The following is a 72089-nucleotide window of genomic DNA, read 5'->3' on the forward strand; positions in this document are numbered from 1 at the left end:
CAGCCAGGTCAAGACAAACCTAAGTGAGATGTGTGAAGGTAAGCAAGGACAGCTTTTGTGAATATCTTTAGCTATCTGCATACATTGCTGACTTGCCTTACTATGTGTCGGGGAGGCATTGGTGCTAGACCTAGAAATATGTCAAAATGCACAAAGTCCACAGGTGAGTCTAAACCAGGAGAAAGGTTATAATTTCACATTATCTGTACTTCATTCTCGGGGGGCGTGGCCGGCAGCCGATGAGGCTGCAAGCTTAGCGCGGAGCTCCGGGGCTGCTATCGGGTCCCGGCCTTCACTAACACCGTGCAAAGTTCACCGGACCATCAGCTACCCGCTGAAATCAACTCCGGTGGGCGGCTGGCATCTGGGGAAACCGCTTCCAAGGAGATTCCGCCCCCGTAAACGCGGCAGCAAGCGAACTCCCCGGAAGGCCAGGAAAAGACAAAATGGCAACCGCACCCATCAAAACAGCCTACTGAGGAGAAGGGAGAGAAGCGGAGGTCTGGAGCTCCCGCGATGACCAGAGGCTAACCACCGCGGCCTGGGGAGCCCGTTGGGAACATTTGGACCCCCGGGATGAACAAGGAAATCCAGTGAGTGTAGAAGCGCACGGGCAGGGGGAGCTGAAAATCCACATCTGGGCCCAGAGAAAGGGTTGGAGCTTGGCTGCCCGGAGGACGGGGTGAGCAAAATGACTGGCCCGGAATACCTCCGGCCAAACGAGCTCCCAGATAAAAGAAAAAGCACAGCAGGGGGGTACCACGGTGGGGAATGAGGAGCAGGACCTCCTTGCATCAAGAGCACTAAACAGTGCAGGGCCTCGGTGACACCCCCGGTCCGGGCCCCCCCCTCTGACTCGGACCAGGTGACTCCCCCGGCAACCCCAGAACTGTAAACAAGGGGGAAAGAACAAGAAGAGGGATCCCTTGCTTGCTTATTCTTGGGCACAAAGCATTACCAACGTAAGAAGAGGAACAAACAACATCCCCTACACCTGCAATTGGTCGTCCTTAATTAGTGCCGGAACCCACCCGTTGCGGGGGGACCACCTGCCGGGGCAAAGGCGAGCCAGCAAACGGGGAATACCTGCCGAAAAACCTTGGATGCCCCCGGGAAGGCCTAGTACCCAACTACATCGCCTAAAGGACCGAGGTTAGTCCACCTACGTGCCTTAAAACACACACGATCTTGGGCTTAAAAGCGCACAAACTGAGTGGAGTCGCATCCAGAAAACGACATTGCAACCCCCATACAGTACTGGCCCAGAAGGGAATGGGTCATTGAACACACTTCGCATTTCGTCCACCCCTCTCTCCCCTGGGTTTGAGAGGATCCTACCAACGTTGCCCGCAAACGGGGGAATCAAAGCGGAAAGGTAGGGGAGTTCCACCTCCCCCTTGATCGGAATCTGGGAGAAGAGGAGGAAGCCTAGGGAGTACAAAAAGGATCAGCCGGGCGGAATCCATTGACTCAGACCCCCTCCAGCATTTTGGGCGTACAACTCATCCCTCCCATTCACAGTACTGTATTAAACATGGGGAAACCTAAAAAACTTGAAGACCAAAACCAAACGGAGTCCACAAATGTGAAACACCCTAATCAACCCACCAACCCAGCCAGCACAGACAATTTGACATCTCAAGAAACAACGCTGGACACAGTCCTCCTAGCCATTAAAGAATCCCGTGAAGCACTTGAGCAAAAAATTGACAATCTGTCGTCGGACCTCTCACTGTTACGAGATGACCACTATAATCTGAAAGAGAGAGTTGGGACGAACGAAAAATCTCTATCTGCAGAATCCCTAGCACAACAAGCAGCATCTAAGGAAATAGCACATTTCACCGCCCGAATGAAAACATTAGAAACCAGAGCAGAAGATGCAGAAAACCAAGCACGCAGGAACAACCTCAGACTTATTGGGGTGTCGGAAGGCTCGGAATCCTCAGCAGACAGCACAGAATCCTTTTTGGAAAATGGGATTAGGAACACAGTGGCCTCTTTGGGCCTTTCGGCCTACTTTGCAATAGAAAGAGCCCATAGGATACCCAGCAGGGCACCACCACCAGGAGCTAGACCACGCCCAATCATAGCAAAACTGCTGCATTACAAAGATAGAGACTATATACTCTCACAATCATGGCTACTTGGCAAATCTTTATGTAACAATCAGCGGGTTATGATCTTCCCGGACTTCACGAAAGAAACCCAGGCGCAAAGGGCCTCTTTCCACGAACATAAACGTACTCTGCGAGAAAATGGGATAAAGTATGCGATGCTCTTCCCCTCCAAGCTCAGAATAGAACATGAAGGAAAAGCGCATTTCTTCTTATCGCCTCATCTGGTGGGGGAGTGGCTGGAATCCCTGAACATGACCGCCTCGGACCCACCCCCAGATCCCCCCGCAAGCCAGGGAAGAAATGCAGCAGATCCTCTAGGCGGGTTACGGAGGCAGCCACCCCAAAACATCAATCCCTCCGGGAGATGTGAGATGCCGTGGACGCAGCCGCTGCCCTGAGCGGGGGGACCTGCCATAGACCTTGGACCTCTGGCAGCCTCTCGGACCTTGATTCTAGCTGCAGGGGCTCTTTGATATCCTCGCGGTACACTACTACCAGCTTCCCCAAAATAACACCAGGAACCTCAGAAGAAATAATATGATCCTACTGTGTGCAGACCGTTCTGTCCATGAGTACCTAAGCAAACTTAATTAACTTTGACTGTGGTCCCAGTACAACTCTCGCCCCAGCAAATTGTAAAAAATTGTGACAAAAGCGGATACTATAAAGAATTGACCATGATGCGGCCGGGCACCGAGAACGGCTTGGGACACATGCTCTCGGCCCCTGTCACGCCACCCACCTATAGGATATTATAATAGGAATGTTAACGGTTTGAACAGGAAGAGTTTTCGTTGCCAGTCCTGGGGAGTGGGAGTTGGGGTATACGTTCGTTCAATTAGTTTTAGGGGGACATCGTGAAATGAGTCCAATAGCGATAAATAATTCTCAAACTAGACACCAGACAGGTAATTGTAACAGCGAAATGCCCTTGAGGTCTTCCCTTAATAGCAGCCAACAACCATTAAATCAAGGCTATGACCTCAAAATACAAATGAATAACCTGGAACGTCAGGGGGTTAAATAATATGTTGAAGCAGTATAAAGTATATAACTACCTCAAACGCAGAGGGGCACACATAGCTATATTGCAAGAAACTCATTTACTTGAGCAGGAGGTTATGGCACTTAGGAAAAGATGGACAGGCCAAATATTCGCAACTAACTATTCGGCGTTTGCAAGGGGAGTTCTGGTTTGGGTGTGCCCCGGCGTTCCATTACAGGCTCTACACACAATCTTAGATAAAGATGGGAGGTATGTTGTGATCACAGGAAGACTAGTACATGACCTACACGTAAGGCTAGACACAGTACTAATATACCCGATACTACAAACCACTGTGGTATCAGCCGAGTATTTGGGTCGCACAATATCAGATCATAATCCCCTACTGGTTTCACTGGCGTGGAATAGAGAATGTCCGGTGATCCCTTCTTGGCGACTTGGGACGTAGGCACTAGAAGACAAGGCTTTCAAACACTTCCTTCACAATAGTATCAGGGACTATTTCAAACTAAACACAGGAACAGCATCCTCTAGATCAATAGAGTGGGAATTAACATAGTAACCAGAGGCAACTGTATTGGGGAGAGCGTAGGAGTTTGTAGATCTATTGAATCTGAGCTTAAAAAACTCAAAGACTCCCTAAGAGACACCAAGCATAAGCACCCCAGACACCCTGAGCTGACCCCCCTTTTGAATGAAACTAAAACGAAAATAGCTGAAGAAAACATTAGGCTCTCTCGCTTTGATTATAACCAGTACTTAAGTAGACAACACGCCGAAGGAGACAAGGCAAGCGCCTTTCTGACATGGCTAGCCAAACCCTCTAAACAACAAACTACCATACTCAAAATTGAGAAATGCCCAGGTGACAGAGTACTTGGCCAAAAGGAAATAAACACCTGCTTCTTCGAATACTACGCCTCCCTATATGCATCCCCTACCAACTCAATCAGTATCACCAAGATTATGGAGTTGGAAGCACTTGCTCTCCCCAAACTAGGAGTCGAAGAAAGCGCGACCTTAGCTGCCCCTATAACAATAGCAGAAATCAAAACAGCAATACAGGGCATGGCAAAGGGTAAAGTACCGGGAGCAGATGGACTCCCTGCAGAGTTTTACCAACTATATCAGGTCACACTAGCTCCTAGACTCTGCACACTATACACAGAAGCGTGGCATAATAACAGATTACCCCAATCTACTAACGAGGCCATAATGATCCCCTTACTAAAACCAGAAAAACCACCTACTGATGTTCGTTCCTACCGAGCACTATCTATGCTGAACCTAGATTACAAAATATTAAGTCGGATATTAGCCAATAGACTCTTACCCTTCATGACCTTATTGATTCACCAGGACCAGTCGGGATTCATCCCACTACGCAGCACAGCACAAAACATTGGACGCTTAGGGCCAGATGTAGCAAGACATGCTTTTGCGAGTCTGAAATTGCGAGTCGGTGCGACTCCCAATTTCAGACTCGCAAAAGCATATGCAGAATGGTGTCTCAGACACTTTCTGTGACTCGCTATGGGGTCGCAAAGACCCACCTCATTAATATAAATGAGGTTGGTCGCTTTTTGCAACCCCATAGCGAGTCCCTGCACTCACAGGGATGGTGGCCTGCTGAAGTCAGCAGACTTCTATGTATGTGACTGCTTTTTAAATAAAGCAGTTTTTTTTTCTTCATTTTGCAGCCCGTTTTCCTTAAAGGAAAACGAGTTGCAAAATGAAAAAAATACCGAAACCATTTGGTTTCGTTTTTTCAGAGTAGGCAGTGGTCCATAGGACCACTGCCTGCTCGGAAAAAATATTTTTGTCGACATTCACAAAGGGGAACGTGTCCCATGGGGACCCCTTCCCTTTTGCAAATGAGTTACCACCAGTGTGACACTGGTGGTAACTGCGAGTTGCTTTGCGACCACATTCGCGGTCACAAAGCAATTCTGAATTGCGATGCGAGTCGCAAATAGGAAGGGAACACCCCTTCCTATTTGCGAGTCGCATTCCCAAATTGCGAGTCGGTACCGACTCGCAATTTGGGAATGAGCATCGCGTGAGGCCGTTTGAATGGCGCAAACTGCAATTTTCGCAGTTTGCGACATGCAAACGGCTTGCTACATCTGGCCCTTAATCTCAGTACTTCACTCTGTGCCTTCTACCATACCTCATGCAGCAGTAATCTCAATAGACATAGAAAAAGCCTTTGATAGCTTAAGGTGGGACTACCTTCAGCAAGTTATGTTCAAACTGGGACTAGGAGAAGGTTTCACTCGCTAAATGAAAATATTATACACAAACCCCACAGCAAGAGTACGCACAGGCAGCACTTTCTCCGAGCCTTTCAAAGTGGGAAGAGGGACCAGGCAAGGCTGCCCACTCTCCCCTCTTTTATTTGCTATAGCTGTTGAACCTCTTGCTCAAACAGCAAGATCCAAAAAGTATTTCGAGGGCATCCCAATTAATAACTGGACACATCACATCGCCCTCTACGCAGATGACATGCTACTTTTTCTCAAGAACCTAGTTATGGACCTACCAGGGGCGATAGATATCCTAGAAAACTTCGGAATAGCCTCTGGACTCCGGATTAATTTGAGAAAATCCTCCATTTTCCCATTGTTCAAAGGCACCCGGAGAACCTCTGACACTAGGGGTTTACCCTGGTCACCGAATACATTCAAATATCTAGGAGTCAACATTTATCACTCAGTAGAAGACTTGCTGGAGGGGAATATACAGGGAGCAATTAGGTGAATTAAAGATAGCATGCACTTCTGGAGCACCCTGCCACTAACGATCTCTGGGAGAGTAGATCTGCTTAAAATGATTGTATTACCCAGACTTCTATATTATTTCTCCACGCTTCCACTCATAATCCCGAAGTCTGTATTCAAGAACATAGATTCTATAATTGCAAGCTTTGTTTGGGGACCTTGCAGACACAGAATAGCACTCCACACTCTTCAAAGACCTACCATGGAGGGAGGCTTAGGCGCCCCAGACATAGAAATCTACTATTGGGTGGGACAAGTACAATGGTTGGCAAAATTGATTAATAAACCCCCACTCGCAAAAGATTTACAGATACCATTAAATTGTCCACTAGAAAAAATCTTACATATTGTATTGAACCCCTGAAAACAAAAAGAGCCACTCCCGCTGGAGTGGGAAGCGACGAGACACTGCTGGGATCTCTACTTAAAACACTCTCATACAAAGACCCCCTATGCAACTGAAATCCCTCTGAGGTCATTGAATTGACTCCCAGGAAATCAAATCACCAAACATGTCAACAAATTAGTCCCATATAATATAACGAAACTGGGTGACTTATTTCACAACGGAAAACTTTGCTCTTATGTTGAGCTACAAGATCGATTTGCCCTCCCACCCAGATTGTTCCTCACTCACAACGCTCTCATTAGAACCATTCAACTGTGGAGCGCAGAGTAGATTTGTGGAGGCAGAAGCATGGAGATGCGAGAGAGGGTACGTGTGTGAATTACGTTCACGATAGCTGGTCCCGTATTGATCGCTGGTTGGGCACAAGAGACGTGGAGGCCTGGACGAGATCGGTAGATCATCTTCCTCGCACTCTATCTGACCACTCGCCGGTTAGATTGGTGTTGGAGATACCCAGCGAGTTGAGCCAGTCGTTCATGTGGCGTTTGCCCTGCGGGGCACTCCGTGATGCGGCCTTTCAGGCGGAGGTGCGCGAGGCTATTGTGTTGTTTTTCGCTGAGAATCGGGGTTCAGTGAGGTCGGCCGGTACATTATGGGAGGCATTTAAGGTAGTCATTAGGGGAATATGCCTTTCGAAACAACATGGAACATTGAAGGCCCTGAGGCGGGAGATGGCTGCCATAGAGGGGAGACTTGTGGAGTTGGAGCGGCGTCTGACTGAGAGTTGGTCGGGCGAGGTGCTAGCAGAGATCCGACGAGAGGTGTCCTTCTATGAGGAGGCCTCCCTCAGAGAAGTTTGTTTTACGGGGAGGCATGCGCGGGTTCGCCGCTATGGAGAGGGAGAGAGAGCTGGGCGCACGCTCGCTGATATGCTGCGCAGGCCTTGGGCCAGTAGCTATGTCACTGAGGTTATTGGCACTGAGGATGAGAAGGTGACTGGGACGAATGGTGTAATGCAAGTTTTTACAGAGTATTTTGCGCAGCTGTATGCTGCCCCGGAGGGCCTGGACGTGGCAGCTGCGCAGACGTATTTTGCGGATATTGCGCTTGTGTGGTTTGATGAGGCACACAGGTCGTACCTGGATGTTCCGTTTTCTGTGGAGGAGGTGGCGGTCCGCGGCCTGCCTGGCGATAAGTCTCCTGGTACTGATGGCCTGACCCCAGCGTTTTATAAGGAATATGCGGATATTCTCGCCCCGTGCCTTCTGGAGGTATACGCGGAGTCCGTGCAGACTGGGTCCCTTCCTGCTTCGCTCCGGGAGGCTTTTTATAGTAACGATTCTTAAACCTGGGAAGGATCCGGCTCGATGCGACTCGTATCGCCCACTCTCTATGATCAATATTGACAACAAAATCCTGGCAAAAATGATTGCGGCACGTTTGCAGCCGCTCCTTCCCAAACTGGTGCTCCCGGATCAGTCGGGTTTTGTCCCCGGGAGGTCCACATGTCACAACTTGCGTACTTGTGTACATTTTTTGCGGTGGCGGGCTCGCTGGGGGCGAAGGACAAGGCAGCGGGGTTGTTTCTTGATGCCACCAAAGCTTTTGACTCTCTGGCATGGGAGTATATGTTTACGCTTCTGGCCCGGGTAGGTCTCAGCGCGCCGTTTGTGCAGTTGATTAGATTATTGTACACCCTGCCCACCGCTCGGTTGCGTCTCAACGGGTGTGTGTTGGCCCCATTTCCTGTTGCTCGCGGTACGCGTCAGGGCTGTCCGCTGTCCCCGATACTTTTTGCGGCGGCGATGGAACCTCTGGCTGCTGGGCTGCGACAGAAGTATAATGATAGGGGTTTGCAGTTCCGACAGAGGCCTATCTTGGTATCTATGTATGCTGATGACATTGTGTTGTATGTGCGGAATCCCGATCGAAACTTGGACATTTTATTGGACGAGATCGTGCGCTTCGGCGCCTTTTCTGGCATCACGATCAACTGGTCGAAGTCGGTGGTCTTGCCTTTGACTCCGAGTGTGGTGAAGTTCGATTCGCGGTATCCCATGGCTTGGGCGGAGGGCCCGGTGCGCTATCTGGGAGTTCAGCTCTAAGCTGTGATGTTGATACACTTTGGCTGGCTAATTACGGTGCTGCAATGTCGTGGCTAGAGGAGAAGATTGAGACTTGGCGTGCCCTCCCATTATCGTTAATTGGACGTATCGCCATTACGAAGATGGTGGTTCTTCATAAATTCCCGTATCTATTCATTAACCTCCCACTTCCGCTCACGCTGGGTTTCCTGTGATGCCTGCGCTCTGCGCTGATTCGCTTGGTATGGGCAGGACGCCGGCCCCGCATCTCTTCGGAGAGGCTGACGCTGCCGTTCGAGTTGGGTGGGCTTGCTGCTCCGGATCTGGAGTTACACTATAACTGTGTGCAAGCGCACTTTGCATACTACTGATTGCGTCCGATTCGATACTTGCCGCATCTGGCGCCCGAGAGCGATGCGGTGTGGCCGGATGGGTTGCTGCGTGCTTGGGGGCCGGGCTCGGTCTCGACCTAAGGGTGTTGATACGGTGGCATGTACAGCGAGAGCGTGGGGGATGCTGATGCAGCGTTCTGGGGTTAATGCACCGTTTGCTCCTTCGTTGCCTGTTATGGCGGTCGCCGATGCTCAGATGTTCCGGGACGGTGGTGTGCGTGGTTTTCTTCGGGATGCGGGCTTGACGGGGCTGGGGGACTGGTTTGTGGATAGTCGCCTGATTAACCTTTCGTAGGTACTAGATGACAGTGGCGGGACGGCGTTGCAGCGAATGTATGCTCTCAGGGTTAGTGCTTTGCTGCGGGCTTGATTTCCAGGCTTGCCGGAGGCACCCACGGAGTTCCGTGCTCTGGAGGTGCTGTGCTGCGCACGGTCGCTGAGTAAGCTAGTTACCAAACTGTATAGCTGCATACAGGAGCAGAGAGGCGGCTCTGGGGAGTCTTCTAGGGTCAGGTGGGAGAGAGACGTGGGGGAACCTATCACAGAGGCAATGTGGCGAGGCTGCTGTACCCACATGAGAGTGCTGTCCCCGAATTATAGGCTACGGCTGCAGCATTTTAAGTTTTTGCATAGTTTATATTATACTCCCAGCGGGCTCCACTCCATGGGCCTGAGCATGGATGCATGCTGTGAGCACTGTCATGCACCGGACGTGGGTTTTCTGCACCTGGCGTGGGAATGTGCGGAGGTTCACGCTTTCTGGGTCGAGGTTTTGCATTCAATTGCTGTGGTAACTGGCTCTGAGATACCCATTTCCCCTAGGGTTGCGCTGCTTGGGTGTGTGAATGAGATTAAGGGGCCGCATAGGCGGCTGGTGGGCTTACTTTTGCTATTGGCCAAGCGCAGAGTTGCCATGTGCTGAGGCAGGGGGCGGGCGCCGCGTAGGTTCGAATGGCTGCGGGATGCTGCCTTTTGTCAAGATCAGCTGATGGTCTTTTGGGAGCTTATGCCTGAAGGTTCCCGGCCGAGGGATATTTGGGCTCCGCTGCGTGAGTACCTGACGTCCAGGAATGAGCAGGCAGAATGATGTGTGTTTGCCCGCGTTTGATGCTTTCCCTTACCCTCCCTTTCTGGGTTAAAGATTGTGTTTAGTTGAGGTCGGCTGGTGTAGCCTGGTTTGTGCGCCCTACCTGCCTTTCTTGTTGTTCTTTTTGTTGCTTCACCCCTCTTTTGTTGGTATATCAACTTCGATGTTTGATACGACAATCACTCCTGGACTAAATATGCGGACTGTGTCGACTGGAAGCCCGGCGGGTTGGACCGGAGATGTGGCTCCCGATCTTGATGCACAATGCGAGAAACCCTTGGAGTTTTGCTGACCGGGATAATCCTGAAGTTGAGGAGGGTTGTAGTATGTATAGTCTGTTGCTATAATGGGGGGGAACCGTTTCCGTTGTTGCCTGTTCTGTATCATGCAAAACTCAATAAAAATATAATAAAAATAAAAAAACTGTGGAGTGCAGGACCCTGCGAACCCCCCATCCATGGGGGTTGCAGCCTCCTCTGCTCTTTAGGAGACCAGAGGGGGATCATTTCAGGGGTATGTAAATCTATCCAGAACAGCACTTGCACTCCGCTAAATAAACTCAAGGCTAAATGGCAGATAGATCTTGACACCACATTAGAAGATACCCGATGGGCTAGAATCACATCCTAAGTCTATGCAGTATCCAGGAAAGCAAGATTCAAACTGATAAACTTGTATATTTATCATAGAGCATATTTAACCCCCAAATGATAACCAAAATATATAACACAAATAACTCCTGTTGCCCTCGATGCGCTGAACTAGCAGCAGACCTAATGCACATGCTATGGAACTGCCCTCAAATTAACTCGCACTGGATAGAAGTATTCAGGAAAATAGCCATCTGCACTGAAAGACCGCGCCAACCCCAATAGTAGCAATTTTGGGGTATTTCCCTCGCCCGTCGACGCATAAAATCTCAAACAAATTCACAGGCTTGGCACTGATTTTAGCGAAGAGATAGATAACCTCACATTGGAAAGACCCAGGTGGTCCGCTGGTAAATAGATGGCAGGGTGCATTGGAAAAATGGGCTGAAACAGAGGGCTTAGTGTTACTGAAAGAAGCATTACGGGGCCAAAGACCGAGAGAAAATGCCACACAATGGGACTCATTGCTGGAAAACTTAAAGACTATAGATGCCCTATCCACGGAGGAAGACAATTCAACATCGGACTCGGACCCTGAAAAGATAGCTACAACTACTTCATAAAATTTCTTGGAACAACGCTCTACCTCATGACTTAAGAGATCTGTCGTAATAAGATCCTTATTTGATGTACTAAGTGCACGATGGGGGGAGGGAGGGGTTGTGTAGCTGGGGAATATCTTAGAAATGTTTATGATTCATGTTATCACCTTTATAAAAGCAAAAATAAGAAATATTAAAAAAGAATCTGTACTTCATTCTCCCTGTGCTGCATTCTTTCAGCCCACAAAGAAAGAGGAAAAAAGCCTCTCTGCAATGTGTTTGTGCAGGTAAGCATGCATACCTGCCCAAAAACTATTTTGCCTACACTGCAGCCCCCCTTGCACCATGATGAAAGGATCCCTGCATTGGTGCTAGGCAAGCAAAAGGACACCACTACTAGGAAAGGGCAGGAATGCACAGTATCATGGAATCAATTTGCATTCCTGCCCCTTCAGGCTGTGATGCAAAGTCTGGCACCGCTTTTGAAGCTGCTGTCCATGGGGAATGCGTGGCTCTGCACCGAGAATGCTTCACATATTGGCGATTCCAATGGGGCTGTAGAGGAGATGCGAGTCTTTGTGACATATCCAATCCTTTCATGAAACAGCCTTCTCGGGATTGCACCGTGCAGTAGAGGATATGCATCAGTTCTGCTGGATCCACCGATGCTGGCAGAGCACCTTAAGTGTCCAGGACGGGGGTCACTCCACTTGGCAGAGTCAACTCACAGATATCAGAGTCCCAGATGCAGGTGTCAGGATGTTGGAGCCTGTTGCATCCCTGATACTTCAGATCAGGAAGCTAGGCAACTACACTTGGAGTCAATCTGGGTTCTGGGTATAAGAGAAGCAGATCCAGTCCTTCTCACCGAGGCAAGAGAGCAGAAACCAACAGGTCAGCACTGCAAGGCATCAGTCCTTCAGAGCATCAGACCAACAGAAAGGCAGTCCTTTCAGCATCACAGCATCCCTTCATCCTCACAGAGTATTCAAAGATTCAAAAGTGAGCTGAAAAGTTGGTGTTTGAGGTCCAGTATTTAAACCTAACTGTACCTTTGGAATGGGGGAAGCTTCTAGAGGCATGCCTTTGGAGAGCACAGGTGCCCTGCCTTCCTGTCCCTGGCTCCAGAAAAACTACAAGGAGTATGCAGCCTTTTGTGTGGAGGCAGTGCAAAGCCTATTCAAGTGTAAGTGGGGCTGTGCCTAGCTCCTCCCTTCCATCCTGCCAATGATGGCCCATCCAATCACCCCTAAGCTACTCATTGCATGTGGCTTGGCTGTCTAGGAGGACAAATCCCTAATGTGAACTGCATCCAGTTATGTGACCCAGATACAGGCTGCAGACAATTAGGGCCTGATTTAGATTTCAGTGGACAGGTTACTTCGTCACAGCAGTCACAGGTATCCCATCTGCCTAAATATAAATACCATTATATTTTATGGGTTTTATATTTTGGCGGACTCCATCACCATTGTGATGGAATACACCAACTGCTGAAATCTAACTCAAGCCCTTAATGTCTAAAGCAGATTTTAAGATGGCTCTTCTACATATATGTGCCGACTTGGTATATTTATCTTCAATGTACATAGATGTAGATTTAAAAATAGAAAATCTAATCTTATCTAATTCACTTGCACATACCTTTGAATATTTGGCTCTTAATATTCTTTCTTCAATATTTTTGAGTCGATATTCGGCAGTACAAAGTTGGTTGTGCGTAAAAGACCATGGTGGGCAGAGGTTAAGTGTACAAAAAATATTGTTATTCTGGAATGTCAACCCTTGCAGGCACTATACCCAATCTGATTGATGAATGTGCACATTTGTCATTTTAATAGCACGGTGATACCAATGTGGAATGGGAAACTGTTGATTTGAAAGAGCCTGAGAATGCTGCCAAGATAATTTCAGGTGCATTTCAGTGCCTGTTTGACCTCCTGATCTTTGCCTAGCTGTTGTTGGTGTGTGATTTTTGCATTTATTGGTATATGTATTGTGCTCTTCAAATATTGATTATCAATGGCCAAGGAGATGATTGATGATAATTTTACTGTTTTATCCATCATGCTGAGGCCATAACTGACACAGACCTTTACATGGTGGTTGTCCAGCATACTTTAGTTTTCCTCAGCATGTAATTACACAATGCCGGCCTAAGGCCTGGAAATGTGATTCCTGCATGACTTTTTTGAGTTTTTTTTACCATTATGTCTTGTCAAGCAGTGCCTTCAGTTTAACTTTCAAGTAGAGAATTTTTTATGTTGTGTTTCATAAATGTGTGGTAATGCAGCTCGTGTGTTTCAACAGATGTGCCATAATGTGCAGCTTACAAATATAAAGTTTGTTTTTCAAAAGTTATGTATATCCTTGGGATGGAATTGTAAGGCTTTGTTGAATAAAATGATTATCAGGTTCTTATTATAAGTAAATAACACACTTTTGTGTGGACAATATCCCCATACAATTAGTATGTTTTGCTGAAGTATTTTTTTGTCTCTTGCTCGTGAATTGAAGACGGTGATTAAATATAAATTTAAGTTATATCTGGTGGTGTGCAAATTATACATTTAAGTTGTTACTATAATTTTAGAATTTCTAATGTTTGTATACTTTAAGTTGCATTTGTATAGTTAGAATGAATACAGTTTTCATAAATATATTATATCCTTAACCTTCGTTTTTTTAATTGAATTTCAATGTTTTTTTACATTTTTAATCAAATGTGCTTTAAATCATACAGTCTCGTCAAGTGAAGTGTCATTAGGTGGAGTGTCACACAGTACAATGGAGGAGATTGTTGTACAGTGGAGTGCCACAGACTGTAGGGTCGTACAGTGGAGTACAGTGGAGTGGAGTACAGGGAAGTGCTATTGAGTGGACGATTGTGTGATAAAGTGGAGGGGTGTGGAGTGTTGATGATTTGAGTTCAGAGCCATAGAGTGGAGTGGTATGTAGTGGATTTAGGTAGATTGGAGTGGCGTACAGTGTAATAGTGTAGAGTGGAGTGGCTTAAAGTGGAGTGACATAGAGTTCAGTTTCACACAGTGGAGTGGCATACAGTGGAACAACAGAGTTGAGGGGACTACAGTGGAATGGTGTGTCATAGACTGTTAGAAAGTGTCATAGAGTGGAGTACAGTTGACTGGCATAGAGTCGAGTTGAATTTTGTAGAGTGGAGTGGCGTATAGTACAGTATAGTGGTATAGAGTGTTGTAAAGTGCAACAGCACACAGTGAAGTCACGTACAGTGGAGTGAAATAGTGCAGAGTGGAATAGCTTACAAATGAGTGGTAATGAGTGTGTTGTAGAATGGAGTGATGTACAGTGGAATGGGGTAGAGTGGAAAAGCATGGACTGGAGTAGCACAGAGTAGAGTTGCTTACAGTGGAATAGCATGGAGTGGATTGGCATACAGTGAAGCAGTGTAGGGTTGAGTGGTGAAGAGTGGAGTAGCATAGAGTGCAATGACATAGAGTGGAGTGTATAGTGGAATAGCATGGAGTGGAGTGGTGTAGAATGAAGTGGTGTACAGTGTAGTGTGTAAAACAGAGTAGCATACAATTGAGAGGCATACAGTGCAATAGTATAGATTGGAGTTTCATAGAGTGGAGTGGCATTCTGTGGAATAGCATAGAATAGAACTTTGTACAGTGGAATAGCATAGAGTGGAGTAGCATAGAGTGTAGTGGTGTACACTGGAGTGGTGTAGACTGGAATGTCAAACAGTGAAGTGGGGTAGAGTGGAATAGCATACAATGGAGTTGCATAGAGTGAAATAGCATAGAGTGGAGTAGGTAGAGTGCAGTGATGTAGAGTGCAGTGGTGTAGATTGTAGTGGCATAAAGTGGATTGGCATACAGTGAAATAGCATATGTTGGAGTGACATACAGAGGATTGGCAAAGAGTGGAGTGATATAGAGTGAAATAGTGTATAATGGAGTGGCATAGAGTAGAATTGCATAGAGTGGAGTAGTGCATAGTGGAGTGTAGTACAGTGGAGTGGCATTGAGCAGTCTGGAGTATAGTGGAATGACGTAGAGTGGAGTGGTGCAGAGTGGAATTGCATACAGAAGAGTAGTGTAGAGTGGAAAGACATAGAGTGGAGCTGTGTACAAGAGAATAACGTAGAGGGCAGTGGTGTAGGGTTAAGTGGCATAGAGTGAAGTCCTGTAGAGTGTAATAGTGTAAAGTAGATTGTCATAGAGTGGAGTGGTGTGGAGTGTAGTGGCGTACAGTGGAATACTGTGCAATGGAATATCATAGAGTGCAGTGGTGTAGAGTGGACTGGCGTAGACTGGAGTCGCATACAGTGAAATAGCTTACAGAGAAGTGGTGTACACTGAAGTGGCATGCACTGAAATGGCATAAAGTTGAATTCACTAGAATGTAGTGTTGCAGAGTGTCGTTGTGTGCAGTGGAATAGCATAGATTGGAGTAGTGTACAGCGGAGTGGTGCACAATGGAGTGGTATAAACTGGAATGTTATAGAATGGAGTATAGTGTAGTGACATAGAGTGGAGTGGCATAATGTGTAATAAAGTTGAGTGGAATGGTTGAGAGTGGCGTGGCATAGAGTAGAGTGGCATAGAGTGGAGTGTGGTACTTTAAGCAGATATAGCATGATCGTGGGTGAACGGATGTAGATGTAATGTGCCAAGAATATAGATTATGAGGTGTAATTTATCATTTATAGTAGTAGGAGTAATTGTGTAAGTAATGTTAAATTTATAGGAGTTAAAACACTTAGGGGCTTATTTTGAGTTTGGTGAATGGGGTTACTCCATCACACACATGGTGGAAATCTTGTCCACCGTATTACGAGTCCATTATATCCAATGGATATCGTAATATAGTGGACGGGATATCCGACACATTTGTGATTCAATAACTCATCTGCCAAACTCTAAATCAGGCCCTTAGTAATGTATTGTGCCACGGAATACCACGGTTATAAGCTGGCAGTATCTGATTGTCAAATGGCTGTCTTTAGAAAATATAAAAGGCAGCCATGTAGTTTACAGCACACTTTCACTGTATTCTGACTTGGGGCCTTACATATAAGTAAGCGTTAGGTTTTACAGTTGTTACCTACTTATTGCCACTTTATAAACTTGATAATATTTAGAGAAATTTACTTCAAGCAGCCATTTAGGGAGATCTGCACTTTAAAAAAAAAAATAAGTAGCAAGATAATGTTTATATATTACTGCAGCTCTTAGTTAGCTTTTTTGGTGAAGACTTCAATCTGTTAAAACGTGTAAATACAGTGTGTATTTTATTTTTGTAAAATATAGTGTAATGTAATTTAAATTTTTTACATATTTTTATTTTTGTAAATTACGTACCACGGTTCTTCTGGGGCAATACTATGGTACTCTGTAGATTTTTAAATGCATATAGTAACGTATAAATATTTTCCCTACCTATTACCACTTTAATAAAGCTGCAGCCACTCTGTAGTTATAGTTAGGATTGTCAGAAATAGGAATTTCTCAGATTTTTGATGGTTGACGACTTTGTACTGATTTGAAGAATCTCCAGGAAACTTTGCAGACCTATTACTTGTTCTATATTGGCAGATGATGTACTTTCAAAGAGAGTGGTCAAGAGGGAACAGAGATAAGATGGAGTCCCAAAACAAATTTTGGCACCAAGGCATTTTTCACTGACTTTGTACTCATACGTAGCAGTCAAACGCTCAGTCAGATTTCCATTAAATTTTGCAGAATCACATAATATGGTGTGCAGATGATTTCTTTGGATACTACTGGTAACTAGGGTAAGTATTTTTTGAGTTATAAGCCATTTTAACTTAGTAAAATCTGTTGTTGCTCTATTTTCGTGAAATTTCACTGTATTTTATGTTATTTTGCAACAGTACCATGGTGCATAGCTATGGCAATGCATTACTTGAACAGCTGGACTCTGCCTAAGAAAAACAAATATTACAAGGACATAATAGCTGGGGGTTAGATTTTACACACACAAAACCATAGAAGTTCAGCAGCTATGGTTATACTTATCTCAATAAACTGTAACTCGCTATAACACGTGCCCCTGCCATGCACAGTTTTCTCATCAATATTTTTATTGTAAACGTTGCAGTGCCATTATTAATTATTTGGTAGGAGAAGTCATCAATAATGTAATGTGTGTGATAATTAGAAGTGCATGGCGAGGGCACGAGTTATATTTATGTTAGGGCACAAGTTATAGTTTCTTGAGATAAGTAGGTGCATTTAAAATCTCAACCTAACTAAAACCTCCCTGCAACCTTTGGCTTTTTCAGAGAATTTCTAAGTTTTAAAACAAATTTTATTTCCTAGCACCTAAACCCATGCCATGTGCAGTCTTTGGTCATGCAAAGTGGGGGGTCAGCCACAGGCACCCAACCCTGCGCCATGCACAGCCTTCAGCTGTGCACAGCGGGGGGTCGGCTGCAGGGCCTAGCTTGTGGCCAGGCCCTTGGCTTACTCCCTCAGGCACCCAGCCCTGTGCAGTGCAACAACCTTCAGTCATGCATAGTTTGGTGTTAGCTGCAGGGCCTGGCCATAGTTAATGGTGGGTGTTCCGGCCCCAACAAGGGCATCCATTACCTCATCGTTGGAGGCTGCAGGGGTGTGTACCAATACCACAGTGGCCTCAGCTGAGTCCCTGCTTCCAGAGGGAGTCGTCATTGCTCCAGCATGCAGGGAGCAGCAAAAAAATCAGTTCCCTGCATACAAGAGCAATTTAAAACCTGTTTTCCTGCCTGCCTCACAGCGGGTAGGTAAACAGATGAAAAGTTGTCTAGCAGTGGGTGGGAGCAGTTTAAATGTTTTCTGTTACTTGGCAGGAGCTTTCAAATTGCTCCAGCGAAGGGAAATTAAACAGTTATATACCAAGGATAAGCACCTCAGAACATAGGGAGCTGGCTCTGAAGGGTGGCAGCTCCCAGGTCCATTAATTCCTCCAGGAGGGAGGCCACACAGCCCCCTCCTTTCAAAGTATATAGCTGTGCCACGGGTAGTTGGTGGTCCTTGCGGCCAAAACCAGCACTAGCAGTAGCGGCACATGGCCCACCTCTCCCTTCAAAGTAATGACCTGGTCCCGGGGTGGTGATGTTCCCTTGGGGCAAAAATGCCTCGATGGGGGTCACATGCCTCCCTCCCCATTTTGGTTGTCAGCCAAGCACTGGGGATGAGGTCCCCAGGGACTTAGTCAGACCGGGAAGGGGGTTCCCTTACCTAATCACATAAATGTATATATCCCCCGAGACCTGGCCCACCTTGGAGGCAAACGAAAAAAGGAGACCATGCTTGTTTTTTATTTTTGCATGGATTTACACCAAATCACAAAAAGGGCTCTTTTGGACCAAGATCTACCTTTCTGGCAAATTTGATGTAATTGTGTCTGAAATCCAATTTGCATGGTGAAAACACATACTGTATATATGTGCTTATAAGGAGCCTAAAAACTGAAACCACTTAAGAAAGATGGAAAGTTGAAACGTGTTGTGGAGTCTGTAATGCTGCTCTGTGAATAGATGGAATTTGCCAAATTAAAGCCTCGGGGAGTCCAGCACCATTTGTTTGGAATAATATGTGAGGGTTGTGGTCTTAACCCTATGCTGGCACCAGCAGTCAGAGTGCTCCACTTTCTAGACCATTTTGCTGGGAGATATATATATATATATATATATATATATATATATATATATATATATATATATATATATATATATATATATATATATGCATGTTTCCATAGGAAAAGCATTTTTTGACTAGCCTATATCTTCTGCACTGTTTAACTAATCTTCAGAAAATGGTTTAAAAAAAGTGTGCTGGTGATTCTTATGGCTGCATGGGAAGTTTCGGGGGTGATCCATCAAGCGGGGGCTAAAAAAAAGGTGTGTCAAATATGTGCATTTCCCATGTTTTGAACATGACTATAGCCCGAACTGCAAAACGAAATTACACTAAATTTAGCAGAAAGGTAGGTCTTGGTTCACAGATTATGCTTTTGCATATTTAGTGTAAATCCGTTCAGTAGTTTTTGAGAAATTAAAGCGGAAATAAATTTGTATATCTAGGGCTGTGTATCTGTTGCAAAGTTTTTCCGGCTATCGCTGCTTATTTGTGAATGCTCGGGCCAACATGAATGTTGTGATTGGCTGGCCCCAAGCAGACCAAAAAGTTGCCATTTTAGGTAACCGGACAAGGCCGCCGGGGCTGAAAAATAAAATTAAAAGTGGCATAAGAAGTCAAGGTGGAGGTACCCTGACCCCAGAGCTGTGATATAGGGGTCTGTGAGGGTGAAATGATGTCCTTACATTTTGTTTTATTCACGCTGCGCAATATTCCAAAATATGTTGCGACGCCGTAACATCAAAGTTGCCAATACCAGGGACAACAAAAAAACATTCCCAGAGTAATTCATACACTAATTCAATCACTCATTTTTTTTTTTTGCTTTAATCTTTTTATTTTTAAAATGTTGTCAACATTAACAAAGTATTACATTGCATTCATGTTGTTCATAATGCCACATCAGCACACTGTTCAGATGCCTTATATGTCTCTTGAAATTTGCTTTTAACAGTATAGAAAAAATTGTCTAAATTAAAAGACAATAATATTGGCTAGTGAAATTTGCGAACTCCATATCATAACTGGTAGTGTCTGAGTGGGCCTCAGTATTGGGAACAGAAACGTTGAGTGGCTGTCTACTTGGGTGTACGCAGCATGGCTATGGATTCTTTGTAAATGTGGATTCTAGAGGAATAATACACAAAACAATGAAATACAAGAAAGAGGTTACGCAACTGAACATGGGGCCAAATCAACCGCCCCCAAACCCCCAAAGGTAAGGATCTCCCCAGTATAAATACACATTTGACTACACGTGCAAGATTTAACTTGTGTCTAAATATAAATTGCCACCGACAAATTGACCCAAATCAGTGTATAGAAGTGTAGGAGCTAGCTAGATTACCAATGAAACTCTCAACATGCTAAGAGCCTATTCCTGCGGTGTTGTTGTAATTGATTGATTTGTTATATTAGAGTCTGTATCTGCTTCTGGACCACGCAAAGGTGCCAGCATCGCTTCCCAGCCTAATTCAATCACTCATAGTAGAACTCTCACACCTGCTCACAGACACACTCAGGCACTGACACACCTACTCACGGAACCACTCAGACACTGAGGCACTGACTCACAGACCCACTCAGGCACTGACACACTTACTTATAAACCGACTCAGACCCTCACACACCCACTCACAGGCCCATTCAGGCACTCATACACCCACTCACAGACCCACTCAGACCCTCATGCACCCACTTAGAGACCCACTCAGACACTGATGCACCCAATTATAGACCCACTCAGACAGAGACACACCCACTCACAGACCCATTCAGACATCACACATCCACCAACAGAACGACTCAGACCCTCATCACCCACTCTCACACCCAGATAGACACTCTCACACGCAGAGACACCCTCTCACACCTATTCTCACACCCAGGGAGACAGACTATTCAGATGTGTGCATGGTGTGGGGTTGGGTAGTTATGAGGGTTGGCTTCAGGGCAGTGCGCAGCAGTGGTTGGATTAACATATAGTAATTAAAATTACTTTACATTAAAAAAAAAACATAGAAATTCACTGAAAAAAAAGGTTGCAGGGACATTATAGTTATATTCAGAATGTACTCATACAAAACCATATAAATTCAGCAGTTATAGTAAGAGTTATTTCAAGTAACTATAACTCGCGCCCTACGGTAACTATAAATCGCACCCTTGCCATGCACTGCTAATAACCCGAGATATTACAGCACTTATGACAGTTTCAACGTCTGTAATATCAGTAAAAATATAAATGAAACATTAGCAGTCAGAATATTGAAGAAAAAACTGTGCATGGTGGGGTTATAAGTTATAGTTACTTTTGGGCGCGAGTTATAGTTACTTGAAATAACTCTAGCTATAACTGCTGAATTTCTATGGTTTTGTACAAGTAAATTTAGAAACTAACTATAATGTCCCTGTAGCTTTTGTTTTTTTATCAGTAATAGATAGATAGATAGATAGATAGATAGATAGATAGATAGATAGATAGATAGATAGATAGATAGATTCATAACTGCTTTGCACAGATTTACCAAAATCGCAAATTGTAATATGTTGTATCGTTGCAGAATTGGTTGTATGAGTTTCCTATTACAAAAGTGCGAGAACAACAATCGTTTTTCTGTTATACATAATCCAAGCCCATATGTGTCTCTGTGCTACTAGTTTTGCTTAAACTTAACTTACTTGCACAGCTATTCCAAGTAAAACACACACCCGTAGGAGTTGCTCTCCTCTATCCCTTGTAACAGTGAATAGCGCCAAGGAGTGCAGAGAACATTTCCTAATGCTAATTGCGTTGTAAGCGTATGTAACTCATTTCCTTAATGTCGAGGGTGGCGGAATTCCAACAATGGAACAATCTAGCAATCAATAGCAGAATCAGAAGTGAATCCAGTGGTTAGACAAAACAGGTATTTCTGCGGCAGCCATGTACCTCTAATGAGGTTTTTATACTACTCGAGCTACAGAAAGTTTTCTATAGTTTTTTTGTGTTACAAAACGAGACCCTAATGTATCTTAATTTGCCACACTAGCAGGCGAGCACAGTAAATGGGGCACATTATCAGTGTTCCGGTGGGTGATGACAGTATTGTGAGTGATGGGATGGCAAGATGGCATGACACTGGTATAATCCTATGACATGCCAATAGGACATTGCATGAACCAAACTGATAGAGCAAACAGAATGTACATCCAGTTACATACATTCAACAGTATTACTGTCTGGAATGGCTGCGCATGGGGCATTTGAGGAGTTGTGCGGGATACCATGCAAACGACAAAATATATGATCCACTAGAATATCATTTATAACGAGTTTCAGGATTCCAAACAGTTAGGAGAAAATACGGTGAAAGTGTAGTCTTGGCAAAACAATAGTGTTCTACTACTGCATTCTCCATCTTAACCTTCGTTCACATGCCGTAAAAATTGAAATGCTTTGTTTTTTTGTGACCTGTAGCCCTGGCACCAGAACGAGCTGTGTGTTGATTCCAGTCATGCCCTAACATTGCTGGGTATTGGTTGCGACTTTCACAGTAACCCTTTGCCAACTGACCTTTCCTTAGAGGCCATTCTGCACTCCTGCAGTCACACTAGCAAGGCACGGGAGGGGGGAGGGGGGGCATGATATATTTTCACTAAACCTGTCATTAAATGATGACTTTTTATGTCAGAATATATATTTATACCCTTTTTGGGTGTGCCATGGTCCCTTTGACGCGAGGGGACTTCTGGGAATTGGAAGAGATGGTTTACAATAATAGATTTGCTGATGGGACGAAATATGTCTTGTCCTGTAAAATGTGAGTTAAGGATGCATTTCTGTTGAATAAACAGCTGTCAACGTGGATTCTGAAGAATACATTTTGCTGTAAATCAAAAACAAAATCAGAATCACACAAAACCACAAAGAATGCCCTGACTACCTTTCGTCGTGTTTTGAAAAATCTCTGCTAAACTAATTTGAATCAGGTACATATAGGGTGAGACTCAACCAACACATTTGAGCTGATTTAGCAAGATCGGTCTTGCATGGGTGTCGCACTTTCTTTCCAAAAGTGGGTCCAAAACGCAATGGGTATTCCTCTCAGCAGCGAATGTGGAACTGAATCTGTGAGCCAAATAACTGTGTCTCCTGTACTACAGAAGTAGCATGGAATTTCAACTTTTCACGTAAGTAATAAATGCACAGCAACGCTTGTTTAATATTACAGTTGGCCCAAATGTTTGACAGGGTCACAACTATGTTTACTAGAATCGTTTACATAGTATCTGCACTGGTGCCTTGTTAAGCAGAGGAATCAGGCCTAACAAGTCATCCATTCCTATTCTCATCTATGGTAATAAATAAAACATTCATTTTCAGTGGATATACATTCATGGTTTATGGAATGTTGCTTTTTCATGAGTAGAACTTACAAACAAGTGAATTATTCAGCTTAAGAAAATAAACTGCATCTTCATGTAAGCTTAATAAATAGGCATTGTGAGTACTCTGTCAGAATTCTCTTTGTGGAAAAATGTAAGCTTGCCTTAGATTACGTGTACTAAAATATCAACGTAGAATTAGCCCTCGCCTTTTAATCATATACACGTGAAAGCTACAGCGTTAATGTTCTTGATATAAGTAGCATGTTTATGTCGGTCTCGGTTTTCACTGGCAAGGGATAAATACATGTTTATTGTTATTATTTTTTAAATGAAGTCGCAAATACTAGAAAGGTAACAATTCACATTCATTATATTTATGCCACCACAGCAGAAAACAGTATATCATCATTAATCCAACCCATATAAAACACAGAAAGAACAGGAGGTTGACGCGACAAAATACTGCAGAGCACCAATCAACAAAAACGAATCTGCCACAAGATAAAATTGTGACTTGGATTAAACACTTCTATAAAAGAGTGAAACAACCTCGACTAAGGGCTTCTGTTTTGTTTTTTGCTTAAGACCATAAAACTGCAAACACCAGTTTCATCTGGAGGGGCTGTCGTTTTAACTGACATCGTATTTCTTGAAGGTCCCATCAAAAGTGTATACAGCAATGTTTCCTCAATGATGTGAACAGGGCCTGGTCATTCAGCATTAGTTAATTTTGTCCTCTTAGCCCCTATAGCCCCCCTAGATTTTCCAATATTCCAATATTTCTGTGGGCATCATCACAACCCATAGGTGATTGTTCCCACCCACATTGATTTTGATGTGTCTTGCTATGCTCTTACTAGCTGACATTTTAGAGGTGAGGTCAGAGCTTTCTAAAATTGCTAGCTGTAGCCTTCTGAGAAACATTCTGGAGGTGATAGTTGTTGTAAGCTGCTAGTGGGTGCAGTGCAATAAAGCACACATGTTTCTACTTACCTGAATCACCATGCTGTTTATTTGGGAGATGAACGAAGGGTTATAGAGAACTGAGTTTTGCACCTCAACACAATGCACTATTATATTAAGATTTACAAGAAGGATAAGTTATGTGGTGGCTGGTGAGATGTTTATTGATATTCAAGAAGCTGTTTTGTCTTTCTAGGTCTGGTACCAGCACGCTGTTTACAGTACTGCTTACAGGTTTGCGGTATCAGTTTGTGCAAACCTGTCAATTGACTTTTCCAGTGGGATGATTGTTGTGCAATGAGCACCAAAGTAGAGCAACCATAGATAGAGGACATCAAGAAAAACGTGTTGAGTGGCTTGCATATAGTTTCCATTTTAGATTCAGCTCCTTAAGTTGGCATCTCCTTTCTGTAGTAACCTTTGCCACACTTTAGTGTGTGAATGTGCTGTACGTGCATTTCTGCTAGGCACCGATGGCCTGCAGCATGTACAGCTAGTTCCAGGGTTGCACATTTTAGAACACAATGTTGTTTGTCTTGCATCTTAGGTCCTGATTTATACATTTTGGTGCAAAACTGCACTAACGCAGTTTTGCACCCAAAAGTTTAGCACTGCCTTGCACCATTTCTGTGCCCTAGTCTGGCACCATATTTATTGAATGGTGCAAGCTGGTGCAAAGGGTAGGCTATTGTAAAAAAAAAAGACTTTAGTCAGGTGGGGCTTGGCGGTATGGAAGGGGTTTTTGCACCAAAAATTGACATTAGTCAAGTTAGAGTAACAAAAAAAATTGACTTTAACCTGCCCAGAGTCATTTGCTGATGCAAAACCACCCATAACACATGACTCCTGTTTTAGAAGCAGCAGGAGTCATGCCCACCACCACAATGGCCATCACAGGGGATCAGGGTCCCCTGAGCATGGCCAGTGCACCCTCTATCCCCTGTACCCCATGTATGGGGGCCCATTTCAGGGCCCCTATGGCACTTTAAAAAAATAATAATACACTTACCTGTACTTTTCGGGGATGGATCCCCCATCCACCGCTATCCCTCTCATGTGGGTGGGGGTGTCCCTGGGGCCGGGGGACGGCACCTGTGGATTTATTCCATGGTGTTCCACCATGGAAATAGGCCCACAGGTCCCTTAACACCTGCTCTGACCCAGGCGTCAAAAAATGGGGCAAAGCTAACTTTGCCCCATTTTTTGACGCCTCCTCCCTCCTGTGCACCATTTTTGCATGGGATTATAAATATGGCGTTAAGACCGTAGAGTAAATTCTTGCACGGGAACACCTCCCTTGCATCTCATTAAGGCAAGGTAGGTTTTCACTTCCAAAAAATGACTTTAACTCCATAAATTTGGCACTAGACAGGTGTAGGGCCAAAGTACAAATATAGAGTTCGTTTTGCACTGAATTAGAGTAAACAAAAAAATGACTCTAATTCGGTGCAAACGGAGTACAAATATGCCCCTTAGTGTGCTCGTTAGGAGACACTTTAGTTTAACTAGACAAAATGAATGAGCTGCTCTGCATCTCTCTCGCAGTGTGTAAAGAGTGGTATATTATTATATAAACATCTTCCAGGCTATAATTCAGTGAGAGAGCACTTCTATGCTGAGACTATCACTGACACCCATCCTGCCAAGGAAGCTAACCTACACTGGCTTCCAGAAACCTAACACCAAGGAATGAGGTTTAGACTATCCCAACTGATCTGGCAGAGGGTACTCCTGCTACGCTCTCTTTAGTGCAATATTAGATACAGATAGGAATATACAAACATTAGCAACAATTGCCATGGTTGAATTGCTGATTACCATAGTATATCTCATCTTTCTAATAATCACAACACATGCTTTTTCTACAAGTATACAATTGTTTCAATAAATGCTTTGAAAATGCTTCTCATATCTTTCTTCTGTTTACCTTGGGTGTACAAGTGTAACTAAAGAAAGGGTTAGATCAGTTTCCACTGATTCATGGGAATCAATGTTTCATGTTCTAGTTTGCCAACAACATCTTTTACTGGTGGGGGTTGGGTGGGGTGTTGTGAAATAGCCGAAATACAACAACACTTGGTATATGTAGACTGAGTCTCCATACTGTGAAGTTTGTGTTGGTCTAATACATGCTCCTGCTATATTTGCAGGAACCATAAAACACATGCAACACACACATTGTGTTCCAAGAGTGAATACTAACCAGAGCTGTCAACAACAACAGAGGACAAACCTGCATTAGCAGTCCTTTGTGATGTAAGGACAACATGCAAAACATAGTGTTCCAAGGGAGCACGATGAAAGACACACTCTTGTCAACAGTAGAGGGTGAATTTACATTTGCAGGCATTGTGGCAGGACATGTATGCACGCCTCAGAATGCAAGGTTGATGGGCCGGCCTACAGTGATTGAGTGGCTACATATGAGGTAAATTGTTGTCAAGGAGAGTGGATTAATCTTGGTGTCCTCTTATCTCACCACTAAGGTAGTCGTTAGAGCAGAAGAAGGGGCATACAAACAAGTAAGAGTGAATGCAACATGGTGTCATAATCTTATTCAGTGCTTCACACAGTTTTAATGTCATGGGTATTTCAATTTGGAACTGTCAGTGGCTACACCTATGCTGATGACGGATCTTACCTACTAGAACATAGCACACCACCTACACAGATATTTCTCTCAAGTGTTAAGTGAGTATACTCAGTCAAAGTGACATACATGACTTTTAATAGGTTTAGTGTACACATGTGAAAGTGGAGGCCATACATGTTTTTGATTATTTAGGAGGCAATTCTATTCTTGGCAGTAAGGATACTCCATCGCAATGCCAAGAAGCAAATTCAATTTGAAAAGCTTGATGTGGCTCTTCATGGTGGCAAGTGGTATAAAAGCAGAAAACAAGGTCAGAAAGCATGGTCTTCCCACTAAAAGTTCTACTGCACTCTATGTAAATTTGCAGAACGTATATAATTCAAAAGCAGATAGATGGTACGACTTAAATAGGTCCTTGAATTAATTATTACACTACACAGAATGTGGGAACGAGAGTTGTTCCCATTGCTCTACCGAAACAGGCACCTGATTCATATACCCTCCTATAAGAAATTGCCGTATCTGAATTGGGAATAGTTGTGGCTTGTGGAGGAAGAACCTTTTGGGTAAAGTAATATCTGTATAAAACAGTGGAACACATGATTACTTATGTGGAAAAACTGAGAAGAGTAGATGGGAAAAGAGCAGATGTTACTCTGGTGGGAAAGATAGAAATAGAGGAAAATGTACGCTAGGAAAAAAGTTATGGGGCAAATATTTTTGTTGTGGTCTCATTGGCCAAATGGCAGACAATAAGGAGTGTCCAACTCTCATGGTGATAGTTAACAAATATGGGAGAAAAGGACTATTTGTCAAGAGTTGTCAAACACAAGAGGAAAGGGAAGGAGAGGTTAAAGGATTATGGCCCTCATTACAACCCTGGTCGTTGGTGTTAAAGTGGCGGTAGTACCGCCAACAGGCTGGCGGTAACTACTGCCAAATTATGACCATGGCGTAAAGATCTCCGAAAGACAGCCAATGTACTACACTGACCGCCAGGGCGGAAACAACAGCTACCAGGGCGGTAGCCACCTACGTACAGCCAGGCGGAAGTCAATGTTCTGCCCACCATGTTATGACCCAGGAAACCTCCACCTTTTCCGGGATGGTACCAACAACATCAAAAGCCTGGCGGAAACAGAACACAAAAGTCAAAGGACTCACCATTGGAGACACAGGGAACAACCACGCCGACATGGAGCCTGAACAGGATGTCTTCCCCATGATCTTCTAAGTTCTTCTCCACCAAGAATACCAGCGCCGGTGAAGACGACAACAGTGAGTACAGCCACCTAGCACACAAGAGAGGGAGGTAGGAAGATGAGAGTGACACCCACACGCACAACACGCTCCCCCCCAACACCATACACACAATCAGCTGCATTACAAAATTATTTTTACCCCATAACTCGGATGAAAAATGCAAGGACAAAACAAATTTGTAAAAGTGAATGTAATGAGATCAACACAGCATGAAAAATAAGTTAGGCAAGAAAATAGATATATCCATATGTGCAGAAAAAGGGACACAGCTCAGTCCACTATTTGCGTAGTCCACATGGCACAGGCCAAAGTCCAAGGCCACACATGTCACCTGCTTCAACATGGAGAGAACACTGAAGAGGCATCAGCTGGTAAATAGGCAGGCACTTCAGAGGGACAGAGGACGTGGGGGCACCTCAGCTGGGAGTGCAAGGTCAAAGTCTTTCATGTGGGTGTCTCACCCACTGGTTCTGGAGGAGGCAACATGCCCTGTGCTCTTGGTCCTGGGGAGTGATGGACCACAGTCTCTCGAGTGGGTGTCTTGCCCACTGGTTCTGAAGGGGGCATAGTGCCCTATGCTCTTGATCCTGGCGAGTGATGGGCATGTGAGTGCCTTGCCCACTGGTTCTGGAGGGGGCATTGTGCCTTGTGCTCTTGATCCTAGGGAGTGTTGGGCATGTGGGTGTCTTGCCCACTGGTTCTGAAGGGTGCATAGTGCCCTATGCTCTTGATCCTGGCGAGTGATGGGCATGTGAGTGCCTTGCCCACTGGTTCTGGAGGGGGCATTGTGCCCTGTGCTCTTGATCCTGGGGAGTGTTGGGCATGTGGGTGTCTTGCCCACTGGTTTTGGAGGGGGCATTGTGCCCTGTGCTCTTGATCCTGGGGAGTGCAAGGTCACAGTCTCTCAGGTGGGTGTCATAACCACTGGATTTGCAGGGGGCAGGCTGCACAGCAGCACATGGAGGCAGGAATACATACCGTCTGCCGGCAGTGCCGGCTGCTCAGTGGTGGTGCTGCTGCTGGTAGGGGGAGGCTCCTGCCCATCCCCTGCAACCTTAGACGGCTGCTCAGTGGTGGTGCTGCTGCTGGTGGGGAGAGGCTCCTGCCCATCCCCTGCAACCTTGGACAGCTGCTCAGTGGTTGTGCTGCTGCTGTGGGGGAGGCTCCTGCCCATCCTTTGCAACCTCAGATGGCTGCACAACCATGGTTGGTGGTGGGGGCTCTGTCACAGTTCCTGGCCCAGGCCCCTTGGTCTTCCTGCCTGCTGGTGCAGGCTCCTTGCTCTTCCTGGCAACTGGGGCAGGCTCCTTTCCCTTCTTGCCTGCTGGTGCAGACTCCTTTGTTTTCCTGGCAGCTGAGGCAGGCACCTTTCCCTTCTTGCCGGCTGGTGCAGGCTCCTTAGTCTTTCTGGCAGCTGGGGCAGGCTCCTTTCCCTTAAGGCTGCCTGGTGCAGGCTTGTTAACCTTCAGGACATGTTGCCTGGATCCTTTTCCACCATGAGCAGGTGTGGTGACGACTGGGCCCGTGGTCTGTGTGGCCTATGTGCTTGGCTGGGTTCTTCTTACCCTGCCCAAACAGGAGGGGGTAGGGAAGAAGTCAGTGGTGGATAGGAACAGTTTTTTATGGACATTGGGACAGGAAGAGGGAGAAGGAATGGGGTGGAGGATGAGGGAGTGGTTGTTGGAGGTGCCTGCCTGCTGCTTTTAGGTGCAGGTGCATGGGCTGTATGCTGTTGTGAGGTGACTGAGTGCTTTGAGTGATTGATTGAGTGAGTGATTGAGATGGCTGTTGGGTGTCTGAGTGCGTGCGTTTGTGTACCTTAGGAGGTGGGGACAGACTCAGTGGGAGAGGACATAGGGAACGTGTGCATGGCTGTTGTGGAGGTGTCTGCCAGTGAGGTGTGTGTTCTGCTTGGTGTGGTGATGGTGCTGGTAGTGGATGATGATGTAGTGCATGCAGGTGTGAGTGTAGACGGAACTTGGAGGGAGGTGGAGGAGGAGGAGGGGGAGGCAGCAGAAATAGTGGATGTTGGTGTGTCTGCATCTGGATGGTGTTTGTGTGAGTGCCTGTGGGATGAAGTGTGTTGTTTGTGTTTGCCTGTACCACTCTTGTGTGTTGTGTTGTCTTGTGTGCATGCTTGTCGGGCTGTGTGCTTGGGATTGGTTGGGGTTGAGGAGAATGGGACTGGGCATTGGAAGTAAGAGGGGGGAGGGTAGAAATAAGGACAATGGCTGCCATCAGAGAGGGGGCCAGAGCCTAGATCGATCTCTGTTGGGCCGCCAATCCAGTATGAATGCCCTCCAGGAATGCATTAGTTTGTTGCATCTGGGCTCCCAGCACCTGGGTAGCATTCACAATGGTTGATTGCCCTACAGAGATGGATCTCAGGAGGTCAATAGGCTCCTCACTCAGGGCAGCAGGGCTAACTGGGGCAGGGCCTGAGGTGACTGGGGTGAAGGAGATGCCCACCCTCCCTGGTGAGCAAGCATGGGAAACTCAATGAGGGGCTGCTGGGAGGGCGGTGCTGGTACAGGGGTGGTGAATGTACCTGCAGCTGGCATGGTCACAGAAGTGTCTGCCACGGCCAAGGCATGGGGAGGGGCACACACCGTCAAATGCAGCACACCTGGGACCCATACAGCCCTGACCAGTTGTGGATGCCTACAAGCTAGGTTGCAAGATTTTCCCTTCTGAACCCTAGCCACCAGGGGACCTACAATGCAATGTCAGGCTGGCTTAGGGACACCCCCTGATACACATCCCCCACCCGGATACCACCCGAACATGCGTAAGTTGGAATGATGGGCACCGTACTCACCCCCTTGTGGCTGCTCTGATGCCCTCAAGCGCCCATCCAGCTCAGGATAGGCCACCACCAGTATGTGGGCCATCAGGGGGGTCAGAACTCGATGGACACCCCTTCCTCGTTGGGAGGCCATCCCCAGCTGGGTCTCTGCCGTCTTCCGTGCCCAGCTTCTCAGGTCCTCCCACCGTTTGCCACAGTGGGTGCTCCGCCTGCCATAGAGTCCCGGGGTCTGCATCTCCTTGGCGATGGCACACCATATACCCTTCTTTTGATGGGCGCTGACTTGCAGAGGCAATGCACACAGGAAAAAAGAATTAGACAAACAGTCCTGCCTGTTACACTTAAGGCCCACCATACCCATTCACATCACCATTTACACACACATGGCCCAGCACACAACCTATACGCCACCCAGAGGACTTCCACACACCCTCCTTACATGAGGCCTTCACACACACCACTGCATACATTCCTGCCACATGATTCGTGCCCACAGTGTACTCACCTGTTGGTCTGGAGGCCCACACAGCAGTCCGTACTGGGGTAGGACCCTATCCACCAGTCTCTCCAACTCCTCTGAAGTGAAGGTTGGGGCCCTTTTTCCAGTCACACTGGCCGTGGTAGGTTCCAGACACAGGTCACAGCAGCACATGCAGTGTAGGTCCTCTCCTGTGGAAGATCAGGTAGCAAGTGAGGGATCAAATAGAAAATGGTGGTCACGTTCGCGGCGGTGCATACCGTCACCACCGGCATAGATCACCACTGGCCACTGTAACCCGTAGGGCCCAATGTTAACCAATGGGGAGGTGCACGGCGGTTCCCGACAGCCTCCCGCAACAGCACGCAATGTCAGCGGAATTACCTCACTTTCACCTGTCCCTCCACACGGGACAGACGGACACCATTTCAGGGGGGAGGCAGGCCCTGGAAAATTGCTGCATCACTGGTTTAGGAGCTACTGGACATATTACACTGACCCATTACAAGTTCACAGCATGCAAAGTTATTTTGTAGGTCCATTGTTCAGTTTGTGACTGGCTCCTCACTCTTTTGCCCCATAGTTTCCTACCTCTGCGGATGAATAGGAGATGGAGACATACCCCTGTGTACAGGCCCCTGGTGGACTTGGCAACACTGGCGGTCAGGCACATAATACTCACCTATAGACTTGACAGGGCCACAATCACTGAGCTGTGTGCCCAATTGGAGCCTGACCTGATATCTGGTATTCGTCACCCCAGTGGGATCCCCCCTCTTTTGCAAGTTCTATCAGTGCTCCATTTCCAGGCAACTGGTTCTTTCCCAGTGACAAGAGTGTTGTCTGCCCTGATTAAACACATGTGCAGCAACATTGTTTTTCCCCAGGTAGAAGATTTGGCCACAGTGAAGGCCGAGTTCTATGCAACGGGACATATCCCCAGCATAATTGGGGTGATTGATGGAACACATATTGCATTTGTCCCCATCCCGTCAGAATGAACAGGTGTTCAGAAATCGCAAGAGTTTCCACTTGATGAATGTACAGATGGTGTGCTTAGCGGACCAGTACATCTCCCATGCCAATGCTAAGTATTCTGGGTCGGTGCATGATGCCTTTGTCGTGAGGAATAGCAGCATCCCAAATGTAATGGGCCAACTTCAGAGGCACAGGGTCTGGCTAATAGGTGAGCCCTGGTTCCCACCAAGTATATGTTGGTGTATGGGTATGGTGTGGGTCATATGGGATAGTGTGTGGCTAAATGTTGTCCCTCAATATTAGCAGGTGACTCTGGTTACCCAAACCTATCATGTCTGCTGACCCCTGTGAGGAATGCTAGGACTAGGGCAGAAGAACGTTATTATGAGGCACATGGTCAAACCAGAAGGATAACTGCAAGGACCTTTGGCCTCCTGAAGGCCAGGTTCTGGTGCCTCCATCTGACAGGTGGATCCCTGTGCTACTCACCCAAGAAGGTCTGCCAGATAGTGATGGCATGCTGCATGTTGCATAACCTGGCCCTCAGTTGCCATGTCCCATTCCTACAGGAGAAGGAGGATGGAGATGTCCGTGTGCCAGCAGTGGACCCTGTGGACAATGAGGATGAGGAGTCAGAGGATGAGGATGAGGACAACAGAACATCAGTGATCAGACAATACTTCCAATGACACACAGGGAGGGCAGTGTCACTTCACATTTCAATTAAATTTGTTTGAATTTCTGCGGCACTGGCATGCTGATATTTCCCACCTCTATGGCCACTTATTGTTCCCTCTGGCAATTCATTTGCAGATGTTGGTGACCTCACCTATACTCCTGGTGTGATCACTGCAGCCAGCTGCAAGTCCTTAATCTATGCTAATTTTCTGTACAGTTGAATTGCAATGTTTGAACCTATTTCAATGAATACATAATTGATAAACATTACATACTCCAAACTTTTTTTTTTCAAGGGTGTTTTTTGAAGTCTTAAAATATAGAGGAACAAGTGCAATGGGATGGGGTGATGATGGGGGAAAGTCCAAGGTATTGGTCCAGTCTGTTTGTAGCACTGGTGCATTGTCCAAGGGGCCATTGGAAGGGGAGCAATAATAGTTCAAGGTGGACAGGGTGACAGAGTGGGACACAAGGGTGACAATCAGGAGAGTCTCATTTCTTGACGGGGGTCTTAGCAAGTCTGTCTTCTGACTGGATCGCAGGGAACCTTTGTGGGTGGTTCTCCTTCTGCAGGGGGAGGGGTGCCGGTGGCCTGTGAGTCCTGTGGTGGGCCTGCTGACCACTAGCAGTAGTGGAGGTGGGAGCCTGTTCAGATGTCTGGCTAGTGGCAGGGGCGCGCTGGTGTGAGACTGCCTTCCTCATAATCTTGGCCATGTCTGCCAGCACCCCTGCTATGGAGATCAGGGTGTTGTTGATGGCCTGCAAGTCCTCCCTGATCCCCTGGTACTGTCCCTCCTGTAGCCGCCTGTTCTCCTGCACATTGTCCAGGATCTGGCCCATCATGTCCTGGGAATGTTGATAGGATCCCAGGATCTCTGCAAGTGCCTCCTGCAGAGTCGGTTCCCTGGGCCTGTCCTCCCTCTGGGGCACAGCACTCCTCCTAGTTTCCCTGTTAGCCTGTGCCTCCGTCCCCTGAACCCTGTGCCCATTGCCACTGACCCCATGTCCCTGATTGTCTTTGGTATGAGGTGTGGCCTGGGGTCCCTGTAGAGGTGGACACACTGCTGATTGACGTGTCCTGGGGACAGAGGTGTGGGTACACTGGGTGGGTGGGTGCTGTGGTGGTGTTTCCTGATGGGGAAGGCTCCGTGGTGGTGTGTGACTGGGCCTGGATAACCGGCTGTCCAGAGAAGGAATTGGATAGACTGTGTGCAACAGATGTAATTCTTCCCCCAAACCACCAAGTGGTTGGCCGAGTAGTAGTGGCATGCAAGGCACGTGGTGTTATTCGTCTATGGATCTTAAAGCATTACACAAGGTGAATTTGGTTAAATGTCTACTATTTGAAATCCCACAAATGTTGTCAATTTTAACAGGGGGTAAGCACATTACTACTTTGGATTTAGGTTCAACATATCATCAGTTTAAATTTCAGAGGGACTCTCAGAAATGAGCGGCCTTCGTAACTACTATGAGTGAATATCAAGTTCAGAGAAAGCCTTTTGGATTCATTTCTGCCTCGTCAACTAGTGGAAGCAATCTACAATGTGAAGGCACTCAAGGATAGAGATGAATTATTATCTTTTTCAGGGATGGTGTAATTCTATAGATGGTTTATTCATGATTTATCTGCCAGGTCTGGTGCCATAAAAAAAGTTGTGTAGAAAGGTGTTGACTTTATTTGTGACAGTGAGTGTTACAGTTTGTATAAATAAAAGACTAGCCGATCAAGGCATCTGATTTATAAGCATTTGTTCCTGGTAAAAATATGATCGTAGTCACTTATGCTCGCAGCAAAAGCCTACATGTTGTGTTGAAGCATGTAAAGGACGGTGTAGAACAAATAGGAGCATGACCACCCAGGTATTTAAGAGGGACTAAACTATACTAATCTGTATTGAAAAAGGAAATGCTAGTGGTTAGTTGGCCTATCAATAAATTTAGGCCCAGACTTTCAAAGGCTTAGCATCTGGTTAGAGTTACTCTTGTAACGCTAAAGCAATGCTAAACTTTTTTTGGCATTCACAAACTAGTATTTGCGTTGGTTTGTGTGGCAAAGTTTAGTGCCAAAAGTATGCGCATTTGAAAAACAGGCATTAAATCAAGAAATGTTTTTATTTCTCCCTGCTTTTCTGACTTTCCATGTGTGCTGCACTGTACAGCACACATGCAAAGTAGGAAAAGTATTTCCACTTGTCTAGGAATAGTAGTTTGTACAGGAAGAATGAACTTCCTGTACAAAACCTATGCTAGACTCATGCACACACCCCAGCACTATGGCGCTAAAGTGTGTGCATGGTGCACAGAAGCTGACATCATAGCTGTCGCTAGAGAGAGGAGAGTGCCATTTCTATGTAAATATGGCACGCTCCTGCTCTCTCTGTGCCACACAGTGCAGCACAGCATTTTTGGCTGCTGCACTGTGCTTCATGACACCATTCAGAATCTGTGCCACAGACATTTTTGTGGGGTAATGTACTAAGATGGACCATAATCCTTTGCAGGTCATTTGGACTAATAAAGTATGGATTCAGTTTCTTCAAGTATTAGAGGAAGGTTGTTGGAGTTGAATGAGGACACATTGCCTATACAATCAATTTCTGGGGTAAAAAAAGAATGCAGCAGGTTGTTGAGACGGGTGATGTCTGCAGCTACTGCAGGAGAAGAGACTGAGGAGCAGAGGGATGTGTTTGTTTCATTATCCATTGGGCAGTTATAGAGGACAAATGGAAATGGGAATGAATGAAAGTATGTCTCAATGTATGACGTGTAAAACAAGATACATTGAGAAAAATCAGACAGAAGTTGAAACCTTTTTAGGCAGTAAAGGACGAATTGCTGGAAAGAGATTTTGGTTCATTGGAGCTAACCTTATCAAACCTTTGGGCACACAAAAGAAAATTATTGAACTGGCACATGATGGCTAATTAGGGGTAATGAAAAGAAAGGAGAGGATGAAGGAAGATTTCTGGTGGCCAGGACAGGACCTAAAGGGGAGAGGTATACCAAAAATTTAGTGATGTTGTCAGTGATTGACAAATTGTGAAAAACAAGCATTGTACCCATGATATGTAAACTTTACCAAGGGAAACATGGGAAGAAGTGAATACCACATTATTGGATCACTTAGTGAACACATTGTACTTATTTGTGACCATAGATTACAGCACCAATAGTGGAAACATCTTGGTCTAACTTCAGAGAATCCTGTAAGGTTGTGAAGATGTTAATAATGTGATGAAGACTGATGTTGGGAGCATTTGGAGTATTATGATAAGTTTGTGTGCAAATGGGATTTGGAGAACTTTGTGGTGGAAAATGCTGGAAGTTGAGAAGATGACAGCTATATGGTTAACCAGGGTGTGAAGTGTAAGAGTCGTACTATTACTGAGATTGACAATCCTTGGTCTATGAAAATAAAAGAGAAACATGTCCTAGTTATCTAGAGGATTCTGTTTCTATGTGCAATACTTTTTTCTGTAGCAGTTATTGCTTTTTTGTGTTTCCCCATGAGTTGTGGTTCTTTTTGAGGGCTGTCTATTTTTTTTTTTTGGAGGCAAAAAAACTGAACACATGGCTTGTTTTGTTTGTTTAGTGAGGCTGATCAGTGGCTTCATGCGCAAAAAATGTACTTGCCAATATTGTACAAATTATGTCAGAGCATCCTCAAACTGCTAGGTGGAACCCTCTGGAGCACATTATGGATTTAAAGTCAATTTTAACCCAATATGTGGTTGAAATGCGATAAAGGATACCTGCTCATAACCACCTGAATCTGTGTACAATTTTACACATTTATGATTACATTAACCGTGCTGAATGAAATGCTCATCGCAACCTTCAACAGATGAATGTTACTTAATAAGCAGCAAACGTGGTGCAATGTTTGCCAGAAAAATAAATGGCTGCAATGTATATGGAGTGAGACACCTAATGTAGAAAGGAATTCAAAAACCTCATCACATGTAGAAGTCTAGCTCTCATTTATGAAACAACAGAAGTACTTACAAGACCTACACCTGGAAAACTTTACTTCTTCTATGAAGTACAAAATAATGACTAAGACTAGCCCGTAGACCCACTATAATGATACATGTGCTAAGGGAACATTGACAATTGATTGTCCTCTACCACCACCTCATTTTTAAGAACTTCCATAATTTGTTCCATATGCTGATCTCTTCCTTCAAATTATTTTTAAAAAAAACTAAAGCTACATTTCATGTAAACACCCTTCAGCCTGCATGTAATGTTACATTATTAAACACCAACATACAATAAGAGGATGACCAAATGTCATCAACTGAACCTGTCAAAAATGATCCATTAGAAGGTCATCAAAGAAGTTCTTACCAGCTTTCGAGTAGGATTTGTGGTCACCCCTTGTTATTAAATTTGCTTTCGTTTAAAGATGGATGGTATGAAGCATGCAGGGGTGGCTCCTCTCGTAGGATGGAGGAACATCACCCCCGCTAGCAGAAGGAGCTGCAAAACATTTATAGCTTTAACATAATAAAGAGCACTCCCCTTTAATGTGCATGTATGTGTGGCCGGCTGTCTCGGGCCGACCAAACATACATGCGCAGTAGGGTCTCTCCAAACCGGCACTGCGTTGCCGGGTTAGAGAGACCAGACAGAGGTTCCTAGTCTGCCTGGGAGTGCCCTGGCTGGGCACTCCCAGACAATCCTGATGCTGCTTTGAGCAGTGTCAGGATTGGCCGCTGGGCAGGCTGGGAGTTTGTGCCTGCAACGATGGAGGAGAGCAGAGTGGATGGAGCGGCACGGCATGGCGTGGAAAAAGGTAAGTTTTACTTTTATTAATTTATTTATAGTTTTTGGTCCCGCCAACCCTCCCTGCCACGAGCCGCCCTACCCTTTTCCCTTCAACGAGCTGCACCTGGAAGCACGTTCAGTGGCCATCGAGGAATGATTTTTCAGAAAGCAAATAAAACGTGTTCGAAGTTGGCTGCTATGCATGTAAAAGCATCTACAGCAGCCATCTAGAAATGCATTATTTTTGCCTTACAGTCCTCACAAGATGGAGCCGCAGATGTATGAGAACACATGGCCATTTGCTTTCTGAAAAACACTTTTAGATGGCAACCTCAGTTAATGTAAAATGTCTATCTCTGTGGAATAATAATCACTGGCAAAGCTCATGGGTGTCATGGAAGAGATCTATTAACTTTTCAAATGCTTGTTGACTGAGCATTTCACGGTGCAACAGCCGTACCCTTGAATTCTATAAATGCACTTATAGCACACTTCTTCTCTTTTAAGATCACACCACTAAACTTACATAAACTGAAAAAAGAAAAGCCTCAGTTCCAGCTAACTAAACAAACATGTAATATAAAAAATACATTGTAGATAAGAGTCGTCTTGATGTAGGCTTGAGAACCTCTGGTCCTAGATTACAACAGCTCGGTACCGAGCTCTAGTACAGCCCTCTCTGATTTTCTTGTAGAGATGTATAACCTACTTCGCATCTCGCTTCCAGGTTTATTAGGTGACCAGGACCCCTTCTTGACATTATTGGATCATAAAACACAGTTTTCTACAGACTTGTTATTACGTTTTTCACTCAATTAATCTTCATTATAACCGATTAAATGTGAAACTCCAAAGAGCCAGAGAATCCAATGCATGCACTCTCTGACCCCAAGGTTATTCCGCATCACTGAAGAGGTTAGGTAAATCTTTTTTTAGTGGCGCAGAAAATAGTTGAGGCCTCGCCGGGCCTTCTGCTAATGATGTAATGTTCCTTTTGCAATAGAGGAGAAACTGTCCTTAACACACTCCATTGGTAACAGGTTATACTGGTTACTGCCCAAGCCATAAGGGCAAATGAAGAATTGATCTTTAAGCAAGAAACTTCTACATGCCTCTGAGCTATCTGTTCTGCCTCACTCTTACAGTAATCGCATCACTGCATTTAGCGTTCAGATTCGAACACTCCATTTTTGTGGATAAAAAAAACATACTTCGTGATTCTTTGGGCAAAGATTTGAATACGTTTTTGGAAGTGAGAGAGCGTAGTTTAAATATCATATATTATAGACGTGAAATGCTTACATTTGACAAAGCAATATTAATAATTAATAATTAAAATGTATTAATAAACGTAAAGATTTATTCATTTATGAACACTACTGTAATGCTGAATTAATAATAATCTTTCAATTATACGCATTATTACGATCAAAACTGTATTCATTAGAACTCGTATGTCTTAAGTTAGCATGAGTCACGAACTAGCTGTGTAACTCTCATTTAAAAGGTATATTTTTCTGCTTCTTCTGTGTGCGGACTTGCAAATGACCATGACCCAGCTATTGTTCTTTCTGTACTAGTTCGAAACATGAAGGAATTTTCTCATTCGTATGCTAGTAGCTTCTAGCTCAAAATTAAGTGATTAGAAACAAACATGGACACTTCCAAGGACAATGAGACGAGGGGAAGAGAACTTTTGACCTAAGACGTGTGCCAAGATGGTGAAGTAACCCCGGACGTACCACCTACGAAAATGCTGATTATGAAGACCAATTGGAAGACGAGTTAATATCGAGAAATTGAAAAAATGCATTACTTAATGTATAATTTGATTGGTTATCAATAATGGGGTGTAGTTATTAACCAATAAAATTGTGGGGGAATGTATTACGAAAAGGGGATAAAAACTCATGACACGAGAGACGACAGGCATTAGGTAGGGAATGATATCGATTACATCCAGAAACTCTGTCACTCTATTTGGTGATTTGAGACTTAGACAAAAATCATCCTAGCCCATAGACTGCCCTATTACACTTTCCTCCTTATGAGGAGAGTGTCCCTTGCTTCTAATTTAGATAGATTGACGGTGAACTAACTGATGTCCTGAAGGCGAAAACTGATCCTGTATGCTGACCTATCTTGAGGAGGGTAATTATTAATGCTAATGGAATCTATATGCCTTTCTTTCTAGGTACCAACTGCTGTATGTTTAATTAGGTATCTTAGTTAGATGTTTTCCAAATCGATGTTCTAAATTGTTTTGCATGAAGCCCAACATGCTAATGCTAATTTGAGGTTAGATGAGGTATTCATTTGACGGACGGAACTGACGTGACTGACATGTAGCTATGCTGAACTGATATTTGATGGTTTAATATGCACTATGATCTATTCTTTGCTAACGTATCTATTCTATGATTCTGATCATCGCATTGTTGAAAGTTTATCGTAGTTGTCACTTTGTGATTATGCTCTTATGCTTCTTGGTTTTGAGATTAATACGTTTATTATTAGATTGTAATCAATAGGGAATAAATTCACAAAATTTTCCTTTAAGGTGTGGTTATTTGAGTCTGAGAACTAATAAATGCGCCGAAGGTTCATTAATGGTTATTGTGAAATATATTTTGATGCTTGGTAATCTCGTTTTACGGAGACTCACCACTGGGTCCAAAGGTTCATCGACCTAAAACGAGTCCTGATGTGTATAAATTGACATAGACGGACGCGTTAACAGTTCTGGTAGCAGAGCGACGGTTTGGCCCTTGGGGGCCCTAGGACGGAGTTTTCATTTTTAATTTTGTTTTCTGTGATAATGAAATTTGGCAAAACGATGAGTGGCTAGGTTCGCCATGGGCTTTCCCGGGATCTCAGAGCCTGCCTAGATGAGTTGGGAATGTTCTCGGCGCCATAGTATATGTGGTTAGGGTTTTGCGCTTGCTCAAAGCTTATGCATCTTGCAGGAGATTGTGAAGATTTGTGTGTATTTAGGCCAAAATAAGTGTCATTTAGCAGGAGTGGGCGTACTCCACAGTATGAGAGTAGGGAAGTCGGCGCACTTCATGTGAATGCAGCGCTTATTGTTCAAAATTATCCACGTGGTTGGTTGTTGTATACGGGCCTATTGAGATCTAAGACTCCGGAGTATGATGTTAAATTGGTTTATGTTGTAATCTGTGCGGTTCAATAGGTCAATCGGGCGTGGTTGACAAGTCAAGTTTGAGTCACAACGTATGTATGAAACCTTCGATGGAGATTTGACAAGCTCAAAAGTGCACTAGAGGGAGTCATTGACAAGTCGAGAGTAGGATTTGCGGGTCGAATTCTGCTTGCACATGTGGGATCTGAGAAGGAGAGAGTAGCGGCCGAGGCTTCAAGTGAAATCTCCGTAAAGTTCTGAAGCGAATGTGTTACCCTTCCTGTAGTAAATCAGCAGATTTGTATTGTCATTTTAAAGTGTCTGCAATAAATCGCATTAGTTTGTATGAACTGTATGAGTTAGTGAGGCGTGGACAAGCCGCAAGACTTTGTCAGCTGCAGAGTGTGTGAGTGTGACGTCAGTGGTGCCGCGCTGGGATAGGTCAGATGTCGAGAGGGGTCGTGCACGGATTGGCTGCCGTTCGTGAGAGGCAATAGGTTGAGCAAAGGGCAGGTGAAGAGTGTCCTGGGAACTAAACAGTTTCCTGATTAAATATCAAATAAAATGAATTTTGTTAAGGCATTCAAAAGCGCTTTGAGGGGAGATGTGTACATTGTCGCAACCGACGGGAACCTACACCATCCGAGGGTACTCCAGCCTATACAGTTATGGAGGAAAAGGGTGTTGCACCTTGTTTATGGATAAAACAATGGCGCAAGTTGACAGAGAAAGAGGGGTGTCTAGCGTTTCCGGAACATGGAACATTTAATCAAAAGGTGTTAGAAAATCTGAGGTGGATGTTAAGTACGCAGAAACCACCTCCCAGACCGGCACAATATGAGGCTTTGGCAATTTGGGACCTGATGGCTCTTAAACATAGACAAGAAAGGTTTCACAGAAGATTGACAAGGGCAGAAAAATCCTATGCAGAGGCTAGGTGGGATAATGAAAACAAAATGTGGAGACGAGGAATAGTGGATGGGTTAAAGCTGTTTCCAGCGATAACACAGGGAGAAGAGACACAGGGAAAGAAAGCTTCTTGCAAAACTAACAAAGACTCAGGCAAAGTTAAAGAACAAAAAAGGTCCTGGGAAGAAGAGGATGATTCAGAGGATGAGGAGTTTATGGATAGATTGTTACATGACCGTCCGCCACCGTACGCGGTGAACGACAGTGCTCCAAGTACTAGCTTGGATCCTGGGAACCAGACGAAGGAGAAGGGTGTTACTGATACAGTGCAGACTAGCGATACAGCTTTGATACAGAATGGTGTCAGTGTACCCACTGCACCAGACTCGCCGATACAGTTACAACCTCCACCACAGATAAAAAGAATTTACCCCGATGTTCCAGTACTCAAGACTACTACGAACTTGGTGGTACCGCCAGACCCGATATATACAAAGCCAAGGTTAATACAGATTGAGTCAACCCCACAGTTAGTGTCACAACCGCCACAACTGATACCGGGGTATAACCCAGTAGCGGGTCCTTTGAAAGAACCTGCACCAGGATTATTAGAACAGACCTATGGTGTTGAAGCTCCAAGAAGCTTGGGATCAGGTCAGACACCTGCCGCTATATCACTACCTATTACTGTTGGTCCCCCGGTACCATTATATGCACAGGAGAAAACAGGGACATGCGAACAGGGAGTTATGACTAATGAAATGATAAGAGGAGGGCCTATTAGAACTCCCCAAATAATGGCCCAGGGAGGACAGGTTTGCGAACAATCAAGACCCTTAATGGACCTCAGTCCAATAGGGGCACCTCTTGAGGCAATGCGACAAGCAGGGTTGGGAGTCCTGACTCCCCAAACTATGAGTACGAATACCTCACATACTCCAATGATACATGCAGGGAACATTTCACTGCAGGGTTTTACAGTACAACACTTAAATGAGTGGTTAGAGAAAACTTGCATATCACAAAAGACTACAGCGACTACAGTCGAACCAGAAAAGGAAAAACAAGATGAATACCTGAATCTAGTACGACTAGGAGCAGAAGCTGCTGAATTGGTGGATGGAACAATGGGAGTAAATAGGTTGGAGTCTTACACTGAGGCAGAATTAAGATACTTATGCCCTAAGATTACCAAAGAAGTAGGGAAAATACATCAGAGATTAGCAAACTTGGCAGACAGATACAATATTGATATTGGTAACACGAAGCATTTGAAAAGAAGCTACAGATTAGACTTCGACACTAAAGATTTTGATCACATGAGATCCGCAGGCATGAAGACACACCTGAAAGAATTGCTGCAGAGTGCGCAAATCCAGGGAGCATTAGAAAAATGGGAAAACCGATGGTCAAAGAAAAGAGACAAAGGGAAGAGGGATAGCCCAGAGTCTATTGAAACAGCGACCACACCCAATCTGGATTCAGTAAAAATCCTGCCCATGAGAGAAACAGCTGGTGGTGTTTTAGTCCATGTGCCTTGGTCCAGGGGAGATATTTTGTCCTTTACGAATGATTACCCAAGGTTGAGAGAAAAACCGATCGAGTGGTATCAACAGACAGATAGATTTGTGAAGCTTGCAAAATGTCTTTGGGAAGACTTAAATACATTGTTTGAGATTATTGTTCCACCGGATTTGTGGCTTGAGTGCAAAAGAGGGGTAGATTGGCCCACGAAGGAACCAGCGAGGGATAAAGTGACTGGAGCACCTTCTGAAGAGGTGATGAAATATTATCATAAAGTTATTGAATTTTTTAAACAAAAAGTGTCACCGAAGGTGACAGACTGGCAGAAAATCGACCGGACTTCGCAAGAGGTTAAGGAATCAATACATGCCTATTATGAGAGATTGTTAAAAGCATTTAAACATTACAGTGGTACTGAAACGATTGAGCCGAAAGACATGAATCATCTTGTGTTCAGATTTGTTGAAGGGTTGAGACCAGAGGTTGGTCAGATGATTAAGAACCATTTGATTTGTTGGCAAGCTAAACCGATTGATGAGGTGTTGCAGTATGCGAAATACTGTAGTGATGAAATTGAGTTAAAACAGAAAAAGCTGAAAGAAAAAGTGATGGTGATGCAGATAAGAGCTGCACAAGCTGGAATTCAGGGAAATGGTGTTCAGCAGATGATGCACCAGCAACCGCAAATGAACGGTGGGTTTCAGGTACAGCCGAGAGGTAGAGGCCGAGGTTTTGTGAATCGTAGTTTAGACATGAATAATGTTGTCGTTCAAAATGACGGGCAAGTAGTGAAGAGGATGTCACCATGCCATGCATGCGGGGGCATGGGACATTGGAAGCGGGATTGTCCAAATATGGTGCATGATGGTACAGTTCAGCAGGGCATGAGTGTCTGTGCACAGCAGAATCCGCGAGGTCCAAGAATGAGACAACAGAACCGGAACTTACAGAATAATTTGATACAAATGCCAGGGGTACAACCAATGCAACAAATGTTACTGCCGCGTTTTCAAAACGTGCCCATGCAATCGATGCAACAGCAGATTCCTATGGTGCCTAGACAGCAAATGCAGTTACCCCTAGCCCCGATGGGTCAGCAACAGGTGACGCTTCCTCAGCAGGTCACAGGTCAGGTGACGAGTCAAAACAATACTGTACAACAATTCCCATTACGAGGTGAAAATGAGACAAATGAAGAATGGTCAGATGACAGTTCAGACAGTGAAGAGTGCAGGCTTGCAGCCTCATTACAAGTAGATCAGAGAGGCCCATATGTAGAGGGAAAAGTAATGGGCTATAAAGTCTCATTTTTGGTTGACACTGGAGCTACACGCTCTACAGTCCGCAGTGTGGAAGTACCGAGATTACCCTTATCGGGACGCACTATACGAGTGGTTGGTGTGGCTAATCAGTATTTGACAAATCCAATTACTGACCCAGTACAGGTTGAAATTGGAAATTTCCAAGGCCTGCATAGGTTTGTCATATGCGACTCAAGTCCAGTATCTCTACTGGGAAGGGACTTACTATGTAAAACTAAATATTCAATTACCTGTTCCAACGATGGAATAGAAGTTCAGACAAACAGTGATGATGAAGGAGATGAGGGCCAGCTCATAGAAGGAGGGGAGACGAGCAAAGATTACCCTCTAATTACTTTATTCCCAGTGTTCACTCTAATCGACTTACCTGCTGACCTACAAGGGTCCGTAACAGAGAGAGTGTGGGACTTGACAGGAAAAGAGGTTGGATTAATTAAAGGAGTCAAACCAGTCAAGGTGCAGATAAGACCAAATGCAGTATTCCCACAAGTACCACAATATCACATGACTCAAGACGTACTCATTGAAGTGACACAGATAATTGCAGATTTTCTCAGGCAAGGAGTGTTGAAAGAAGTTTTGAGCAGTCCGTGTAACTCACCCATTATGGGTTTGAGAAAGCCCTGTGGGAAAGTTCGAATTGTGCAGGATTTGAGAAAAATAAATGAAATTGTGATAAAATGCTGCCCTGTGGTTCCTAACCCAGCGGTAATAATGTTCCAAGTTCCTTGCGATGCTGAATGGTTTACCGTAGTAGACCTATCACAGGCATTTTTCTCAATACCGCTGCATAAGGACAGCCAATTTTTGTTCAGTTTCAAATTCCTGGATAAGGTGTACAGTTGGTGCAGAATCCCCCAAGGATTTTCTGAGTCACCATCCATCTTTAATCAGATATTAAAGAAGGATTTGGAACCTCTTGTGCTGCCTTTTAATTCAACTCTTGTGCAGTACATTGATGACTTGTTGATTGCATCCAAAACCAGAGACAGTTGTAAATATGATACTATTGCATTGTTGAACCATTTGGGAAAGAACGGGCATAAGGTGTCACCTAAGAAACTGCAATACTGTCAGAAAGAAGTAAAATATTTGGGGCATCTAATTGAGAAAGGATCCCGAAGGATATCAAAGGAGAGAATAACAGCTGTCATACAAATGAATCCCCCAACAACAAAAAGAGATGTCAGGATGTTTTTGGGAATGGTGGGTTATTGCCGTCAATGGATACCCAATTTCTCAATCATTGCAAAGCCCCTAATAAAACTGACAGGGAAAGATGTCAAAGATGAACTATACACAATCACTTTGACAAAAGAAGAACTTGAGTCATTCTTGGAGCTGAAGGAATGCATGTGCAGGGCCCCAGCATTAGGAATGCCTGATTATGAGAAACCTTTTCTGTTGTTTTGTCATGAACGTGATGCTTGTTCTTTGTCTGTTTTAACACAGGTCCACGGAGATGCAAATCGCCCTGTAGCATATTTTTGCAGCTACTTTGGACCCTGTCGCAGCAGCCCTACCGGGTTGTTTGCGAGCAGTTGCAGCAGTTGGTCAAAGCCTTTCACAATGCGAGGGCATAGTCATGGGATACCCTTTGACAGTTTTGGTTCCACATTCTGTTGAAATTCTGCTGACACGAACTAAGACACAACATATGACAAATGCACGACTTACCAAATATGAAACAATTATTTTGGGATCACCAAATGTTACACTGAAAAGATGCACAGTACTGAACCCGGCAACTCTTCTTCCCAATGAGAATACAGAAATCAAAGAGGGGGAAGAATTTGAGCATGATTGTCTTGAGGTGACTGACCTCTATACCAAACCTCGCCCAGACATACAGGACATCCAATTAAAAGAAAACGATTGCTTTATGTTCGTGGATGGGTCCTGTTTAAGAGATTCAACAGGGACATATGCAGTATGTACAATATCTGGCATAGTTGAGGCCTCTTGGCTTGAAAAGGTATTTTCTGCACAAGTGCAGAATCAATAGCTCTTACAAAGGCCTGCCATGCTGCTGTGAATTTGAAAGTTACAATCTATACTGACAGCAGGTACGGATTTGGAATTGTACATGATTTTGGTCAGATCTGGTCACAAAGGGGTTTTATGACTTCCTCCGGATCACCAGTGAAAAATGGAGAACAAATAAGAGATTTGTTACATGCAATTCAGTTACCTCTTGAAATCGCTGTGGTAAAGTGCAGTGCTCACACCAGATCACAAGACGTTTTGTCAATGGGGAATGGTTATGCAGATCAGGTTGCAAGATTTTGTGCATTGAATTGAATATCATTCAAAGAGCAGTGGGAATTGCTACCTCAACCTGAAAATGATACAACTTTGAATCTAGCATTACAAGTGGTTGATACCTTAGATGAGTTAAAGACACTACAAAACCGTGCTAACAAAGAAGAAAAACGTTCCTGGCAGAAAATGCAATGTGTACAAAGAGCAGATGATATATGGGTCTCAGATGATGGGAAGTTGGTCTTACCTAATAGTCTTCTGTCACAATTTGCCCGATTATATCATGGGCAAGCACATTTAGGAAGAGACGCCATGATGAGATCTTTTAAAGTTGATTGGTTTAATCCACAATTCAGACATGCCGCAGAAATTACTTGTCACAGGTGCATCATCTGTCAACAGATGAATGCTGGAAAAGGAACAGTGGTAAATTTGAGCCACATTGGAAGAGCTGGAGGTCCATTTAATAGAATACAAATGGATTTCATTGAAATGCCTGTTTGTGGAGGATTGAGGTACGTGTTGGTGATTGTGTGTGTTTTCAGTCATTGGATTGAGGCATACCCTACACGTAGAAATGACAGTCTCACAGTTGCAAAACTATTACTGAGGTAATTAATACCACGATTCGGGTTCCCGGTTTCTATAGAATCAGATAGGGGAAGACACTTCGACAATGAGGTGATCAAGCTTCTATGTGCAGCACTCAACATCGAGCAGAAGTTACACTGTAGCTATCGCCCTGAAGCATCAGGACTAGTTGAACAGATGAATGGTACCTTAAAATCAAGAATAGCGAAAATGTGTGCAGCAACAAACATGAAGTGGCCAGATGCATTACCGCTAGTATTGATGTCCATGAGAAACACACCAGATAAGAAAACAGGACTGTCCCCCCATGAAATCCTCATGGGTAGAGCAATGAGATTACCAGCGGTACCTGCAAATGCCCTAGTCAATATTACAGATGATATGGTGTTGGATTACTGCAAAAGTTTAGCTGACGTGATACGCTCTTTCTCTCACCAGGTGGAAGCTAACACGTTACCACCAATCGGCGAACCAGGACACTCTCTGCAAGCTGGAGATTGGGTGGTTGTCAAGAAGCACGTAAGAAAATCGTGTCTTGAGCCACGTTGGAAAGGGCCATATCAAGTGATATTGACGACCACTACTGCTGTGAAGTGTGCCGGGGTTCCCAACTGGATACATGCCAGCCATACAAAAAAGGTAACATGTCCTGTTGAAGAGGAACTTGAAAATTCCGGTACAGCAACTTCAAGAGGAGAAGTCTCAGAGTCAGAGATCAGCCAAGAAAGATCTGAGTCTACAGGAGAGCCCGCTGAGAACAGCCGCGTCCCTCACACTATCAGAGAGTTCGAGAGAGGTGACGGAGTGCCAATCTCAGTAGAGGCAGCAGGAGAACAAAGGCAAGGAGAGGTTCTCCCAGAAGCAGACGAATACAATTCAGAGCCTGAATACAGTATCGAACAGGAAGGAGAGAGAGACGGAGAAGTGGTAAATTTAAATCAGAACGAATCAGAATCTTCTGATCAAGTTCCAAGCTTATCAGGAGAAAACACCATATCACAAGAGGAGGGTGCTGTCCAGCGTCCTGAAGGAAAATGCCGAAACAAGACACATAGAGGTGATACATGGCCGGAAAAGTCACCTTTTAGAATAAGAGAATTAACAAACGAGACAATAATAGAAGAAAGCGATACCTCACAGGCGGATGATCTGAGTGAAGGAGAACAGCAAGGTGAACGAAGATTAAAAAGAAAGAGAATAGCGAACCGAAGGTACACAGGTCCTGAATGGGCATATGCTACAACCTCTGAATGGCAACAAGAATTCTTGGCATTTTGTTTTGATCGAGAAGTGCCAGGCCAATATTACGGTACCTGAAGGAAAACAACAAAAGAAAACCTTGGGAAAAAATATATTAAAAGGAAAGAGACTTTATAAACCTACCAGAAAGAGACAACTAAACCTGGATTTGACATCAAGAAATCGAATTACGACAAGCTGCTAATCTGAACTGACGAAAAAGGGTCCTGGAGTGAGAGAAGACGCTGTAAATACGCAGAAAGAGTTTGCTATCTTAAGTTGATTGTCGATCTACTATTCTGATTCTATACAAACATGGCTTATAGTAACAAAGGAAGTAAGGTGTGTGGTTGGTTAGGACTTATGATAGGTGTTGTATGCGCAATAATGATTGTGGGAGTGATTGTGGGAATGCCATGGAGAGAGAGTGAAACTATAAATGCAACTTCAAAACCAGAAACTATCACTACAACTAATAAACTATCACCATGGGAGAAATTTGAGCAAGACGCAAGACATCTGCATGAGGGAACTAATACAAAAGGGGAACTTTCTACTAATGTTTTCTATCGCTTACTAAATGAGTATGTGGAAACTATGGATGCGAAAGACTGTTATGTATGTACTAAAATTCCTTCATCTGTGCTGGAGGGAGTTACTTATCATAGCCTCCCTCTTACGTATGGGATCAGCTGTAGCTTGCTACTAACAAGATTTTATGATCAAGAGTATGTGCAATATTTTTATTCAAATTTAGATGTTGTGTTTTCTTTTGTGCCTGTTATTGAATTCTTAAATAAGCTAGCTAAAGAACATGATATTAAACTAGTTAGAGGATTCTTTGAGCCAACACTAACATTTGGAACTGCTTATGCACACCGCAACAATTTAACATGCTTACTGTCTCCTGTGGAGAAAAGCTTTCTAGATCATACAGATGATAGACGCAAAGCATTAAAAGAAAGATTAGAAAAAGGTTTAGAAAAACACACTTATGCAAATGATTACGCTTATACGGCAATTAAAACAAAAGGCAAGTTAGCTATAGATGCATTACACGTAGGTAGACTCTGTATATAAAGACCGAAATCTGATCAAGACAATTTGTTTGTGGGTACGAGTGAATGTAGGCATGTGTTTCTGTTTCAGAGCAAATGGACCTTCATGTTAAATGGACAAGACCCAGCGATTCCTGGAATCTATTACATCTGTGGGTTAAATGCATATTACCGTCTCCCAAAGGGATGGTATGGGACATGTTATTTGGGAATAGTTTTCCCAAAGATATACCAGATTGATGACTTGAAACAAATACCTAAAACGTCTGAATTACAACATGCCAGACAAAAACGAGAATCAGTGGCGGCTGTCATTGGTGACATACAGTATTTGGAGCTATAATCCCTTCAGTGGGGGTTATCCTAAATTCTATGAAAATTCAAAAGTTGTCTACTATTGTGGATAACATGCTGACAAATTTTACAGGGGCCATACTTCTGATGGACACTGAACTTGCTGCAGAAAGAGCTATGACTCTTCAAAATCGGCTTGCTTTAGACATTCTTTTAGCAAAGAATGGAGGTGTATGCAAAATGCTTAATGAAAGTCACTGCTGTTCATATATACCTGATAACAGTAAGAAAATTAGAAACATGCTTACTAACCTGACTAGAGATAGTACAGATTTGAAGGATCTAAAAGAACCAGGTGTTTGGGAAAAATTTGGAAAAGGAATTGCCCGGGTAGGAAACTGGTTTACCAACATTTGGAATGGGGTACTTGCTAAAATTATGATGGGATTATTAATTGTTCTGATTTGTTTATTGGGATTTTGGGGAATATGCAAAATTAATAATAAGGTGAAAAGAAATTGGACTAAAAGAACCAAAAGAAACGAAGAAAATGAAAGAGAGAAAATGTTCAATGAAATATGGGAAAGTTCACATAAAGGGCAAGATGTTGAAATGCGCATTATGCGCAAGGTGAAAAATGGAAGATCAAGAATTGTGTGATGACGAGCGTCATGAGAGGAGGGACTGAGAGAGCGTAGTTTAAATATCATATATTATAGACGTGAAATGCTTACATTTGACAAAGCAATATTAATAATTAATAATTAAAATGTATTAATAAACGTAAAGATTTATTCATTTATGAACACTAATGCTGAATTAATAATAATCTTTCAATTATACGCATTATTACGATCAAAACTGTATTCATTAGAACTCGTATGTCTTAAGTTAGCATGAGTCGCGAACTAGCTGTGTAACTCTCACTTAAAAGGCATATTTTTCTGCTTCTTCTGTGTGCGGACTTGCAAATGACCATGACCCAGCTATTGTTCTTTCTGTACTAGTTCGAAACATGAAGGAATTTTCTCATTCGTATGCTAGTAGCTTCTAGCTCAAAATTATGTGATTAGAAACAAACATGGACACTTCCAAGGACAATGAGACGAGGGGAAGAGAACTTTTGACCTAAGACGTGTGCCAAGATGGTGAAGTAACCCCGGACGTACCACCTACGAAAATGCTGATTATGAAGACCAATTGGAAGACGAGTTAATATCGAGAAATGGAAAAAATGCATTACTTAATGTATAATTTGATTGGTTATCAATAATGGGGTGTAGTTATTAACCAATAGAATTTTGGGGGAATGTATTACGAAAAGGGGATAAAAACTCATGACACGAGAGACGACAGGCATTAGGTAGGGAATGATATCGATTGCATCCAGAAACTCTGTCACTCTATTTGGTGATTTGAGACTTAGACAAAAATCATCCTAGCCCATAGACTGCCCTATTACACTTTCCTCCTTATGAGTAGAGTGTCCCTTGCTTCTAATTTAGATAGATTGACGGTGAACTAACTGATGTCCTGAAGACGAAGACTGATCCTGTATGCTGACCTATCTCGAGGAGGGTAATTATTAATGCTAACGGAATCTATATGCCTTTCTTTCTAGGTACCAACTGCTGTATGTTTAATTAGGTATCTTAGTTAGATGTTTTCCAAATCGATGTTCTAAATTGTTTTGCATGAAGCCCAACATGCTAATGCTAATTTGAGGTTAGATGAGGTATTCATTTGACGGATGGAACTGACGTGACTGACATGTAGCTATGCTGAACTGATATTCGATGGTTTAATATGCACTATGATCTATTCTTTGCTAACGTATCTGTTCTATGATTCTGATCATCGCATTGTTGAAAGTTTATCGTAGTTGTCACTTTGTGATTATGCTCTTATGCTTCTTGGTTTTGAGATTAATACGTTTATTATTAGATTGTAATCAATAGGGAATAAATTCACAAAATTTTCCTTTAAGGTGTGGTTATTTGAGTCTGAGAACTAATAAATGCGCCGAAGGTTCATTAATGGTTATTGTGAAATATATTTTGATGCTTGGTAATCTCGTTTTACGGAGACTCACCACTGGGTCCAAAGGTTCATCGACCTAAAACGAGTCCTGATGTGTATAAATTGACATAGACGGACGCGTTAACAGAAGCATTATAGGAGTTTGACAGTATCTCAATTTATTTGATTTCTTAGCAGATAATGACTCACTAACTGTAAAAGAATTAGAATCCTTCACAAAAACCAAAGCAAAACGTTAAGAAATCATTGCTCTAAATTCATTTAGGGACTGATTTATGATAAGTTAGCGCCTCCTTTACGTCATTATTTGACGCAAAAGCTGCACAAACTTACAAAATATAATTATAATTTGTAAGTTGCGCCGTTTTCCGTCAAAAAATGACGTAAAGACGGTGCTAACTTTTCATAAATCAGGCCCTTAATTTTTAACAGTAGTAAAAAGTAAAACAAAAAACATCAAAATGAGGTGAAGGAGGCAAGCTGTTTGAAAAAAACATCACACATGTCAAAATATGTTGCAAGAGAATGATTTCAATAAGATCAGCATACCCAACCCCGATTGCATTGGGCCGCAAATCACAGGTGCCAAAGATGCACCCAATGATTTCTATCACAGCAGTGTTTGGTAATTAGTGGGTGTGCAATTTGCATCTTGCATTTCCAAAAATAGAGAATTTTGCACAGTTTGCATCGGTCACTACCAGCAGCTAATCATCCAGAAAAGTGTATTCTGACTGTACTCAGGGCCTCAGACTTCTATTGATATCAAGTACATTTTTCAAAATAAGGTACATTTATTCTAAATTATTTAAATAAATATCTTGTTAGCAATAGAATCTTTCTTTCTGTGGCTGTAATTTTTTAAACCCCATGCACCAAACCTGTTTCCCTGCAGCATCTCTATTAGACCTGGCAACCTTAGGATGATATTCCCCCAAAATGGTGGCCTTCTACCTCCTATTTTGCTGGATTCATTTTTGTTGGCCTTAGGACTCTGTGCTCTTTACCACTGCTAACCAGTGCTAACGTGCATGTGTTCTCTCCCAAAAACATGGTAAAATTGACTTACATCTAATTGGGTTATTTAATTTACTTATAAGTTCCTGGTAAATGATATGCCATACACACAAGGTTTGTCAATTAAATGCCACTAGCAGCCCTCTTGCACTTATTGTGCCACCAACTTAAGAAGGCCCTTAAGACATTTAGCAGGTCTGCCATTGCAGCCTATGTGCAGTTTTAAATCGCCACTTCAATTAGACTAAATAACACCCTTGCCAAGCCTTATACCCACCTTATATTGCACAAAAGTCATCCTTAAGGTAGGCTCTAGGCAGCCCACAAAGCAGGGCACCTTGTAATTAAATGGTAGGACATGCACTTTTCTGTTTTACATGCCCTGGTAGTGGGAAAACTTCTAAATTTGTTTTTCACTTCTGTGAGGCCTACCTCTCCCTTCGGATAACATTGGGTGCCGTATTACATTTAATACATGCTAGCTTTTGATTGGGTGGAAGTGGGACTTTCATGTTTAATGTCTGACACTTTGCAAATTGTAAATACCTCTTTAATGGTTAAGTTGGGTGGATTCTAAGCCATAATGCAAACAATTCCACATTTAGAAAGTTAGCATTTCCCTGCCCTAACTATTTGATGATGGCACCCTGTTCCTCCTTCTCATGGCTGGGTGTAGTTGCCAGTTGGATGTTGTTTATTCTTCCCAGAAAGCCACACAATAGAGGGATTTGGTGTTCCTGGATGAGCCATCACTGCCAGAATGGAGGCGTGAGGGTGGAGCTGGGAACAGCCCCACTTGAAATTCAATAGACTGTACCCTGCATTTCCACAAAGGACTTGACACAGTTAATTGTGCCTGCAGCCAGGCTCGAGCTAGGGCAGAGGAGGCAGGGAACTCCAAGCAGTTCAAGAGAATTCTCTAGAAGTCTCTACTTCAAAGAATGCACCAGGTGTAAAAATAGTACCCACTCTTCAGTTCACTTTCTGGACCTGTGAAAGGTCTCTCAGAAGACTGACTGCTGCTGAGGGCTGCGGTGTACTTGAGAAGGCTGATTTGCTACACCTGGAAGGTCTGTCCTGCTACTTAAAGCCTGCCTTGAGCTCTCAGAGGCCTGCCTTGCTGTTTGAGTCTTGTTCCATCTCTTGAACCCAGGACTACCAGAGTGAGTCCTAGGGATAGTTGGCCGGCTTCCTGATAGAGCCTCGGGGACAGAGAAAGCTTCAACCATCTTGAACCCACACATTAACCCAGCCCAAGTGCGCCCCAACCTTCGAAGTAATGCCTTCCAGTCCTTTACCCTTGGTGGTGGTGCTAAAGTTGCCCAGATAGCCAAAATCCAAAACTTAGGAAGATTTTTGGCTAAAATTTCTCTGAGAACCAAGGGATGACCGGGACCAACCAGCTAATCTATCCACCCAAGGTGTATCATCAGTCAGCTCAAGTATTTTACATAAAGGCACAATACTAGATTTGTTAGACCTGGCTTTCTTGGCGTGATCTCCACTGTATTTGTTGCCTCTGCTTCCCATGTTTTGAATGTGTGCTGGACTCTGTTTTTGCTGTTTTTGGTACTCTGGGAACTTTACAACTGCTGACCAGTGTCTAAGTGCAAGTGCTCCTTTGTAAATGATATGTGTGACTGGAACTGGCTTGTCCATGATTGACATATTTGGTTTACTAGTATGTCCCTAGTAGAGTGCACTAGGGGTGCCCAGGGCCTGTAAACCAAATGCTAATATTGGGCCTGCAGCAATGGTTGTGCCACCCATATTAGTAGCCCTGTAAACATGGCTCAGATCTGTTACTGCAGTGTCTGTGTGTGCAGTTTTAAACTGCCAATTTGCTGTGGCAAAGTGTACCCACTTGCCAGGCCAAAGCCTTCCATTTTCATGCATGTAAGACACCCCTAAGGTAGGCCCTAGGTACCCCCATGGGCAGGGTGCAGTGTATGCTCTAGGGGGGACATATACTGATGTGTGTTACATGTCATTACAGTGAAATACTGCTAAATACAGTTTTCACTGTTGCAAGGCCTATCTCTCCCATAGGTTAACATGGGGGCTGCCTTTAAATATACTTAAAGTGCAGTTTCCCTTTGAGAGCAGATAGAAATGTGGAGTTTTATAGTCTCTGAACTCACAATTTAAATATATGTCTGTTTTTAGATTGTTAGTTTGAAAATGCCACTTTTAGAAAGTAGGCATTTTCTTGCTTTAACCATTCTGTGACTCTGCTTGTTTGTAGATTCCCTGTCTGGGTCAAACTGACAGTTGGGCTGTTTGGGAATCTCCTCCTGAAAGTGACACAAAGGGAGATGGGTGTAGCCTGCATATCCTGATGAGCCATCTGGGCTAGAGTGGAAGGGAGGAGTGGTCACTTACACTTGAATGGGCTGTGCCTGCCCTCACACAAAGTAGTCTCCAACCCCCTGGTGTGTGTCTGGAGCCTGGCCTGGGTAAGGCAGGATCCTATAAACAACAGAGACTCCCCCTTGAAGTTTGCCTACTTCAAACACAGAAAGGGGTATAAGTATTGGCCCAAAACCACAGACTTTAGATCACTTTGTGAACGAAGAGGAACCTCTGCCAAGGAGAAGAGCTGAAGAGCTGAGGAGAAGTGCTGTCCCTGCATGTGAATGTGCTTTGTTGGGCTATCCTGCATTTGCTTCTTCCGCCTGTGAAAGGGGACAAAGACTGGAATTTGTTGTGCATTCCTGCTTCAGAAGAATCTCCAAGGGCTTTGATTGAGCTTGCCTCCTGTTTTGAAGTCTCAGGACCATCACAGACTTCCTCTGACAGCACCTGTACTCTTTGCTGAGACTCCTCCCTTTCCAACTGGTGCTCTATTTAGTCCCTGGGCCCTTGAAAGGTGAAGTTGGCACCCGTCGCACCCTTCCCACTACGCCGGCTCCATTCGTGGGAAGGGGTTTCCCGCTGGGCTGGCGGGCGGCCTTCTGGCGGTCGCCCGCCAGCCCAGCGGGAAACACAGAATGGCCGCCGCGGTCTGAATGACCCCCATAGTGCCTTAAGGCATCAGTCTGAGTCTTCAGAGCAACAAGGTCCACTCAGCACCCTCGGCAGTCAGCGCCCAATTTGACATCCACTGGCTGATACCAAGGGTGCGCATCACAGGTCTGCAGAATTCATTATTTTGGTGGCTGGGACTGCACAGCACATAGTTGTAGACAGACGGCGCGTGTCAATGGGAAAATATCAATCCCCGTGGTATTTATCATGATTTCACTGTGTTACATATTATGACATAGTGTAATGCAATTATAGAAAAGCCTCAGATTGCTGCACATCAGCAATGCAGGCGTAGGAAATAACACAGTGGCTGTAGTATAAAATTCACACCATCAATTCACTTTGGCAAGCTCAACTACACTGTGGAGGTCATCATTTTGCAATTGGGAGTAGGTAGGGGACAACCACACAAACAGCAAATAAGAAATGATCCTGTTTTCCATCAACACATATCCCTCATTGATCTCAGGGAGGTGAAGGTCATACAGTTTTAAAGACTGTACAGGTAGTCTATCATGGAATTGTTGGAGAAGATAGTGCCAAGTCTCCATTTAGCAACAGCAAGGACCAATGCCATTACAGCACATGTAAACTTGACGTCTATGCTACACATGTTGTCCTCAGGATCCTTCCAAATCACATCAGCAAGATCAACTGGCAGTTCTCAGGCAGCATTTTAAAGCCTTTCTCCCATCTCTGTTGGATGCCATCATAAAAATCCCACCACAGAAGCTCCTCTTCCAAAAAACTACCCACAACAATTAGATACCAAGCAAGACTTCAACAAAACTATTGGATTCCCTAATGTGCTTCATGCCAATGATTGACCACATGCAATTTGTGCACACTGTATCCACTTAGCACCTCTACATCAACTCCAAGCACAATTAATCATTGTCCAGGCAATAGTGAATAATAATGGACTGTTCATCATTGTCCTTGCCAAATATCCAGGAAGTGCCCAAGAGGCATACATATTTAGCCACAGTACCATGAATGGCTGAGAATGGCAGATATGGGAATGGCCTACCCATTAGTAAGGAAAGCAGATTTTTCCCATATATAACTAAGGGCCTGCTTTAGATCTTGGTGAAGGGGAATACTCTGTCACAAACTTGACGGATACCCAGTCCACTGTATTATGATCCCATTATATCCTGTGGAGATTGTAATACTGCGGATGGGATATCCATCACCTTTGTGACAGAATATTCCATCCACAGAGATCTAAATCAGTCCCTAAATTGTAATGTATGGCATAATAATCATCTCTGTGTTTGAGTTTTTATCTTGGGTAATGTGCCCATAGTGGTAGTATGTAACTGAAATATATAGTCAATGGTGTTCCATCATCTGCAGTGGCATAGAAATCAAATAACAAATCATGTGGTCGACAATCTAAGAACAAAGAATACATCTTAGAAATGTTGGGAATGTGTGTATGTGCAATGGTGTGGCAAGTCAAGAATAGTAAAAAAATTCTATCTAAGGTAAATGTATCAAACAAAGCTTGAAATCCTAAGCATATATGTCCCACAAGGCAGTATAACTGTAGGCTTATCAAAGTATTAGGAGCACAAATGTCAAAATAACATCAAAATTCAGAGCCTGTCATGCACTAAAAGTGTAATATCAAATCATGAAATACATCTGTACTCTAGGTACATATGTGATCTAAAAGAGCAAAGTGCAACTAATGCCTAGATATTAAAACATTCAAAGTCAAAATATGCACATAGATAATAAGTCACATTGATATACTTCATCAATGGTATAGATGATGAATTGTTTGCATAAAGTTGCCTACATTTGCTGTTTCTCAGTTGACCAAATTAATAGTGACACAATGAATAAATAGGTTTACAAAAATGTTATACACTAGGCAAAAAAAACTAGGTGAAAATGTAACCAAGGTAAAATATCACAGGGCACTTACAACAAAAATGGAAGCTTCTCATGCTAAAGAACTGATGTAAGAATCAAGGCATATAAGTACAGATTAACAAACATGGAAAAAGCACATACATACATGTTTATATATAACGTGTTGTGTACATGTCAGTAGGACAATGCAACTTTTTTCAACATCATTTGGTCTCATCCAAAAAAGGGCTCCACTGCAGTAACTATGTTTCATTCTAAGTTCATCAAGACAACTTTGCACACAAAATGCGTTGGCTGAAGTATAGAGAATCATAATTTAAATTTCCAAGTTACATGTTGAATAATGGTTACATTTGCTAACCAACTATATATGCAAACTTATGTCAACTAATCTAAGGTTATGAAACTGTTCTGCAGAAAAGCAAGGACATCAAAGATGAAAATAGAATAAATATATTTGTGAATCTCAAAGTTGCTATCACTGCCCCTACCTATACAGCTCATAATGTATGTAGGATAATATGATATCCTAAGTTGAACACATTGCATACATATTGAGTACTATTCTCATATAGCTGATACAAATATTCCAACTCATTTATCATACCAATCTGCTTGCTAAACATCATAATTAACATGTTGATGTGTTGTATGTGTTACACAATATGTGCAGTGTCCCATATATGTTGAACACCCATGTGTAAAGCAATAGTCTACAATAACTAAGACATATCAGATTAAAACTATAAGAAATAAGTATGATTTTGCCTGTACACATAATGCATATAGTTGGCTATGTAGAAGTAACACCATACAATTCATTGAATGGTGTTTTTTCTCACTTCAGGCGGCCAAGGATATGCTTTGAAGGCATGGATCATGACCCCATATCAAGGTCTCCAGATAGATGGAGAGAAAATTTATGATTCAGCTCTGAGCAAAACTAGTGCACAACAAACGTTGTGGAGCAAATGTTTGGGGTCCTAAAGTCCTGTTCTAGATGCTTTGAAAAATCAGGTTGTAGACTTTTATACCCACCTCCCATGGTTTTCAAGATCATTTTAATCTGTGCAAAATTGCACAACATCTGTCTGGAGACAAATGTGTAATGGGGCTATGAGTGTGCCATCCCACCTAAACATGAAGAGGATGGTGAATCTGAAGCAGATATCGAGCATACAATGGCAGGTCATGTGAGACATGACCAAATAGTTGCACATTTTTTTCATATCATTTGTCAAAACATTTGCAACTCATCAATGATTTGTGAGGAGTAAAAATATATAAATTTTCACATATAAAAATACATTCACATTTGTATCTTTTGATTTTGTTAAAAATAATGTTGACCTAATCATTGTGACAGTCATCAAAATGATGTGAAGACTTATCAGACAGAAATTTTACATACCAAGTTATTTTGTACAGACAATATTTGGAAGTTCTGAATTAGGTATGTGTGACATCAGATCCACTATCAACAAAAAATTGTCAAATATATGAAGCAAAATAAATACATGACCACCAATATATAATTTTTCAAAAATTCATATTCCCATCACATCACATCACCATGACTGTTCAGCTGTCAACGGTTTCACATACATGTCCCATTTGCAACATTTAACTTCACAATGCAAAATGACTGTGTAATGCCTTAAACTTTGTCAAAGGATGACATGTCCATAATAAGTTGTCATGTGAATTATCAAATATATGACACATAGAAAATCACGTATCACTCAGATTTTGATATGCAACAATCAGCTGTGTACTGCAGTGATTGTCATGTAGATGAGAAGGTCTTTCACCCAAAGAGTAATGTAGAAGATTGTTATACTAGATGAGAAGATCTTTCACCCAATGAGTAATGTAGCAGAGTGTGAATTCATCTGTGCATATACATCTTGAAGGTGATCATGTATGGAATCCCACACTAAGGTATGAGGGCAATGTGTAGTGCAAATTCTACACTAGTGGTGGAGTATTCGTCACAATTACTTAGGAAGCCTAACAGCTGTAACTTTTGGAAACAGTAATAATCAGTGATTTTCGTGCAAAGTAATTTTGTGCATACAAACTGACTCACAATCAATGCCAATCAAATAGTGCTAATCACACCTGAATTTAAATGTTGAGTCACAAGTACTTATATGACATATAATGTGAGTGATGGGAAAGCTTAGGAGCTCAGACAATCAAACCAAAAAACATTTTAGTATTTGGTCTGGCAACAAGTCACGTTTAGAGAACTTACATATACCATCATAGAGGTATATTATCAGCAGTATGACCTCAAAGCACTATCAGTCCAGAATTATGTGTGAGTGCAAATGAGTCTAATGTCTAATGGATTAAGCTATCTAAGTCAATTATGACAATCTTCACATATCCTAATCTTATTCTAGGGCTCATAAAAGTTCACATCAATCTCTATTTTGTCAGGCCATTTGTCTCAGTATCAACAATATCCATTGAGACATGTCACTGTCACACGCCTTATCATGTTCAGTTGCAAATAACAACTGGACACTGCATGTAAGCCAAGGGACAATTTTGTGTCCTCAACATAGAAAGCCTGGCCTAAGTGAATGTTGAGAGATCAACTTATGCTACATGAGGTGATGTAGGCTGATGCCAACCTTACAGTGATCAAGAAGCATAAACAAAATACAACTGTGTGAGTGTGTAAGGGTAGTAAAAACTGAACACCCACATATGGCAATATCTTTAAAACCTTTGTTACAAAGCTCTTCCAAAGTGGTAGCCGTGTGGGATTTGTGAGATATTACACACATGCACATATTGTCAGAATAGCATTTGTATCACCGGAAACACTTGTAAACCATGTAGTGGTCAGTACATGCATACCTGTTAATGATAAATACACTTGTGAACACAGAATGGCACAGTTTGGGTCATATTCATTAAGTGTTGAGTCACATTTGCTCAAAGCAAAGGGGCACAAGGGCAATCACAAAACTAAGGGCCTGATTTAGAACTCAGCGCTTGAATTATTCCATCACAACGGTGATGGATTTTCTGTCCACCGAAATAAAAATCCAATGGAACATAATGGGATTTAGATTTCAGTGGACGGGATATCCATCACCGTTGTGAAGTAGAAACCCATCCACTGAGTTCTAAATCAGGCCCTAAATGAGAATTTGCAATCCATGTCAAGGTACCTTAGGGCATTTTTACAATATTTTGGTGCAGGGCAGCACTGCAATACTTCTTGCTATGCTGCTTCAAAAGAAAAGGGCAGTAATGCACGGTATCTATAAGATATGACAAATCCCTGTCCTCTTCCACTGTGCTGGTGCACAATTGGCTGCCATGCGTCAATGCAAGGAACCTTTGTACCATGGTGGAAGGGTTTAAGCATTTTGCTAGCCCTCCATCTTCAACAGAAAGCTGAAGGGTGACCAATTTTGTATGTGGTTTCTTACCTTGCCAAATAAATGTTGGTATCATTTGGTCAATTTCGGAAAAAACAACATTTATTTGGCAGTGATCATAATATTTGAAAAAATAAAAGTAAATAGAGGCAGGATAAATATTTTAATAATTGCAACCCGTCCTACTATTGATAATCATAGATGATGACATAATGGAAGACGCCTTTTTCCAAAGTTCAATTTCTAAAGCTCCGCAAAGTCACATCATTTTCTAACACTGGAAATCTAACTGAATTAAGAAATGCATTAACCAGGTTGGCTGCCGGAGAGTCACTATGGGAGCACAAATCGGCATAGTGCTCTAAAAATGCTCTACCTTTTTGCTCACTGTCAGTTATTGCCATCCTGAATTTAGGATCAAATATAGTCTAATATACCTTGTTTGTGCTGTTTTGTAATTGACCACACTAAAAGACAACCAGTATGTTTATTTTCCTCAAATACTCTCTGGAAACAGCTCTTTTGACTAATAATCTCACTTAGAACAAAATAATATTTTGATTCTTGACTGGCTCTTATTAGTCTAGTATTAGATTGGGCTGTTTTTAAACTGGCATACACCCTCCTGGCCTGATCTAGCTAGCGGTGTAGTGCCAGGATGTATGTGCAATACTCTTGCCTCGTATGAAGGCCTTACTGGATTTAATAACTTGAGGCTTAACCTTGGTTTATTTGTAAAAAGTCTGTTACTGCCACCCGCATATTAGCTACCCACCCTTCTTGAGTCAGCAAAAACCTATCACGGACCAATAGTATCACCCCCTTCACTGGGGTACTGACTTTTAGGTCTACATGTGGGGCAGAATGGTCAGAAAAAGGATTTGACAGAATACTAGATCCTTTTCTTCTCCAGCTGTATGATGTTAAAAAGTAGTCGATGTGGGATGCGGTGTGAAAACGTTCAGAAAAACATGTAAATTCCTGCACTGTGGGGGAATCTGTTCTCCAAGGACCTATCAAATCAAGATCCTGTTTGATCTGTGCCAAAGCCCTTGCTGATTTTGGTTTGTTCTGTACTTTTTTGCGCTCCCAGGAACAATCACGAGCGGTCTCTTGTACTAGATTAAAGTCCTCACTAATTAAGATAAAATCAGTCAGAGGGAATAAATGATCATAAAGTTCCTGAAGTGATGACACCTCACCTTCTATGGGACCATGGAAACTAACAAAGTATGGAGGTGTGGTGGAGAAAAGGGGAGATACCTCAGTTGACACCACAGGAATCAAAGATGGTAGAGGGCAGTGACTTTTTAGTAGTAAGTATGCTCCTTTTTCAGCCACTCCCCCAACCCTTCCCATATTTACTGCCTAGAACTATACTTACATGGATGACGATTACCCCATAGAAATAAGAGATGGAGCTGTAAATTTTATGAATCTATTTTGTAGTAAGTAAGTAGTAGTACTACTTACAAACTAGAAAATGCAATTTGTAAATCAGACCCTAAGTTTCTTGCTAGCACAGGTCCTGGATCGTGTACCTGCCTGGCATTCATAGATGCCAGCTGCCAGACAACATTCAGAAAGTTGTTGCGTGGCCTGCTGTTTTCAAGAAGGACAAAATGTACTGCTTGGATTTTGAAAAGTACAAATGCCTTGCACCTGATTAACAGTATGCTGCTTCTCAATTGCCATGGGTTGGAAATATAAGCTCTAAAAGCCCTGCAGCTAAGGAAACACCTATAATGATCGAACCCTGGTGAACTTAGTTTTGATGTGACTGGAATATGGAGAGTCATGCTGCTCATTTGTGTAAAGCTAGGCTGAAAACTGCTGCCTTTCTGAAGCCCAGCTGGCCTTCTCAACTTCTTCTACTGAACTTGCATGAGCAGAAGCCCTAAGTCAGCCCAAGGAGTTGACTGACATCTGCCAAGAGTCACCAAGAAGCACTCTCTACACCTTTCCAGAGAACATTCAATAGTCACCGTAGAAGCTACAATCAACAGGCATCAATGTGGTAACTGGTGAGCTTACTTTTCTCTTTGCTACCTTTTCTTGTTTTCCTTACCCATGACCTTGACATGTTGTGCACAGGTCAATCACCCAGTTGGCTTGCAAGCTAGCCATAATGAGAAACTGATTGATGAACATGAGTGGGCTAAATTTCAGAGCTTTGGTCTGTGCACTTACCTTGCCTACTTCTGTTGTTGTAGGTCAGAAAGCCACCTCCCCCCTCCAGTACCGAGACTGCAAATGAAATTACTAGGATCTACATGTGGTGTTCAATCCAGGTTTAAAGACATCTGCAAAGCCTAATGCTAAGCAGGGAGATAGGCATATGCTTCCAGCCCTGTAGTTCCAAACTCAGAACATTGAAATATGTAGTTTGAATCAGGCTTGCAAGTTGTAATTGTGTGTTTCTTGATCTTGCCACTTTCCCTCCATTCAAGATGCATTCTTAAACATTGTCTATGAGGTCACAAGGTCTTAGGCAGGTTAACTGCAGTTTTTTTGCTTCATGGACTCATCAATGACAGTGTTTGCACCTATAGGTGTATTACAAATACCACTTTATCATTATTAATATACTCTGACCCTTATTCTGATTGGGCTGCTAATCCCGATTCAGACAAAGGCAGGGGTTTGTGCTCAAATTGCAATTACAATGTATGCAACATTACTCCACAGTTGCTTTTCTGATAATATCTCTGCTTTCTAACTGTGGAACTTGTATTGATAATATTGCACCAAGGAAAGATTCAAATCCACTGTCTTGGTAATTTCCTGTGTGGTGTGGCTGCATCAGTTTAGCAGGACACTCAAAATAAGCATTAATGGTGTACTGTTAACAGTGGCTAGATGTGTAGCTACAGTTTGCTTACTTGCAAACTCTTTGGAATAGCTGGTGAATGCAGTCTTTTAGGATTACATGTGCAAACCTTTTTGCCAGTAACAAATGGGCCGATACGCAGAGTCAGCCTGTTTGCAAACACAAAAAGGCATTTTGGGAAGTAGGAAGCCCTACTTGCGATTTGGTAAACAAATACCGAATCGCAAATTGGGTTTGTGAGTCAGTATTAGGTAGGGGCGTGTTTAGGGCACCATTTCCTAATACCAAATAATAGTGGTATGTGTGAATCATTCGCAATATGCCACCAATTTAAATTTGGTACTAACACATTTTCAAATGTGAAGAGGACCCCTTCCCCTTTGTGAATGTTTGTAAAAGCAGTTATTAAGAGTAGGCAGTGGTCCCAGGGATCACTGCCTATTCTTAAAAAGTGAAAAGAAAACTTTTCACTCTTCTTTTGAAACACATCCCATGTTCTTTTATGGAAAATGGGCTGCATTTAAAAAAAAAATATATTGTTTTATTTAAAAGCAATCACAAGCACAGTTGTCTGCTGAACCCACCAGGGCACCATCCCTGCAATTTTAGCAATCCCCAATGGGTCACAAATCGAGACCTCCCTCATTTGGGGCTAGATGTACAACGCAATTTACCAGTCACAACTGGTTCATCAGACCGTTTGCGATCAATTAAATGCATTTTCCTATGTAACAACCCTATTTTGTGAGTTTAACCTATTACTGACTCGCAAAATAAGCTATTAGTAAGGGGCATGAAAAGGATGTCCCTTCCTAATAGAGTGTTACACTGGTATGTATGAATGTTTTGAGATTGGGAATGCAGTCGCAAAACATTCATACTTTACTGACTGCGTGAAGGAGGTGGTAACCCATTCGCAAGTGGCCTACCGACCATTGCCCACTCTAAAAAAATAAAGAAAACATTTAACTTTTATTTTTGAAATGTATCCAGCTTTCCTTTAAGAAAAACAGGCTGCAATTTAAAAAAAATAGCTTTTTTTAAAAAGCAGTCACAGACATGGTGGTCTGCTGATCCCAGCAGGCCACCCACAATGTGAGTGCTGGTCATTCCCCATGAGTAGCGAATTGCGACTTGGTTCATGAATATTAATGAGGCAAGTCATTTGCAACCTATTGGGGAATCACAAAGAGTGACTCAGACACTGTTGTACATCAATGTTTACGACTCACAATTTGAAAGCCCCTAAAAATAGCAAATTGTGAGCCACAAACACTGATGGTTGAACATCTGGCCCTTATATTCATGAGGGATGTCTATTTGCACCCCACTGGATTTGCAAAATGTATCAAAGACACATTTGTACATTAGTGTTCTGATTACCAAATTTTGAATCACTAAGATTCACTATTTGGTAATCACATCAACTATTACCTTAATATATGTGGCCCTGAGTCATACCATATTATGTGCAGTTCAAGTGTCTTGATTTACCACTGAGGTGGTCATTTAGAGGCTGGCAGACTTTAGACCACCAGCGTCGTGGCGGCAGTTTCCCCGCTGCAGACCCAGTGGTGAAGACCACCACATTATGAGATAGGTGGCTTGGCTGCTGCCAAACCGCCACAATGCCACCAGTACCACCAGGGCAGTCAGACCTCAGGGCCGGAGGTGAGCACCTCCGGCCTGGCAGCAGCCATGAGACCACCAGCAGTATTAGGACCTGGCAGACCACCAGGCTTTCCGTGGCTGTCACACTGCCATGAAAAACCCTGGCAGTAATGCAACCAGTGACAGGAATCTCAATTCCTGTCACCAGCACCCTCCCGCCCATATCCACACACATGCACGCAGCCTCACCCATTTCCATGCACATGAAAACACCCTACCCACTTCCACGCACGTGCATGCACCCGCCCTCCACTTTCGCGCACATGCCCGCACTCTCCCCCTCTTACATGCACATGCACGCACCCTCCACACCGAACCACACATAACCATACACACACCCCCACTCGCACTCACACATATGCACCCCCTTCTGGAATTATGCACACCTCCATCCCCTGCTGCATCCATTCACGCACTGCTCACTCCACATTCATGCACACACCCAGACACTACATCCATTCACGCACTCCCTCCCCCAACATTTATGCACACACTCAGGCACCACATTCATTCACACACTCCCTCTCTCTGCATTCATGCACACGCACTCCCCCCTCCACATTCATGCACACAGCCAGACACTGCGTCCATTCTCGTACCCAGACACCCCCATTTGCACACATACACACACCCAGATTCCCCCATTCGCACACGTACACGCACCCAGACCACACACATGCACCAAACACCCCCCACCCCAACCCCTTTCGGTAGGGGATGGGTCCTGGAGTTTTCCATGGCCAGCACTGCACTGCCGTCAGAACTCCGCCACGTCATATTACGTATCATAATACGGCAGGTGGAGTCTTGTTTGTGTGTCAGTGCTGGTGGTGGAACCGCCTCTCTTCCTCCGTCGGCGAGGCCGACGGGATTGGATTTTCACTGTAAACGGACAGAAAACCTACCTATATTAAAGTATGGTGGTCTTCGGACTGCCAGCGCTGGCAGTCTGTTGGCTGCAGCAGCTTCGGCGGTCTTGGAAAAAGACCGCTGAGGTCGTAAAGACCACCTATATGTTTAATTGTGTTCTATTCATTTTTTTGTTTTGCTGTTTAACTGCTAGTTTTTGTGAGTGTACACTCAACAACCTTTAAGCTAAGCTATCATTTAAGCCTGATTGTTCCATCAAGTTAAGAGGCTTAGGAGGACAAATTTCTGTCATGAAACTAGTAATGAGCATACTGGTTAGTGGTCAACACCTGAAATCTAACCATGAATATTGTAAGTTTGTCCCAGTGACTGTATGTGAAAAGCCAAGCATAAACTTATCTGCATTCAACTTGTACAGAGAAGATGTAACTGTTGCATAAACTATTGCTTAGTGTATCCAATACAATAGATATTGTGGAACCTCCCCTGAGAATCTTTTCGCCATGCCAGCTCTACGTATACAGTATTAAAACTGTTTTAATCACATTGGGGACATATTTGTTTTTAATTTACATTTGTTTATTGAGGTATTTCTCATACATGGCAATTGCACTTTGACACATCCTGAGTACATTAATAGTTTGCCCAGCATAAAGATGCTCCAAACCCTGTCTTGAAGCAGTTGATTAGAACACATCACATGATATTGTAAGAGTGAAAGCACAGATCCACTATCCTAGGCTTGGTGCTGGAAGATCAAAGGGGTAGATTTATGAAAAGTGCTGCTGCACCTAGTGCAGCATCACTTGTCTTGCTCCCCTTAGTGCCCCTCTGACGCCACCATGTGTGCACCATATTTAAAATACAGCACACCATGGCGGTAGTCAGCGGTGCTAGCATCATAATTTTTCATGCTAGTGTGGAGATTGCAGGATTAACATCAAAACTTTTGATACTAATCCTGCAAAGCACCCAAAGTCCCATTGAAAACAATGGGAGCCTCCCCTTAATGGCTGCTCTTAGCAGGTGTTAAAAATGCAGATACAAAGGACACTGAGAAATCTTTTAGATTTCTTTGTGCCATTTTTTCAGCCCCGCACAGCGCCAGAACACCCCTCTTGCATACAATATGCCATACAATACAAGCATTGTGCCACATTTTAAACATGGTGCATCATTTTTGGCCTTCCAATACCACATTAAAATTAAAAAAAATTACACTAATGTGGTGTTGGAGTGGTGCTGGGCCCTGTTAAATCTGGGCCACTGTATCGTAAGGATCAGTTTTCTTTCAGATGTATGCATCTGGAGTATCTCTGTAACCTCAACAATAGTTTGCTTTCAGAGGTCTGATCCTTTAAGATATCTGCAACGTCTGAGCTGCTTCACAGACAGACTACCTTAAGTTTTTAAGGAATATCAACACAGTGCAAAGCCAGAACTGTCAACCGGTCAGTGTGCCTTGCAGCAGCTGAGTCCACTGTGGAACCTCCAAATTTTCCTACTCACCAAGACTGAGCTTCATTGTTACATTGATGATGGCAGTATCTCTTCTGAAGCACCTCTTTGAATGAGAATAAAATGCCATAGGGCTCACTGGGCAAAGCTTATACATACACAACAAGATCATGGTCTGTTGTGCACTCAAGCCCTTCAAGCACACATCTCGGTGTATTGTAATCCTTGGTAATGGAAGGCTGTTAAGTAGCAAGCGATCCAGTCCTGAAACCAAGCCAATAGCTGGTGGTGTTAGTGTGTCACTTAACATTTTTAGTGATATCGGCATATTCTGTCTCTTTAGCTGGGTACCTTGGTCAAGTACAAGTAAAGGCTCTTCTTGCATTTTTATCAGCCTATTATTGGAGAAAATGTGGAGAGGTTTTGCTGGACCAGTCCAAGTTGTGAGAATTCTGGTAAGTCATAAAGGCAAATGACCGCTCTCCAGTATCATTACCAGGGTTTGGGGTCGCATTTAAGGGGTTGGAATGGATCTTTATGGTAATTTTGATCCTCCTATCACTGCAGTCAACAAGCATGTACTTCTTGTTGAAGGGCATGTGAGAAAGTGTACCTAAGGGCTATATGTGCTTCTATCCTATCCGTGCCCTGCTTGTAAGCTTTAGCCACTGGATTTCCCAATAGAAGTCAAATCAGTCCCATGCACACATATGTAAAAAACATTTTTTCTCTAGAATCGATTCAGTTTTTAGACCAAGCACAATTACTACTCAAATATTGCAATGCGAGGAATAGGCCAAACTCTTTCCAAGGCGTGAGGGCAAAGGTTTCTTTTGCTTCATGATAATCTGCAGAAATGTAGAACCAACTGTGCTTTTCGTAACACAGCTTGAAAAAAGAAATTGGCTAGTAATCGTGCCTTACAAACTGTGCTAAAGGGGAAATTAGGAATAATCCAGTACATTAGAATAAACTGAAGTGTTAATTACATACATGAGCAAATATTGTGTGCCCCTTTCAGAAAAGTGTGCACCTAGTTACTAGGCCCTAGTGACCTACTGGGCCATCAGAACTTCATTTTTTTGATACTCTGATGGTGCAGTGTGCCAACCCATATTGTAAGTATAAACCCCTTTCACGCATAACACTGCGTAAAAAGAGGGTTCCATGGCTGTTGATTGGGGTGTTCCTACGCAGTACTCATGCAACTAAAGGATTCTGACTCATTCCCAGATTTACAACTCTGGGAACGAGTCAGATTCCTACCCACCTCAGGTGTGGTGTAAAAATGACAAAACAGGGAGAAATATCTTTATTCCCCTCCATTTTTCCCTCTTTCTATGTGAGCTGCATTCTGAAGCACACATAGAAAGAAGAAAAAACCTCTTGTGATTGTTTTTGTGCAGGAAGGTTCCCCTTCCTGTAATGCGGGCATCCTTAAACCATGGGGCAAGGGTACGTGCATTGGTGCTAGGCAGCAATTTGTGCACCAGCGCAGACACTTGCTGTGTTGCCCTGCACCACGGGACACGTAAATAAGGCCCTTGATGCAAAAAACTCAAATTTGTGCCCAGGAAAGACAGAGCTGAGTAGTATGTGTTTTTTATTGTTCCCTTACAAGTTATTAGGTCATGAAAATTAATGTGCATTAAAACAAAATGATATCAAAGTTTTATTATTTTCTAATACAAAACACATCAATCAATTCTTCTGCCATTTCTAAGCACAGCAAATACTAGATATTATTGTTACTCGCCTCGCCTCTGAGACGACAAAGTGTTTTTGACACCTTCTTTACTTGAATATGCTGTAACAGTGAACAGGACCATGCTGAAGCAGGAGGTTAATAGAAATATTAATGAATATTAATGTATTCTGAGTTATGGATTTGCTAGAAAATGTAATAATATACAGAAAAATAATGCACGCATTTGAAAACGTGATCACGATGAGTGACTGTCAATGTACACATAGTATACTTATTAATGGCTTATTAATATGAAACATGGAGCTTATGTTTGATTAATGTAGTAATATATCATATTAAGGGTTGTGCATATTATATTACCTTTATTGATTATAAGTCCTAACTTAGTGGAGGTCTTGGCCTAGTTGCACAGCCTCATGTCAAGCTGTATTTCTAAACCGATTAATAAAACGTTTGCTTAGAGAATTAAATTGTAATTTTCCACTGGTTGACCAAATGTGCTTGTAGTTAAAAGGTTTTCTCATGAGAACCGATTGCTAGAAGATGCTGTTCTTGCTAAATGTAACAATATGAGTGTAATGTGCGTAAGACTGACTTTCTCAGGAGACACTGACTGCAGTATAAGATGCAACAATATTGTTACCTGACGAGCCGGATGATGATGACATTACAAGAGAAGCCAATCAGCAACGTGTGAACCGTTTACTAGTAGAAACTATAGATTTGGGCCCTCATTACAACATTATCGGTGAAAGCCGCTTACCGCCGTGCAGAAGACCGCCAACACACCGCTGCGGCTGTGGAATTCCGCAACGGCCATTATGACCCACAGCTCGGAATCCTCCAAAATTAAGACACCCACACAAGTCCGCCACACCAAAGGTCAGTGATAAAATGGTGAAAAAAAAACCTCCACCGTTATGGCAACAGAAAAACGCCCACACTATTACGACCCACGAATCCACGTGGCGGTCTTTCAACCGCGGTATTCCATTGGCAGTATGCATCGCCGCGCTCAAAATACACACACTCTTAGAAACCACTACCACATTGGACAATTCCAAATACACATACCTGATACACATACACACACCACCCCACACATCACCCACACCACCCCATGGCACGGCAAAGACACCCCAGGTTCTCTAAGGAGGAGCTCAGGGTCATGGTGGAGGAAATCATCCGGGTAGAGCCACAGCAATTGGGATCACAGGTGCAGCACACCTCCATAGCTAGGAAGATGGAGTTATGGCGCAGAATAGTGGACAGGGTCAACGCAGTGGGACAGCACCCAAGAAATAGGGATGACATCAGGAAGAGGTGGAACGACCTATGGGGGAAGGTGCGTTCCGTGGTCTCCAGACACCAACTTGCAGTTCAGAGGACTGGCGGTGGACCCCCACCTCCTCCCCCACAACTAACAACATGGGAGGAGCAAGTCTTGGCGATTCTGCATACTGAGGGCCTTGAAGGAGTAGCTGGAGGAATGGACTCTGGTAAGTCAAATGTAAACTACTATATCCCCCACCCTACCTGCATGTCATCACATACCCCCACCCTTGCCATCACCCCCATCACTCCTACTCCTCACAAATGTCCCATATCACAAACCACACATCCCAACACGAAGCCCTGCATGCAACAACAAAGCATGGACACCCATCACCAATGCATGGCCACGGCACATACTCATACATCCCCCTAAACCATCATCACACAAGGTCCCACACAGGAATGCAAGCACTGGGGTACATGGTCACCCACCCATTACACACCATGGTACACCCAGATGCAATAATCATGCTTTTACACCCCTGCAGGACCCCTACCCAACATCACCGCACAGGAGGGTCCACACATGTCCACACGACCAACAGAAGAGGCCCACAGTGATGACAGCAGCTCTGTCCAACTGGATCTAGACGACCAGCCCGGCCCATCTGGGACCTCGGGACAGTCGGTTCCCCTGACACAGTCACAGGCCACCACAGAGCTTCGCCCCTTTGGAAACACCAGCGCAGCACCCACCCAGCGGGCCCATACCTCTGTCCCAAGGACACGTCAAGCAGCAGTGTGTCCACCACTACAGGGAACCCAGGCTATCCCACCACCCCAACAACAACAGGGACATGGGGACAGTGGCTGTGGGCACACCGTTCAGGGGACAGAGGCCCAGGGAAACAGGGGAACTGGGAGGGATGCTGTGCGACAGGGGGAGGACAGGCCCTGGGAACTCACTCTCCACAAGGCCCTCTCCAACATCATGGGAGCATACTATCATTCCCAGGAGACGAT

Source organism: Pleurodeles waltl, chromosome 1_2 (genome assembly GCF_031143425.1).
Source record: "Pleurodeles waltl isolate 20211129_DDA chromosome 1_2, aPleWal1.hap1.20221129, whole genome shotgun sequence".
In the NCBI taxonomy this organism is placed as follows: domain Eukaryota; kingdom Metazoa; phylum Chordata; class Amphibia; order Caudata; family Salamandridae; genus Pleurodeles; species Pleurodeles waltl.